The sequence below is a fragment of the Silene latifolia genome, chromosome 7, assembly GCF_048544455.1.
Source record: "Silene latifolia isolate original U9 population chromosome 7, ASM4854445v1, whole genome shotgun sequence".
Lineage (NCBI taxonomy): Eukaryota > Viridiplantae > Streptophyta > Magnoliopsida > Caryophyllales > Caryophyllaceae > Silene > Silene latifolia.
In genome coordinates, this window is record NC_133532.1 from 102,860,302 (window position 1) to 102,932,390 (window position 72,089).

The 72,089-nt window shown below is 36.4% G+C and overlaps 3 protein-coding genes across 5 annotated transcripts; 2 read left to right on the plus strand and 1 right to left on the minus strand.

The window, feature by feature from the left end:
- Positions 1-15,857: 15,857 nt before the first annotated feature.
- Positions 15,858-22,964, plus strand: LOC141592442 (xylose isomerase). Of its 3 annotated transcripts, none has more exons than XM_074413115.1 (21): positions 15,858-16,043; positions 17,261-17,345; positions 17,443-17,544; positions 17,677-17,751; positions 17,838-17,967; positions 18,056-18,147; positions 18,556-18,606; positions 19,125-19,201; positions 19,547-19,601; positions 19,700-19,801; positions 19,897-19,948; positions 20,042-20,087; positions 20,158-20,213; positions 20,743-20,794; positions 20,904-20,983; positions 21,065-21,135; positions 21,237-21,277; positions 21,640-21,739; positions 21,824-21,895; positions 22,431-22,508; positions 22,596-22,964. In XM_074413115.1, the coding sequence occupies exons 2-21, from the start codon at positions 17,286-17,288 to the stop codon at positions 22,629-22,631; spliced, it is 1,428 nt and encodes a 475-aa protein (XP_074269216.1). In that variant the 5' UTR covers positions 15,858-16,043; positions 17,261-17,285; the 3' UTR covers positions 22,632-22,964. The 3 variants fall into 3 exon arrangements, with proteins under 3 accessions (XP_074269216.1, XP_074269219.1, XP_074269218.1); XM_074413118.1 differs by having other exon boundaries at positions 15,897-16,657; positions 17,050-17,345; XM_074413117.1 differs by lacking the exon at positions 15,858-16,043 and adding an exon at positions 16,051-16,106.
- A 3,025-nt stretch (positions 22,965-25,989) lies between these two features.
- On the minus strand, positions 25,990-26,928 carry LOC141590442 (uncharacterized). The gene has a single exon (XM_074411034.1). The coding sequence runs from the start codon at positions 26,926-26,928 to the stop codon at positions 25,990-25,992; it is 939 nt and encodes a 312-aa protein (XP_074267135.1).
- Positions 26,929-34,884: 7,956 nt separating this feature from the next.
- On the plus strand, positions 34,885-35,891 carry LOC141590443 (protein FAR1-RELATED SEQUENCE 5-like). The gene is made up of 2 exons (XM_074411035.1): positions 34,885-35,575; positions 35,659-35,891. Exons 1-2 carry the CDS (start codon positions 34,885-34,887, stop codon positions 35,889-35,891), a joined length of 924 nt encoding a protein of 307 aa, XP_074267136.1.
- The last annotated feature ends 36,198 nt before the right edge of the window (positions 35,892-72,089 follow it).

Sequence of the window (72,089 nt, forward strand, 5' to 3'; positions counted from 1 at the left end):
TGATACAGGAGGGACATGGGTATATGTTCAAAACGCAAGTTCAAGTCATTCTTAACAATTCAGATTCGTTCACTTGATTTAAAAGCTAAATATCTCCGAAAATATGGCTAATTTTGGCGTGATTCCTATTTTAAATGAAAGTACATGATGTAAGCTTTCCAACGAGTGGTCACACGCTTTATTTGGTTAAGTAACGAAGGAGATATGGTCGTTTTAAGGCGAGCTGTCCAACTTTTACGCGGGTGACGCAAATTGGACGAACCAAGACAATCAAAGGACGAATGGAATTGTTACTTCCCTAAATTATTTTTCTACATAGTCTTAAATAATGCCTTGGAGCCCAAGCACACTTAGGAAATTGCCCCTAGCATTTAATGTTGCCTTGGAGCCCAAGCACATATTTGCTATATAAGGACCAAGCCTCCCTCATTTGTAATCATCCAATTTTCAGAAATATAAACCCAAGTGCAGAGATTTTCTCTCAAACTTTGAATGCTTGCGAGTGTTCTTGTCTTCCTTGCGAGGTCGGCGCCATATTTCAACCTTGTTTACTGTGTGTTCTTGGTTGAAATATCCTTTGTTTCCCTCCTTGTTCCTGTGTGGTCTTGGTTGGAGATTTCAGTTTTAGTTGAGTTATCTTGCGAGGTTTCTTAGCTAATCCATATCCATTTTACTTTACATTTTCCGCTGCAATTTAAACTCATAAAACACCAAAAATATCACTCACAATACTTCACCAAATCAGGCCTTTTCGTGTCAAAAAATTCACACCGATTTGGTACCCGGTTTTACATCATAAAACAAATGTCGTTTTAATAATACTCGTAAAAATGTATGATTTAAACAAGTTTTAGGCATTTTTCTAGTGACCTCTACCCAACTAGATAAATGATTCCAAGACCCAAATTCATATCGACTTAGGCACGGGGTAGCCGATGAAACCTTTATCAATATAACTCGGTGGATTAACTTTTAATCGATTCTACTTTTAGAACTCTTGGTCGATAAAATTACTCTAATATTTATCTATAGCCCAAAACACATCAACAAGGGCACGGGGTAGCCGATGAAACCCTTATCGATTACTTTTGTTGAGTTCAATCCAAATTTCGAATAAATGTGTCCATTATCCAAACCCACATTAATTTAGGCACGGGGTAGCCGATGAAACCCTCATCAACATGAATTCGGTGGATTAGACATTTATCACCCACTTCCCCTACGTAACAAGGTTTGTACCCCGGGGTAGCCGAGTGCACTCCCTCGCGAAATAGGTTTTCATGGTTTCTACTATTTGGTAAGGCTATGTCTCAATTAATTGTTTTAGCGAGAGGTCATGTCAATTTATTATCTATCACGTTTTAAGTGAACTAAAGCGGTGAACTATGATAATTTGAATTGACACGGTCGATAAACTCGATAAAATAAGGATGCATGTTTTAGTTATGGCGATTTAGCGATGCATGTGACATAAAATAAAATGCAAGCATAAAGATAAATAAATCCTAGTATGGCCTTTCCTAAAATAGAAAACTATTTATCTATTACATATTCGGAAACCAACTCCATTGGTCCCTTGAACTTCGGTTGTTTCACGCATCTCGAGGTAACACCGTCTTTATGTATCGCCATTCTTGAAGAAATCCGTCTTTGGGTACTCCGGAATGAATAAAATTACATAACAAATTACATAATTTCCTATTATACATTTGTAACTAAAATAAAATAAATCTATTAAATTACAAAACAGTGATACGAGATCACAATAAAAATTACAACCGAATCGATATTCCCATACATTTCGGGAAATACCAATTAAAATCTAAGGCCATACTAAGTAAAATTACATAATTCAAAATTACATAAATTAAAATTATGACAATCATAAAGAAAATGCAGCATTATAATATGTATGAACATGCTCAATTTTTATGCTAAATCGCCTTTAAATAGCCAATATCGTATATTACTCGATTTTTACGGATTTGCGTGATTTCAACATTTTATAATCACAAAAATACATAAACTCATATTTATGCATAAGTTAATTACCCTAACCTCTTAGGACTCAAAATTTAGTCTTCACTAATAATTTGACCATAATTAACCTTTATTTACAAAATTGTTCATAAATGGACCAAAAATTACAAAAATAAGCTATTAAACTTCAAATAAATCAAAAATTTCAAATAAATTCAAAATTTGAAATTTAAATTCATGAACATTCTGGAAAAATTCCATGACACTCATAATGTTCAAAATCTTAGGTTAAAAATTTCGAAATTTTTCCGGAAAAACAATGTTGCGGTTTATCGATTTTTAATAAAATAATCATAAAAACATGGAAAAATTATATTCACTAACTTTTCAATTTTAGATCTGAAAAAGATAATAAAATGCAACATTAGACGTTTTTCCTAAGTCATAGATTATGTTTTATTAATTTTCACTAATAATGTCACTATTTATGCTATTTTTCTTCAAAAATCCATAAATCATGCTAAAAGACTTATTTATAGCCAATTATTTTACACACATCTTGTAAAATTGCATGTGACAACATATTAATTTTCTATGACCAGATTCGAAATTTAACTCATATTAACCTATTTTTCACCTAAATCCGAATTTAATAATGAAAAAATCATTTTTCGAGCATAACAAGTCCAAAAATTATGAAAATTTACAGGTTATCTCAAAATAATATATGTAACAACATATTAAAAAACCAACTGAAAATTCGAAGTATAGCTAATTTTAGACCAAAAATGACATTTTTACTCATAAAATCACATTTAAATGTCATTATAGTGAAATATGAACAATAAAAATCCGTAAAATTAACCAAAATATCCTAAAACATTTTAGGACCAGAAATATTAACATGCATGGATTGAATTCGTGATATCTCATAATAACACAAATTTTACAAGTTTTATTTGTTATTCTTATAACTCGGAAAAACTTTTAACCGATTTGCATGCAAACAACCGTGGCTCTGATACCGATTGAAGGAAATGTAGATTCATATACATACTAACATACTCATATATGTCTAAATTAATTTGTCATAAAATTAAAACGGATTTTATGCATGCAAACAATAATAAAATAGAGGAGAAATCATGTCCTTACTTTGATGATTTCGGTTAAATGGGCACAAGAGAGATCACCTTTCTCTCTTGTTCTTGAGCTTTTCCTTATGGAAGAACAAGATCCAAGTGTAGGATCTCTCCCTAAGCTTTATACCCAAGGCTTTCTCTTAATTTAATTAATATTACAAATACTAGTATAATATTAATCAAGTAGAAAATTGAACCAAAATATTTATAAAACACTTATATATTTCGGTTTTTGGGAGGAAGAAGATGGGAGTTTTTATCTCTCTAAAAACTCTTATTTTAGATTGTGTGTAGAATGAATAATACAACCATAACATTATAGTGTATATCTCAAAAATAAGAGGAAAAACCAAGTGGTTTTTCCTCTCTAAAAAACCGGCCAAGATGAGGTGGAAATGAGCCAATGCATGGACTCATTTGTCTTCACAATGCACCATAGGCTTGCATGGCTACTAAAGCAAAACAATCATTATGTTTAGCTACTAATTAAACAATTAATTAGCTTAAAACTCCTCCAATTTTCGGCACTTTTAGTTAATATGGATTCCATATTAATTTTGTCAATTGTCAATATGTTACATGTCACATGTCACATAAACTTGTTATGTATTTTTATCATATTAAAAATCAACGTATTAATAAAAATACGTCACATACAAAAATCGACTTAGTAATTTCATAATTACTTGTGCCAAAAATTTTACCAATTTATAAATCACAACAGATTGTATTTATAATAATTCATTCAATTCCGATTGTTTCTTTAAACAATTATTTCATCCGAGTAATGATACAATTCAATTACTCGGATCAGTATCTTATTTAATCACATTTCAATATGATACGTAAATTTTACTTCCAAAATCGTCCGTCAATTTTCAAGTAATTTAATTAACTCGCAACATTATACGATTAATTAAATAATCAATTAAGAGTGTTGCCCTATAGGTATGACCTAGGGGGTCAACTGATCACCACCGTCGCACGACAGTAATGTCAAACTCTAGTCAGCCAATCATTACCGATATATGTTGACCAGTTGACAGTAACAAATTACTTCCCAATTGTATTCTATATAATGAGACTTAAACATGTGATCATCATGATCAACAGTCGTGATCGCATTATTGTCGGAGGACACATATTCCAACAGTAAATAAGTCCCCATTTTTCTGCTTTCATCCCCAATAGTGACTTTGAATAATTTGTACCTAGACAAGCAAGTTAATATGATGACATTAGGGCCAAAAGTAGAAACATTCATCAGATATACGAGAACATGGGACTTTGAATTAATTACGGAAGTTAATAGGGTGACATTATGGCCAAAATTAAAGATATGATTTAGATATACGAGAACATGTGACAATGATTTAACTACGCAACTTGACAGAGCGACATTAAGACCAAAAATGCGGGCATTCATTAGATATACGATAACATATGAAAGCATACAGATATATTAGATATATGACAACTAATGTGCTCTACTCTAGTTGACAGGGTGACATTAGAATTAAAAATATAACATTCATTAGATATTCACCAACATGTGATGACAACTAGTTAACAAGGTGACATTAACACCAAAAACTATATTCCATAAGATTCAAATATATTTACTACACTTCAAACCTATACAACAATATTCAACTTAAGAATAATCAAACATCATACTCCATAAGATGACAATAAAAATTTCACTCATTAACAACATTAATAACATAGAAAATCTTATTCTAATAATAATGATATTATGCCCTAAGTTCCTACTCCAGTTAGAGGGTTACATTAGGATGAAAATTAAACACATTGGTTAGACATACAGAATTTGTTTTCAAGTAATGTGACCCACTGTAGTTGACAGGGTGACATTATGTAGAAAAATGCACACATTAAATAGATAAATAACAACGTGCAGGGTAGTTGACAGAGTGACCTTAGGGAAAAAGTACAGATATTAATGTGATATACGACATCATAAGCCTTAACATTAAATAGATATTATATTTGTCTATACATTATAGTTCACAGGGTGACATTAGGTCTAACAGTACAAATATTAACACAAAAACTGTAAACATCCATTATTTTAAAATATCTATTATAATCATACATGTATGCTACACTGATAATCTAAAAAATAATAATCAAGTTAATGAATTGACAGGGTGACATTTGGATCAACGGTATAGACATTAACACGATAAATGTAAACATCCATTATATATGGCGTAAAATCAAACATATATGGTACACTTCCAACCTAAAACTATTATTCAAGTTCATGATGATAAAATTGAACACAAATCAAACATTATACTCCATGAGATGACAACATCACTAACATGCAATAAATATCACAAACACATCAATATAATGAAATAAAAACTCGTTATTTGCTTCTTGTTAAGATGTTCTATAGTAATATTAATAATAACAATAATTTGCTCTACGTTCTCAACAATAAAAACGCCCTAAAAATACATACCTTTACTCGTCGTATTTTCCGTTGAAGGTTGATGAATTATGCCACCATGATTATTTTCGTCATCCATTGGTGTTTGAACGATTAGGGCACCATCAACTAACATTTCTGTGAAAGATTGTTGAAGATCCGCTATTTTTTTCGAATTATGTGAATGATAACATGCAAATTTTACGCCATTTCAATTGTAAAATTATAGAAAGTGCAGAGAAAATGGAAGGAAAATGTGGAAAATAATGGTGACAATGGAAGTAGGGTTAAGCATGGAAGGAGATGAACTGAGAAGCAATAAATGCAAAGTTGTATTATTGCTAATAATTGGAATTTAATATGTTAACGGAGGTACAATTTGCCAATTAAATAATGCATGGAGTACAATTAGGCATTAATAGGTGAACAGTGGCAGCCCCTGCACACGCAGATCCGCTGGTCTGCAATCTTCACCCTGCTTTATTTGTGCAACCCGGTACCACATACATGTAAACGGTATGTATTTGACCCGTCGCAAGCTTGCGACGGGTATCTCCGTCACAAATAAGAATTTGTGTCCTAGTAAATAGTTAAATTTGCAAAACAATATTCCCTAATCAATATAGTACTAACTAAAATGCTTTGATCATTAACCCGAAAACGACCCGCCCAAAATTACCCATACCCGAAATTGACCCGAAACCCGAAATGACCCGACCCGGCCTGAAAAATCGACAGAACCGAAATGACCCGACTCAAACTTACCCGACCCATACCCGACCCGATTGACCCATTTGCCATCTCTAAACAAAACCCACCAAAATTCACCTCAATGAAGCAAAAAACAACCTCTGTGTTTTTTCCCTGCAAAATTTCTGTGTTCCTTGTCTTTTTACAGAGGTAATAAAAACATAAAAATAATCATAAAGTTTGACATAACACAGACATAGTAAGCGGGAAGATAGAATATCAAACTTAGCAGACCAGGCTGATACTTGGCTAACACATGGCCGATCCAGAAAAATATTAAAAGTATGTATGATTGATACTGAAAAAACACGCGCTATACCGGGACATTTGACATGACACAGTGACATAGTAAGCGTCCATAAATCGCAGTTACCACAACAATTACAACCAATAACATCTAATCTAATACATACAAACTACACTACATATCCATCGTACTGAAAGAAGGACATGTTTTGGCTTAGAAACTCATAAGCTCATCACTATCAAGATCAAACCTATTTACCAAACTTATTGATTATAGTAAGTAGCATTTATTGTGAATGTATAGGAAGAATGTTAATTGTATACATCCACGATGAGGATCACAAAACCAAGTGGAGCTGAGCCGACTGTTACATTCTTCACCTATAGATGCGCATTGCATTCATTCCCTGTCAAAAACCAAAATTTAAGTAAAATTGTCAAATAACTATAGGTAGCTTCTTAATCATCTTAAGAAAGCAAAGGTTGAATTGAAAAGGGTAAATAAGCATTCTTTTGCTAATCTTTCTGTGAGGGTTGCTGCTGCAAAAAAAAAGAGACTTCTTAATTGCCAAATACAAATTCAGCAGGATCCCCTTAATAATGAGATGCTTCAAATGGAGGCTAAGCTTAGAAGAGAGTTTTGTTTGCTAAAAAAATCTGAACTCATTGCTCTTTACCAGAGATCAAAAGCTCGTTGTTGCCCAATTTCATTCTAAAGTACCAGACAAGTCAAACTGGGGAGGTGGTCTGATCTCTACCAGCCATCAGGAATTAGGAATCAGGATACTGGTAATGCTTTTCTAGACTTCTGTTCAATCCTGTAGGGTCAATTTGATGTTGTTCAAAGTGGGCATCTCATTGCTCATGTTACTGTGGAAGACGTAAAAGATGCCTTATATATATTCTCTATAAATGAAAATACAAGTCCAGGACTACCATCAAACCTAACGTTTTTCAACACAATAATTTCTTTAATTCCCAAGAGGCATACTCCCACATCTATGGTGGACTATAGGCTAATCTATTATGCCTCTGTTGGTGGGCAAATAACAGGAGGCATTTGTGGCTGCTAGGACAATTTTGACAACACAATGATCACTCCAGAACTTGTGAAGAATTACACTAGACGACGCCTCTTTAAATTGGGGCTTTATCAAGGCTGTTTTACCAGCTCTTAGAAGAAAAAAATCAAAATCAAGATCCAACACTGGTATAATCAGCATTTCATAAACCCCTTGTTTCGAAGAGGGTTGCACTAGCAATAAGGGAGCTCTCATATTTAATTATTCATAATACAACAACAACAACATCAGAGCCTTAGTCCCAAAATGATTTGGGGTTGGCTGATTAATGCAATCCCTTTCTTGAATACTGTTTCCAGACTCCAAGCCTAATCATTGATTTCCAGAAAGATTAAACGACCAGCATACTCTCAAGTGTCACATTCTCGAAAATCAACAGCAATCTAGTATAAAGCGATGCAGAAATGTGTAATTAACGCAATTATCGATTCTAAAAATACCACAGAGCAGTGAAGAGAGAAACAAGCTGAATTACCCCCTCGCCCAAAAATTCAGAAGAGCAATCAACCAAAGAACTAAGCAACATTGACTAAACAAGAAGCTTGGAAGAGTCTCAAAAACATGATAATTTGCATAACAGAATCATAATTTCCACAACAATTATTCAAGAAACATATGTGACAGACTAATTAATGCAATCCCTTTCTTGAATACTGTTTCCAGAATCCAAGCCCCATCCCTTTTCTTTCCAGAAAGATTAAACGACCAACATACTCCCAATTGTCACATTCTCAAAAACCAACAGCAATCTAGTATAAAGCAATGCAGAAATGCGTAATTAATGCAATTTTCGATTCCAAAAATTCAGAAGAGCAATCAACCAAAGAACTAGGCAACATTGACTAAACAAGAAGCTTAGAAGAGTCTCAAAAACATGAAAATTTGCATAACAAAATCATAATTTCCACAACAAATATTCAAGAAACGTATGTGACAGACTAATTCACAGTACCTGCATACAGCGCCGTGATTATACCCTCGACAATCTCCCATACTATCACGGGGACACCGGGGAAGTCGCAAATAAGCCCCAAACGTTTGCCACTACGTGCAAATTAGCCCCATAACTTTTTTCTAGTGCAAATTAACCTCATTTGTTATACCCGATGTGCAATTCAGCCCAATTGGAAATATTGAGTAAATTTCTCGCCGGAAAACATAGACATGGCACCGAAAAGATTACTAGGATAGACTAGGTTAGATAATAAATTAAAAAAAAAAACATAAATATTGCGAAACTTCGAGCTCGGATCGCGTAATACTTCGTTTAATTTTATCACAGGAACTTCATTTAATTTATCACAGCAAGAACAGTAGTAAGATCGACCCCAATTATCGCCATTGTTACAAAACTTCATTTAATTTTCGAGTTCAAATTGCGTAAAAATGACGGTATATAGCTAGACTGCATAAATTTAATTTTCCCCAAATATCATTTTTTTTCTGTTTTTATGGTTTTGGAGTATACTTTCAATTACAAAAATGGCGGTGATATGTGGAAATGAGTGTAGGCTACATCAAACAAAATTGAATGAAAAAATAGAGAGAATGGATGGAGGTGTAAGGATTGGGGATTGAGGAAGGAGCTCAAAATGAGAGTGTGGGAGATAAAAGGGAGAAAGAAACGAGATAGAGTGGAGATAAACCCGATAATCCATGTTTTTGTGTTTTTTTTTTTTTTTAATTTATTACTAGTTTTTGAACCTGTACACTGCACGGGTAAAGACGGAAAATATTATTAAAAGTAACAACTTACATATTTTTGGATTTAGTAAATTATTAAAATTTAGAAAATTTCACTTTATCTACTACCCAAACACTTTTAATACTATGATTTTTTTATTCGAAATACTATGAATCTTTTTTTCTCGACTTTTGATAAATTATTGACACGTAGTCGAAGTAGGCGGCTGAGGTAACTTAGACTTGGCAAAATTGAGCTGATCCGAATAACCCTACCCGACACCCAAATTCAAGACCCAAGCTCGATCTGAACCCGAATTGTGTAAAACAATGGATGAGTAACTCCTTATATAAAACTCCCTTTGCCCACTCATTTGTTTGCTTATTCCATTTTGGGTTATCTCAATCAATTGTGTGCCTTTATATTTTAAGAATGCCTTTGATAAACAATTTGATACTCCACACTTAGTTTGATTCATTTATTATTTAATAATTAACTCCCTCCTCTTTTCTTGACATTTGTGTCCAAACCAAAGACAAACAAATGATCAAGACGAAAGGACTCAAGGGAGTATGAAATTTCATATTTTATTTACCCAATTGTTATTACACAAACGGGAACTATATTGTAATGCGACACATGTTATTTTACTACCCCGTTGACGTATTACGATCTCATACGTATTTAAGTGAAGATGTATAAAATGGTTTTCCTACCCCGTTGGCATATCAATGTTAATGTTCTAAATTCTAATAACTGTCTTAAACTTAAAACGGATCAAATAAAATACATAGGACAAAAGCATAATATTTAGGGAGTAATAATAAGCTTGTCTGATCATCGTACAAAACAGAATTACGCCGATGCATATCGTACGAAATATAAGGAAAATCATAATCCAAATTAATATGATAATCTTTACACAAAGGTTTAGGAAGATTGTTAGTATTTGAGTTAGGAAACATATGCGATATTTAGGAAAGCTAGTACTAAATTATCATAGTAGATGGAAAAAGAGGTAACCTTCTTTTGTTTTAGGAAAATTTTTAAATTTGAAACATGAACAACTCTTATTTTTTATTTTTTTTGTATTAATAATATTATTATTGTTGTTTCTAAAGTTGAGATTCCATATTATATGGTTAATTTGGTGCGTTTTCTAAAAATGAATCTTTTGAATTGACTTAATCAATTTGTATAAATGGATAAACAATCATATATTATGTATAAAATATTTCTGTTTAAGTTGCATATGGTCTAAACACCAATTGATAGATCCCGGATTTTAAGGGGACGATGTTTAGGAAATCGTTTTGTTTTTAATATGGTTGGATATTAACTTGATATTTTAATGCACATTTTAAATTATTGTGATTGACGCTAATTTAGGAAAATAAAACTATTTCCTAAAATGTATTATAAAAGTTATTACAAAACCAACCTAAATATATTTTAGGTATTCCGTCTAAAAAAATATTTAACACGGTTGACTCTTTTTTTTTTTTTTTTTTTAATTTACGTTTTATAAATCAAGCAAATTACACGTGGCGTATGAATAGCTGTTGACACGTGGCGATCAAATGAGCTGATGGTTTCAGGTTTAATATGGCGAAATTAAGCTTCGTAAGTTTTAATTGTAGCAAGTAAGGCTCATAAATTTAACTAAGAGTAAAATTATACTCCTTTCTTATTTTTACTTTAAATTATCACAAAAAATTATTTTATAGTGATTTTATACAACTTGTAACAATTTTTTTTTTAAATAGCCGTGTTAATTACTGTACAATTAATTATTCATTTGAGAACAATTTAAATCCTTCTATAACATAAACAAAATAAAATCGTATAAAATTCATGAATAACTCTTACATTGATAATAAATGGTCTAAAAAGTGTCAAAATTATTAAAATTTTTTTTTTTTTATTTTTATATTGTTATATAAGGACGCAAAGTTGTAAAAAATTAATTTTTATATTTGATTAATTTGATTTTAAAATGATCAAAATATTTACATTTCTAGCTAACTTTGAATTTTGATTTTGTGTTGACTCTTATCTTATTGGATTTCGTTAGCTTGAACGCACTAAGTAGTTTTTTATATCATACTCGTGTAACCATGTTGTCTAAAATCACATACGAAGTAATAACTATTACTCACTCCAATCCAAATTAAAGATTACATTCAATTTTTGGTAATCAACCTTAAAAAAATTGACCATAAATAAGTTCTTATGGTCTTCTTTTTCCTTGTATATCTCTTGAACGTACACTATGTGCTTGATAACGGCTGGAGAAATAGACACAATGAGAATCTTTAGAGTTCCGTCACCATTCATATGACCATACCGTGTCGCTTTTATCACAAATTCTTATTTTAAGGCTATATATCCGTTTTAAACTTAAAACAAATCAAATAAAATATAAACGACAAAAACATAATATTTTGAGATTAATAAAAAGGTAGGGTATTTTATTTAACCTCATCTTAAAAAAGACAACTATGCATTTATAATGTAATGTAGGTCAACTAGTTAGAATAAACGGTTATTTTCACATGTTCTTATTTTATAAAATTAAATATTTGTAAAAAAAAAAGTCTCGTATATTATGATAGTTATGGCATTGGAAGTGTAATACCTTTTCATGTCTGTACCGGCTAAATAAACATTATCTATTTATATATTTTGATATATCGGAAACGTTTTTGCAACATTATATTTTACTCGAAGTTTCAGAAATTAGAATGGAGTTGCGATCACTTTTTAAGTTCGTATTCGACAAAGTTATTTACGTCCACAACTATTACTTTCGATCAATCAGTGAGCCAGTGTATAAGGGCAGTATTAATGAAACACTATGTAGGAGTTAAGAAGTTATAATGCGTGATATATGATAGAGAGTACTCCCTTTCGGTCTCATTCATTTGTGTACTTTTTTATTCTTTGTGAGGAGTATTTTAATCAAAGGTAAACAAATGACTGAGGCGAAGGGGTAAATACTACATACACACTAATTTACATAATGATTCATCAAAATACAACCTCAATTATATAATTGAACGCTAGATATAGTTGCAAGCTGTCCAAAGTTTCGTTCACTCCATTAATCGGGGATGTAACAAACTACCCATAACTAATGTATTATGTGCAAATCAAACCCTTAAATTTTCAAAAATGTGCAATTAAGCACCAATCAAGTTTTCTACTAATTTTTTAACTAAGTTCTATTTGTTTATATGACTATATTTGCTTTTCGCTTTTCCTCATTTTCTAACTTCTAAGGATACACTCTCTTTGTTCTTTAGTCTTTAAGTCCTAATTAAGGAAAAAAACGTCAAAAATAAATCGAGACAAATGAAAAATGAGCTTTTCTTCTTCTCATCTTAACATACTCTATGCCTTTCACAGCAGAACCTAAAGAAACAAAAAAAAAATTCAATATATAAACTCTTGTAGCCGCGCACAATGCCCTTTAAATATATGTCTTGCTGTTAGCAAATGAGTATTTAAAGCTTTTTTTTATACTTTGTACCCTTAACATAGCTAAGTATTGCGGTCATGGCTAGGTACGAGCTTAAGGAGATATATCCCGAACGTGACATGGCTAATGTGACGACTAATAAAGTAGTTCTACACCATCTGAAACTCTTGTAGCACCATCTGAATTTGAACTCTTTGTATTGAAACTCTTTGTTTGGTTGTATTAAAATATATGAACATTAATATATGAACCTAAAAAATGCACTTTCTTCTTTGTTTGGCTGTATTAAAATATATGAACATTAATATCTGAATTTAATTGTATCATACCTTTGAAAATCTCATGCATTCTCCCTCCAATCTACATCTACGATCTGTAGAAGTAAAAAGTTCAAAAAAATATTACTCCAAGTAATCAAAAATATAGTCTTTCTCATAAGCAATTAAAATAAACAAATATTTAACAAAAAGAGATGTGATTGAGAAAGAAACTAAAAATAATTACAAATCATAGAATAGGAAAATGAATGGAAAATCTCATATGCATAAAATGAAAAGGTGCATAGAATTAGCAATAGATGTCCGGATCGGAAGACATTTAATGCGTAATTTTATATGACATTTAACTGATTCATATTTTGGTTTGAAATTTATTTGCCAAAAATATTGCCAATTAAGCAAATTAGTATATTAGTATAAAAATAAAAGAATCTTCTACCCCATAAAATACTCCATAAAACGTGGCAATATCTTCTAATGCAGCGAGTTATATTAGGATAGATAATGGGGATAATATCATATAATGACATTTTTTTTGGAAAAGTCAACGTGATTTTAGGTGATTCTATATATGATTTAAATTTAGATATAAATTTTATATTTATTAACTATGAAGCCTTTACTTTGGTTATAATTTCCATAATAAATATACCAAAATCTTTACTATATTTATTAACTCCTTAATTTGCTCAAGAATAAAGTTCAAAATCAGCAAGTTACAATTTTTTTAGCATTGTTTACGTGATTGCAATTGCAATTTTTTTTAATAAAATTGCGAGTGACACGTGGCATCTGTAGGGGCTGTGACACGTGTCGATCAAAGAGATAGGCGGTTATTGTTTTAATATAGTATATAATTTAACTTAGTCTATCCTAGTCATCTTTCTGGTGCCATGTCAATGTTTTTCGGCTAGAATTTACTCGGAAATCTCTAATTGGGCTGAATTGCACATTAGATATAACTAATGGGGTTAATTTGCACTAGAAAAAAGTTATGGGGCTAATTTGCACGTAGTGGCAAACGTTTGGGGCTTATTTACCACTTCCCGGCATACTATCACCCAATTCATCATGAGCAACCCACTGGTGAAAGCTGATATCTTTGTCATATTCGCGAACAGTAAAGCCTTGAACGTGCCTTTTCACCAAATAATCAGCCAAAGTCGGGACCGAAATCCGATTTTGCAAAAAACAACCTTAATTGAAAAAATACGTGCAGTATAGAAAACGCAAATTAACAAAACAGAATGATCATGCGAACTCACTAACCTGAAATTCCATTCTTAAAAAAGCTTGATTTGATGCTAGAGGTGTTCCGCAAATTTCATGACGAGCCAATGATAGGACGAGGATGAGTTCGGTTTCAGGCAAATAGGGAAGTATTAATTTGACAAGAAACGACGGGTGCAATTCGAAATGGGTGTAGTACTGCCAGATGGCAGATACAGCAGCACCATTATCATCGTAAAAATGGCAGAAGAGTTCAAGAGTTTCGGCCGAGGGCGAAGAACCGGACGAAGATGACGGAGATGGTGTTCTCATGACTACTGCTTCATTCGAATTCATGATGTGGACGGTAGTGGTGACTGTGGTGAGGGTGGGGTCGGGAGTAAGCTGTGTTGGAAATTGGGCCAATTCCTGACCCAACCCAGAAAACCACGTATGCAAGCTGCAATACATGTGGTCAGATACTTGAGACACACAGTTAAAGCCGATTTATTTTACTTAGCAAGCAATGAATTAAAGCTTAAAGCATTTAGTGATGCAGATTGGGGATAATGTGTGTTCAACTACAGATCCTTAAGTGGATACTGTGTCTTCTTAGGTAACTCCTTGATATCTTGGAAGACAAAGAAACAGAAAATAGTGAGCAAGAGCTCAGCTGAGGCAGAGTATAGATGGATGTCCTATACTGCAAGTGAAATAGCCTGGTTAGAGAGATTGCTTTCTGATTTACATGTTGCTATGCCTAAGCCTATAGTGATTCACTGTGATAAAAAGACAACACAATACATAGCTCAAAATCATGTGTTTCATGAGAGGACAAAGCATCTTGACATAGATTGTCATTATGTTCGATATAAATTGCAAGAAGAATTCTTAATCACTAAGCATGTCAGTTCTAATATGCGACTTGCAGATATTATGACAAAGCCATTAGGTGCCCAGCACACACAAGTTCTAATATGACATGTTGGGGATGAAATTTCTTAACCCAGTACAAGTTTGAGAAGGGAGTGTTGATAATATTATCCAGCTTGGATGAGGGGTGTTGAAATACCAGTTGTACTCAAGCTGAATACCTAGTATAGTTAGTTAACCCTAGTAATTAGTTATAACTAACTACCTTATATATGATAACTATAGTTAGTGTTAATCAATTGTATATATATATACACACAACACATCTACATGTAATGTAACAACTTTGATCATACGGTAAAATATATATAAAAAAAGACGGGAATACAACATTAGTACACGATGTTTTTTTTTTTGGGTGCTATGTACACGATATATTTTTTTTTTTTTTGGGTTGACCCCTCCCAAGTTTGGCTTTTTCATTCGCAAGAGTCAGGTATCGAACTCCTGACTACTTGTTTAAGAGATGAGAGTCCTTACCACTCACACCAGCCAACTTTGACATGTACACGATGTATTGAAGATGTGATATAGTAGCAATCATAATCAAATGATTCAAATCCACGTCAAAGCGGATATTGCAAAGAAAGTTGGATAGAGTTCAAGATTAGACTACTGTAATCTATTTAAACAAACTTGGTTTGATCACAGTTGTATTCTCCTTAAAAAAAACCATCATCAATTAATTGTAGTGTATGACCCTCACATTCTTCCTTATTTGGTGGGTTTTCCGTTTCACTTTCTCCTTCCTTGATCATTATTATTACTACTCATCGACATCTTCTATTTTATTTTCCAATGTAAGCTCTCTCCCTCTACTACTCTAATCCCTCCTCATTTTTTTTGTAATTATTTTGATGTGGGTATGTTTTTATTTGATGGATTTCTTGTTCAATCGAATGATTTTCTCTTTATTTGAATCTGCATGTTTATAAATTTCTCAAGTTTTTACAAAGTTACCTTTTTGTTTCAATTATATGTCATCCGTCTCGGTCATTTGTTTACCTTCGATTAAATGATTGATTGGAACGGAGGGAGTACGTTGTTATTTCGTGAAATTCATATGATTAAAGTTTTTTTTTTGTCACATTTCGTGGCATATGCTGAGTTTACCTCTTTCGTTTGCTAGTTAATGGAATCACAGACTTCATGATCATGGTATATATTGTCACGAGTATATAGGTGTTATGAAATAATTGTTCTTGAATTTTTGGTCTACTTTCATGTGCCTCTTTTTACTTAGGCTTTAGCTGTGGCTCATCTGCTCAAGTATGCTCCTTGTTTGTGTTTAATTTGGTAGGAGTACTTAGTACTACCTGGCTTTTAACTAGCTGTTAACAGTTTTATTCTTTTGTGAGGAGTATTTTAATGAAACGTATACAACCAGGAGAATGGGAGGGAGTATATCCTAAGAGCATACACATTGAAGAATATGTCATCTTCCTCTTATTTCTTCTCTTTCCTTCTATTTTTTTGACACCTCATTTTCCATTATCTTCATCCTCTTCTTAACATTTTTTCTATTTTTTCCCACATCAAAGAGGATCCTTTTATTCATCCTCTCTCAAATTTTTTATGACCAAAAAATAAAAAAGAAACATATTACATGACACATGGTAGATGAGGGATGACTAGTGGGTACAAGAGCCAAGGTTGTACTTCCTCTAAAAATAGAGGAAGTATTCCTCTTCCTCTTCAAAGAGGATGTTAAGAATATATACCCACATTGAAGAGGACATCCTCTTAGATGAAAGAGAGTGCTAAGAGGATGATCCATCCTCTTCAATATGGATGCTCTAATGAAAGACGGTAGTGTATAGAAGTTAGCTAAATGACATTAAATATGGTACCTTTATCTTTAAGATCATGATGTTTTGTGTAAACCAATTTCATATTATTATGTACCTATTGACTTTTCCTGTAAGCTCGTCTACGGAGTTCTTAATTCTAAAAGGATTCTTCATCTGGGTTTATGTAATTGTTTTCTAATATGGTGTATAATTTTTGTTGAGTGCAGAACTGTGGGTGAAACTAAGGGCAGAATGCGTGTCCGGACAAGTCTTTTGCTTCTATGTTGTTTAACTCTGGTTTCCTCTAAAGTGGTAAACTCGCTTGGAACTCTACTTTGTTTTCTTAGAAATGGTCATCTAGCTTAAACTAACTAGTGTAGCTTTATAATCTATTTTTGAACATGTATAGTTAGCAGTTGGTCCGCCAACTTGTCCAGCAGAGGGCACTGGATGTGGTGACGATGAATGGCAGGGGGAATTCTTCCCTGGAATTCCCAAGATTAATTATGAGGTAGGCAATTACTTGTCTAAAATTTGAATGAAAACAAGGAAGATGGTATAGGAGTTTCCCTCATTTATAAAAGCACTTGATGCGACGGGTGAGGAGTTGCGACTTATAACAATTGTATTTTGCTGAAATTAGGGACCAAAAAGCAAGAATTATCTGGCGTATAGGTACTACAATGCCGAAGAGGAGATCCTAGGGAAGAAAATGAAGGTTGGATTTTGCAGATTCTTAATAAAAAAACCTACTTTTGTTGTATTATATGGTTCTAACAATCACTTTATCGATCAAACGTACAGGATTGGCTTAGATTCAGTGTAGCCTTTTGGCATACATTCCGTGGAACTGGAGCTGACCCATTTGGTGCTCCAACAAAGTTTTGGCCGTGGGAAGATGGCACCAATTCACTGGCCATGGCTAAGAGAAGAAGTAAGATTGGGTCTTTTTTTATATGTGCTTAAGAGCCTATGTTTTGGTCTAACTAAGTCTGAGCAATCATTCTTTCTTTCCTCTGCAGTGAGAGCCAACTTTGAGCTCATTAACAAGCTTGGAGTTGATTATTGGTGCTTTCATGATAGGGATATAGCTCCTGATGGCAAAACTATAGAGGTGAGTTTTTTGTGTAAGCTCCTAGTTATGGTGCTAAGACCTGCTAACTGTGGCTTAGTCTCATATGGGCTATTAGGGTCTCGAGAAAACACAAGTTTACGGCAATGAAGTTTATATTGCTAAATGTTGTTAATCCATAATTATTTTAGTTTAAAGACGCCATATTATACCGAGACGGGGGACAGTGAGTTTAGCAGTGTACTTTAATATACAGGTCCACCTCTGTGCCAAATAAATCTGACTTGAAATTCAAATGAGTATATAATGCACTGTAAATCCGGATATTGGCCCCGTTTAGTGTGTATTTTGCTCTTCTTTTTTTCTAACTGTCCATGTATAGGTGATGCCTGGGTTTTGCTATGTATTCCTTTTTTATCAACGTCATAACGGGATGTTTGACTATTACAGGAAACAAACAAGAATTTGGATGAAGTGATAGCTGTAGCCAAGGAACTCCAGGTATACCTTATTTACCGTGGTCTCTTGCTCTTTATAGTGGGTGTAGTAACAGCCTAACAGCCAAAAATCATAGCAATTAAAAAGAACTGATGAAAATATGGTTCAGTTTAGCTTCTGTAGCTTATTGGAACTTTTGAGGCACCAAGGGAAACATAAGGTTGTCCTTCAGGGGTCCATGCATATAGTTTCACTCTTCCATTTCCCCACCAACCAATTTACAGATAAAGAATGTCTGTAAAGGTATTGGTTTAGTTATATCCGATTTGACAATGGGATAGAGGTAGTATTATCCATGCTTCTGAAATATCAAGGGAGCGGGAATACTTTATTTGTTAAGGTATTGCTTTGGTTATATCAGATTTATGGGAAAGTCAATGATATAAGTGTCTTCATGACTTCATGCATATAATTGGAGTCTTAATTATTTTCCATATACCTCGTCAGTGGTTGTAGAGATCAGAATGTGCTTCTAGGTGTTTGTGATTTCTGGGCTCTAAATCATTCTATCTGAATACCAGGGCAGCAAGATTCGTCCTTTGTGGGGAACAGCTCAGTTGTTCCACCATCCTCGTTACATGCATGGTGGAGCTACAAGGTATTGAAAGAAATCTCTCTAATCACGTCTCTGCTTTGATATAAGAGTTAAGGAAATTGTTGCCATTTTCCAATAAGGTCAAAGACACTATTTTCCAGCTTTGGAATATGCTGGAAAAAAAGAAGCAAATGACTAACTTAATTCCGTATACTTCTTGTATCATGAAATAGCAGTGTGTATGAGTCATTCGGTAACAACCTGTATAGTAAGGCTAGTACGTCTGAGTGATCTGACCCCCCTTGTTCCGATATAGTCGGGAGCCATTGAGTCACTGTGATGCCTTGTTTTTTGCTGTTTTCTAGAAAATTGTGCTGCTCTGTGTGAACTTGTTACTTGGTGTTTCAGCACAGAGGTTGGGGTATATGCTTATGCTGCTGCACAAGTCAAGAAAGCTATGGAGGTCAGTAACTACTCTATGTTGGCATAGTGTCCAAAGATAGGTTTAGATTGGAGACTTTGCTAATGCCACTTTTGTTAACGCTTACATCACATATACAGGTGACTCATCATCTAGGTGGAGAAAACTATGTTTTCTGGGGTGGCCGTGAGGGTTATCAGACCCTTATTAATACAGACATGGGAAGAGAACTGGATCACATGGTATGAGATAGCACGTCAGTTGTCCTTAATCTTTCGTAATTGGCTGTCTGTAAATAAATTTATCAGACTTTATTCAATGTACGGTTACGTGTCAGGCAAGCTTTCTTCAGGCTGCTGTTGATTACAAGAAAAAGATAGGATTTAATGGTAATATGCTGTTTGTTTCATCTCTCACATGCAATTCACCCATACAGTTCTCCCTTCTCTTAAAATGTTGAGTTTATTGCATCCTTGTGGCAGGCACTTTGCTTATTGAACCAAAGCCCCAGGAACCTACAAAGCACCAGTATGTTTCTTGCCTAGATCGTCATTTATTCTTTGATTTTCTAGATCCTAACTAAAGCAATTGATGGTAGGTATGATTGGGACGCAGCAACAGCAGCTAATTTCTTGCGTAAATATGGCCTACTAGGTAATTACGACATTCCTTCTTAAAGTCTAGACATTGCCCTAAATGTTAGGCTTAATATATTCAATTCTTCAGGTGTGTTGAGTTATTATTTAACTTATTTTTGAGCCGTATCTACCTTGTTTGTTAATGCTAAAGCAGGACTCTCAGTGTTCTTTTTCCGCTCCTCTTATTTCTTACCTTCCAAAACCATTGGCAGATCTAGGGATATTTTGCTCATTTTTGGTTTCATAAAAAGTAAACATCAATATTTTGGTATAGAATTAACTTAAAATGCTCAACAGGACCTCAACAAATTTTTAGGTCCACCATTGTGGCGAAAACTTTGTTTTGTCCTCGTTTACTACAAATAAACATGCTGTAATAGATTTCTGAAAAAGAAATTTAGAAAATGGAGGTAGCATTGGATCCTTGCCTAAAAAGATTAATTGATCTGCAATATCTTTTGCTATGGGTGAGAGGTATTGTATCTAATTGGCAATAAATATAATCCTGGCATTGATTCCTCTACTGATAAAGGATATATTTTCAGATGAATTCAAGCTAAACATCGAATGCAATCATGCCACACTGGCTGGTCATAGGTATGTTATGTTTAAAGTCTGAAAACTATTGAAGGAACCCATGTTTTGTTTAAGAGCATCACGGTATGTGTGACTTTGCTTAATGCAACATGACGTGGATATTCTGCAGCTGTCCCCATGAACTCGAGACTGCTAGAATTAATGGCTTGCTTGGAAACATTGATGCCAACACTGGAGACCCTCAAACTGGTACTGTGTGGTGAAAATATATTTTAACTGCCCCTAGTTTTAAAATATACATTTCTTTTCTAATGTTTTGGTTTGCAACAGGGTGGGACACAGATCAATTTATGACTGATGTTGCAGAAGCAACTCTCGTGATGCTCACTGTGGTTAAAAATGTGAGTGTGAACACTCGAGTTTTGTAAGGACACTAGTTCTAGCATAGGCATTGTTTGTAGGATTATTGTTGGTATTATAATTGGTTTTACTTCTCTTGCAGGGCGGGTTGGCACCTGGAGGATTCAACTTTGATGCAAAATTGTAAGTCTCTTCTTATAGCTCCCTCCATTTGAGTCAATATGTCTCATTGTTCAATATCCTACTCGTAGGGAATTAAACGTACCGGGACCAAACATCTACAATGAATGGTGTATAGGCTTTAATTCTATTTCTGTATTTCAAAGGCTCTCCACTTTATTTTGTCTTTTTCTTTTCTTCTATTCGCACTCCGCTGGTCTTTTTTATTTTCGATTATCTAACCTTTCTTCTATTCCCACTTCACTCTGAGATTTTTGAACAACTATCCATGTTAGTAGACTAAGATGTTGCTGTTGTTGACCTTGTTGTAAACTCCAGGCTTAAGGGTATTTTGACAATACATGATTAAATGCTGTGTATTTCAGACGAAGAGAGAGCACAGACGTTGAGGATTTGTTCATTGCTCATATAAGTGGAATGGATACAATGGCTCGTGGTCTTCGAAATGCTGCCAAGCTAATTGAGGTGAACCCTTCATGGTTTCAGATAATAGAATTCCGTTTTCTTTTCCTTTTATCGTATTTGCCTGAAGAAATCTTTGTGTTGAAGGAGGGATCACTTTCTGAGCTTGTGAAGAAGAGATATCAAAGCTTTGACTCAGAGGTTGGCGCTATGATAGAGGTAACCTTCTACAACATATTCCTCTTTACTTTTGCTTAATCACATCTTGTTGTCAACAGTGGACCACAAAAATTGTTTCATAAAACTCTTGGAGGATTACTTTCTACCTTCTCCCTCCCACCTTCTCTTCCACCTCCCTTTACTCTTACAAACCGTTTATGAGAGGAGAAGGTAGATAGCAAATCTCTTGTATACATTGGCGGATCAGTAAGGGCATGAGACCCCAGGACTCTGAAAATTAATTATTTTTTGGCATTCCTTGTAATAATTATTCTATGCACAGCAACTTCTGTAAATTAATAGCTTAACAGTTTGAGAATTGCTTTCTACCTTCTCCTCTCACAAACGGTTAAAATATAATATATTTTGCCTCATCCACTTTCCATCCGACCCCACACAATATATATTTAACCGATTGTAAGAGAGTAAAGGGAGGTGGTGGAGGAGAAGGTGGGAAGGAGAAGTTAGATAGCAATCCTCAGTTTGAGAATTGCTTTGGTCAGAACTTGACATCTGCTGTTGGTTATTTCTTCAGGCCGGCAAGGCTGATTTTGAGTATCTCGAGAAGAAGGCTATCGAATGGGGAGAACCTAAAGTCCCGTCTGGCAAACAGGTACAATGTTCAAATCATTGATACAATTTGCTTTATTAGTCGTGTTTCATTAATTAGGATCTCATTCATCCCCTCTATAAATGGCAGGAGCTGGCCGAGATGATTTTCCAGTCTGCATTGTAAAGAAATCCCTGACAGACGAGCTTTCTCCTTCCTAGAAAATAATGTGTGGAGTTTTAATAAGATTAAAATTAGGGTCCTGGTCAAGTTTAGTTAAGAGATGAATCATGAATGGGTTGTAACTTGTAAGTAGAGCTGATCACCACAGTTTTTGGTGAAGTTTAGGAAGAAGTATTGTAGACCAAAAGGTCTTTAGTCACTAGTGATGAAACTTTATTAGTCATTTTACTTATGAGCTAAAGCTAACAAAGGTTACAAACTCTCTTCCGAAGGTGTGGTTTATCGCCAATCCGCTATCAGCTATTGCCGTCTATAGATGGATACATTTAGACTTGATGTTCATGTGTACAGTTGAGTTTCGGAAACTATTAAGGATGCTCGTGGCTAGTTATGTTAAACCGTAAAAAGGAGCCATATTGTGATTTGGCAATGTATTCTAAGCCACATTCTGATTGGCAGCGTATTCGGAAACGATTTTAGGATGCTCGTGGGTCGTGGCTCCTTCCACGACTTAACATTTTACTATAAAAATGAGTGATAAAATAGGTATTAATATTGTAAAAATATGTATATATTGATTAAAAGTATTATAAAAATCAGAAGAAAACTTGCGAAAAATATAGAAAGGATCCCATTTTTTTATGCAGTGAAGTAAACAGTAGTCTTCTGATAAACGGAAAATTCGCATGGTAACCCTGAACATTACTACTTTTCATATGTTACCCAATATTTTATGTTTGTGTACATGGTACCCTCTATGTCTAATTTTCATGAACATTCCTTTTTTGTCGCTATAAAAATTATCAATTGATCATAACTCCTAGACCGCAATACAGAATCGGCCCAAATATTTTTCCTAAAATGATTATCTCCTCATATATAATCTATGATTTGGGGAAAAAAAAAATTGTCGACTAACATTTTTAGGATTTATGTTTTTTTACGATAATCTCAAATCAACCACAATTTTGATCTTAAATTTCCGAATGATCATTTTCATTTTATCAAATTATAGATCAATTTGAAAAAAAATAAAAAATTACCAAATCTGATTTCTGGTCTACGTTTTATGTTCACTTGAAAATTTGAAAAACGATAAAAAGAGCACCTTGTCCTTGAAAATCAAACCTCAAGGATAGCGCGTGCACAAATTTTAAAAGTTGGGTACCACATGCAAAATGCAAAGTTAAAGAATACCACGTGAATTTCCGTATAATAAATTATTAGTTTAGATTCTGTGTAATGTATGCGCGGTATACTTTCGAATGTTTAGTCCCCAAAGTTAAATATGTCGTTATTTTTAGAAATAAATTTTGACGAGATAGAGTTTCCAAGGTTTCATCGAGTTAGTGGTTTTCACATAAACCCAATGCTTCAATCAATTACTATCTTTCAACCTTTTGTTACATGTTTAACATTTTTTCAACACAGATAATCCTCTATTTAATAAATGAATAGGCGAAACTCCAACTTTTCCCGCCTAAAACACATTTCGTAAAATAGTGCTTGGTATTTTTAGCATATACTATAGGTATGGACATGATAGGTTATAAATGGATATAATCTTTTGTATTTAAATATTTATAACATTCAATATTTCACATTATGCCCAAATTTATCTCCGATCTTTCTATGATAAAAAAATTCCGCTTTTTTAAAGAACTTTGTGATAAAATTTCATTGACTTTTTAGGTTAAAAAGTTGATGCTAAAAAATATGTTATTAGTAATATTAGTTAAACATTAATTGACTTTTTATGATAAAAAGTTACGGCTAAAAAATATGTTATTAGTAAATATTTTTAAATTAACATTATTAATTTCTTGGTAAAAAAACAAAAAAAAAACTTTCAGAAAAATACTCATTTCATTACTTCTTACGATTTAAATTTTTATTTCTCAAATCAAAATACACAATGAGTAGCTAGAAACATGAAGAATAAAGATTCTATAGATACCGTGCATACATTACACGTGGTCCATACTAGTTAGAAAACAAATATTAGAAGTTACACAACAAACTAAATTTTTTTCCTTTTTATTTTTTGTTTATCCGAATGAGCGTATTTATGTTGTCGGTAAAAATCGAACATCCAATGCAATAAGAGGGCTCTTATCACTCGACCTAAACTTTTGTTCGTTGGGATGAGGGTCTATTTTTTTTTTTGAAAAGGGGATGAGGGTCTATTTGAGGAAGTGTAAATTTGTCAAATTAAGTTAAAAGTATTTAAAAATTACATAAAGTGGAACCTCTTTATCTAATTTGTCATTATCTTTCAACCTTTTGTACCAATTTGTCACCATTCATCACCTTTTCCCCAATTTGTCATAAATGATAGTTCTTCCACCAATTTGGCGATTGCCCCTCAACTTTTTCTGTTTTCAATATGGTAGTTTGGCCAATTAAAGGGAGTAATTCTACCGTCCTCCGGAGGTCGGTACTCCTCACACACAAGCCATTATAATATTATGAACATCATTTAGAAACATTCCCAAATCGTAATCATGTTTTATGAACCAAATACACGCTTATCAGGCATTTAATTTTGGTAACACCATAGTCCAAATTTATAATATCGATTGATTATGGTGCATATCGACCGTTGCATAAAGAATTTGCGGTCACTATGCTGATATTTTTTCGCTTTGTAAAGGGCTACCAAAAGTAGCTGATACAACTATAGAGTTTCATTGTAATGCTAATTGCGATTCTGGACCAGTACAGTTAGCTAGTTTAAGGGGATATCTTGTCTGACTCTTTTATCATACCATGCAGGACTTGGGGTGTTTAGCGTGCCCTCATTGAGAGTCTGACTCGGTTCCAGTAGAGATTAGTTATATCCTTTGGAAGAGATATATCACATGTGGGTCTCCCTGGTGAACTTGGCAATGCTGCACAAGATTGAAAACTTGCAATGGCCTATTTTAAAGACCTCTGCTACGAAAGGCGAAGGTCTTTTTGAGGGCTTAGACTCGTAACCTCTGCTACCAGCTACCTTTTGATAACAGTATCCCTTTTCTTTTTACTTTCATTCGGAATGCTTTTCAGCTGTTGAGATATTGAACTGGAATCATTCAGGGACCTGGTCGGTTGAGTGATGCACTGAAATCTGGAGGTGCTCAATACCGGCTTTAAAAATTTCCGTATGAACAATTTTGAACATAAAACAGATCGTTTCAAAAACTTGAAATTGGATGCAACCAAAAAATTCGAAAGCAGACTGCTTCTAAATCAAAAATACAACACTGTCTGGTAACTATTGACGAGCATAAGTACAAGAGCAGATCCCTGAATTACGAAGCTAAGAATAAATAGAAGAACACGGTATAAGGTATGGGACGAAGAAAACAGAAAATGGTAATCAGGAGGCGAAAGCGGTAGAGAGGTCTTGAAGGATGGGACTGAAACCCAAACAGCCCAAAAGATTATGCCTGTAAGGCAAGCTTGTCTTCTTCTTCAACTCTGGGACCGATCTCCTACCTGTGTAGTGTGTTTCCTGAGCTGATATATTCGACTGTCCTCTTCGATTTGACACGGAGCCCCCACTTATCGTTGATCTGAAGCTTGAACCACCCTTGCTGCTACCGTCCTTGTCGTTGTCCATGGAATTCCTCCTAGAAAGGAAAGAATACTTCTTTCCACCCGGTCTGCCTTCTGAAGCACTTCGAAACAAGTCTTTAAGCCTCCATTTCTTGGAACTCTTACTATCCTTGGAATTCTGTTCTTCCTCTTGCTGTTGTTGAAGCAGAGCAAATTCAGAAACCCGGAGAGGAGACAGGGACCGACTTAAGGCTTTTCGACTATGACTATTTCCACGGAGAACCGGATCTCTACCTCGAACAGGAGCGTGATTAGCGGATATGCGAAGCGCAGCCTCAAACGGGTCGTCCATTTGTCTAGGGGACATAGACAAGGCACTCTTGAACTTGGACACAATAGGAGATTTAGGTGATCTTGGAGAGTCAGCATGTACGTTTACGAGCCCTGGAGGCGGCTTCAACGGCCGAATTACACCGCCATCAAAGAGTTGATCAGCAGAAGAAAGTGAAGGCGGGACCATCCCATAGAGCTGCCCACTGAACTCAAACTCGGAGTCAGCTGAATTACTCGTAATCACTGGCACCGACGAAAAAGACTCACTCTCATGTCCATGGGACAACAAAGAAATGTGGTCATCATGATAATTGTCAAAAGACGATAACCGCGGGCTCGACGGGGTGCTGTAGAAGAACAAATCAAGATGATGTGGAGGAGTTGAAGCAGTTGCTACTGCTGCTGGTGCTTCAAGTTTGATCTCCATTTCTTTGATGCTGGATACTGTATCCTCCTTTTGACCAAGTCTGATGATGATTATATTTAGGCAGCAACAAGCCGACTTTATTTACTTTACTAGTCTACGTTGATTATTATTATTATTATGTACCCCATGCACGACTCTCTGTTAGTCTATGGGTCCACCTACTACTACTTTTGTTCTCAAGTGCTTGATTACTTTCATTTTTAATAAAACATGTGGATTTCCCTTGTTTATATCCTAATATTTGAATATTTGATGATTTGATTTCTACAAGTCATACTATCCTTGGCCGTTGTCCTATTTACCAACAACCCAACACCCTTGGTTGTTGATCAAAATATTGATTTTTCACTCCACAACCTCCACATCACACGACTACAACGTTCTTTGTTCTTCGTCATTTCATTAACAACCCGAATTGACATTTGTATAACCATTACATTTTGGCTCGTTTTCAAATTCATACTCTTGTTTAATACTATATACTATGTAATGTCTCTATCCACGCTTATATCTCCCTATATTATTTTCTTATATGGCAAAATTACATAACTTTGGGAGAATCACAACAAGAATTAATGAGATATTTTGTTAGAGTTGAATGTTGCTTCAAAACTTAAGTGTGATAATATTGTCCCAAATTAGTAGAATAGTGGGGACTTACCACGTTATATATATAAATGTGTTAAATAGTGTTAACTAGACTATAGATGGCATGTCATAGTCTTCCTACGCGGTGGGGTGGGCCACTTTTTGCTGCTGATCCGAACTTTTTATATCGAATTATTTTCTAGTCATTGAAAATTTAACACACAATAAAAACTACATATATTATCCGATTTATTGCAATTGACTATCAGATTTAATAATCTGGTATCTCTATGTGACTGTTGGAACCTTTTTTTTCCCTATAAAATCCCCGTCTTTTATAATTTACATTATTAGAAAATTACACAAACAAAAAAATCTATTACTTCTATATTCTGTCCATTTGAGAACAGTTTCCACTTCCATCTTTGGAATGCTTCATTCTACAGAAGGAAACGTTAAACCTGGAATCAGTAACCACAAAAAACTAAGGAGCACTAGTGTGGGGGTCTAACTGATTTAGAACATTGTTCTACACGAGGTCTCGATTAAGGTTATTTTCGATAAGAGAAGTTCATTTTTCCTACAGAATTCATTGTATAATTTCATAACGTAATAGATACATATACACAAGCCTACATAAAGATTAAATGTGGTAAATACAATATCTTGCTTTTTCAATCAATTTTATCTAAACCCTCTTTTCTCCCTCTTCTGCTTCCCCTTTACGAAAAAAAAAAAATCACCATCGAATGAAATTAAAACTCTGAGAAGTCGTCACCAAATTTTTGGAAAGTTCAGACCGTTCGAATCTACTTCGCACTCTCGTCAATATAACGCACAAGCAAAATTGACATAGTGTACTTGAACCTCTTCAAATTCGTTCCTTTGTACTCTATGTTAGAATAACTCACGCAACCTCTTGGATTCAGACATCCAAGAACCAATGATTTTGACTAATACGTGAGGGTACTTGTGGAGAAGCTATTTAATCAGACACCCGACCCTGCCCGCACTTAGTGGCCTTTACTAAAAATCAATCTTTAGTTTTAGAATTGCAATGTTTAACGAATTAAAATGTAACATCCCCATTTATTCAGGAGCCTTTAGCTAGGTCTCCCAAATAAATAGGACTGTTACCATCTCGGTTTTCCGAGCTAGTGAATAACAAAGTAGAACAAATCAAAGTACTTTATATAAAATTTAGTGAATAAAGATTTTATTACAATTTAACCAATACTATATAAACTTAAAATAAAAATTAATTACATCTCGCAGCGTAATTAATAAACTGAAATATTAAAAAAACGTGATCTAGACTTCTAAATAGACTGGCCAAAATCCTCACGCATCCCCAAGAGCTCCCAAATCAGCTAACTCAAGTACCTGTCAGTCAGTCTGCTCCCTAATAATTGGTTCATCACAGGTGTTTAACGAATACACTGTCAACCAAACGGATGAGTATGAAACTAAATAATGAATAAGAATAAAGCAACTTGCAATAACACTGATATACAAATAACTTCCGCCACTACCAATTCCGTCCACTTCACACCACGGCACACAACCACTTCTAGACATACAGTCATACTCCACTTCTAGACACACAGTCATACTCCACTTCTAAACATACAGTCATACTCCACTTCTAGACACACAGTCCCGCCTCAAACACACAATCTGAATACACAGTCCCGCCTCAGGTCCACGACCCTTCCACATCCCCGTGCCTGGTCCAACAAAACTCATCTCCCAACTCCAACAACAATAGAATACAACAAGACAATAATAATTCCACAATATATAAGAACTCATAACAAGAATACAATCTATAAGATAAGGAATTCCGGCAGGATAAATCAATTAAGCCATTTTAATAGATTATGCCAACAATATCATGCCACATCCAAACCATTTAATCCAATATGGCAAACAAGAAATAAGACAATAAGAATAACATTCAATTGAGTAGTTTCCTACCTTTTCACAATTCTCCAATAATATAAGCAATTAAAGATCATGTAGAAGCGGTACTCAACGAATTCTCCACCTAAGCATCATATAATATGCATACAGTTACTAATCTATCAATACAATAACGATTAAGATAAGAATCTACCCCCAAATCGCCCAAAATCACCCTCAAACCGCATGGTCAAACCCCCGGTCAAGGTGGACAACGTTTGGTCAACAACGGGGTCAAGGGTGGTCAACGGTCCATAGTGGTCAAGGGTCAAACATACATATATAAACAATTAATTAAAGCGATATTAGAAACTTACGGTAGATGAAAGAAAAAGGGTTTCTTATCTCACTAGTCTTCTTCTCTTCCTCTTTCTATGTTTTGTGTTTTGTAATTGTGATTAATAGAATACAAAGTGATAGGTGATTAGAGTATGTATATATAGGGAAAGGGTTGAGCTATGTCAGTTTAGGATTAATATAATAATATTAGAATCAATTTAGGAAATAGTGGAAATTAGGAAAGTAATTAACGCGTGTCCTACTCAATGTGTTCAGCTTTGCGCACTAATTTTCAAATAGCTGTCATTTTTTCGTTACTTATCGGAATCAAGCTTGTGACCATGTGTTGGAAAGCTAAGACAATAAGATTTCACCTCCAATTTGAATCACCCTCATCAAAGTTCTACAACTATAGATATGACCGTTTGAAAATGCCTCTAAAACAAGTGATCACATTTCCAACTTTTAACACATTTGTTCAAGTTCTTTATTATTCCTTTATAGTCTACACTACACTAGGACATACACAAAGGGTACTATAACTTGAGAATATGAGGGGTGTTACAGTTTTTCCTCCTTAAAATGAACTTCGTCCTGAAGTTCACCCAAAATAACCATCATACAGGAACTAAACAACAACAATAACTCAACAAATGATCTCTCTTATTAACAAAAAGCCACAAATTAACTGGGTATTACATCCTACCCTCCTTAAATTGAACTTCGTCCTCGAAGTTCGCGCATACTCCCTACAACTCACAACCTAATCCACTTCTACTTGCACGTCAAGCTCACAACGCTAATGTTACTAACTCACATTACAAAACCACTTACACATATCACTCAACTACATATCTACCATTAACTTTAATAGTATTACATTCTACCTCCCTTTAAACAAATTTCATCCCAAAGTTTCCAGTTCCTCCCAAATACCAACAGATTACATGGTTTATCCAATACTCTTTCAAATACTCAAGGCTACATGGTCTTATCCAATTCTCCCCCAGATACTCACATGGTGCACCACCAACAATTACAACAACCAAATCCTTAAGTCCACTCTAATGCAACAACAGAACTCATCACGCTTACCAACACTTACTAAGACAATCAAATAAAAATTAAAATGTAGTGCTACTTTCGTAATATGACATCCTACCCCACTTAAAATTAAGGTTACGTCCACGTAACCTCAAAGACTATCCAACACTCACCAAGATCCTCCATAGTTCTTTCCATGATATTACTTGCATTCATTAAATCCTCTCGACACCTCATGCTCAATAACCCTTACAAACTAGTCTACTCCAAATGATGCCATACCACTAATCCGTATCTCAACCACACACCTAGGCCATAACAAAAGTCAACAAAATCTCTCATATTTACATTCATGCCTTACACAACCATTTCAACATACCACTAATCCGTATCTCAACCACACACCACGACACACAACCACTTCTAGACATACAGTCATACTCCACTTCTAGACACACAGTCATATCCCACTTCTAGACATACAGTCATACTCCACTTCTAGACACACAGTCTTGCCTCAGACACATAGTCTGGATACACAGACAATGAACACACTGTCACACCTCAGGTCCACGACCCTTCCACATCCCCGTGCCTGGTCCAACAAAACTCATCCTCCAACTCTAACAACAATAGAATCCAACAAGACAATAATAATTCCACAATCTATAAGAACTCATAATAAGAATACAATCTTTAAGATAAAGAATTCCGGCAGGATAAATCAATTATGCCATTATAATAGATTATGCCAACAATATCATGCCACATCCAAACCATTTAATCCAATATGGCAAGCAAGGAATAAGACAATAAGAATAACATTCAATTGAGTAGTTTCCTACCTTTTCGCAATTCACCAATAATATAAGCAATTAAAGATCATGTAGAATCGGTCCTCAACGAATTCTCCACCTAAGCATCATATAATATGCATACAATTACTAATCTATCAATATAATAACGATTAAGACAAGAATCTACCCCAAAATCACCCAAAATCACCGCACGGTTAAACCCTCAGTCAAGGTGGTCAACGCCTGTTAAACGGCAGGGTCAAGGGTGGTCAAGGGTCAAACTTACATATGTAAACAATTGATTAAAGCGGTATTAGAAACTTACGGTAGATGAAAAAAAAAAGTTTCTTATCTCTCTAGTTTTCTTCTCTTCCTCTTTCTATGTTTTGTGTTTTGTAATTGTGAGTAATATATATATATATATATATATATATATATATATATATATATATATATATATATATATATATATATGCTAGAGTTCCTATGAGAACGGGGCTTATCGTGAGAACCGTGAGAAACAAACTCTCAACCGTCCATCAAATTATCCGACGCCGAGATTAGACGATTAGCGCTTTCTTTGAAAAGTAGAGTTTTGCGAAAAACAAAAAATAAGAGTGTACATGTGAGCAATATCAAACCTAAGGAACAAAATCAAACCACACGAAACAAAATCAATCGATTTCATCAAGAATCCTTCCTTAATTTGTAAATTTTTGTTTTTCGACATCAAATTTAGTGATCTAAAATCGGTTATTCATCATCAATTGCTGTGTTCGAAGCGCAAATCAGATTCAATTTTTTCAAACTTTTGCATTCATAAGCTATTCAGTTATTTTATGATCAAAACTTTGTAAGGAAAATCGAAATTGATTTCGTCATTCATCTGGAATTATTGTTTTCTACAGTCAATATTGAGGTATGTTCATTCAATGTTATTTAATTCCTTTCTGAATCGTTGTTGAATTGATTTTATGATGATGTTAAAGTTGAATTTAATCAAATTCAACTTAATTTTAGATTTGATTAAATTTAGTTAACTAGATTTAATGTCCAGAACCACAAAAACATTAATTTTATAATGAAAAGTGTTATATTAGGGTTTATAGTTTGTTTGTTTGATTTTAGGAGGATGATAAATGTAAATGTACTTTGTGGTGAGAAAAAATGTAAAAATAATAAGAAAGGAAAAGTGTGCAATTTGAAGTAACTGAAAAGTAATTTTGCATGTAATAATAATGTGTTGTGTTGTGGTGTACACGTTTCATAAGAAAATGTCCAATCAGTTTTATTGAAATGTGCATTATATATAATAAGGATGTGCAAGTAATTATTACCTTTTGCAAGTGGTCTTGCAACTGTTCACAATAAGTCACAATAAGTCAAATGACGGTTTATAACTTGTTATGTGGTGAAAAGACACAACTATTCACATTAATTTGAATATTACTTCTAAATGTACATTATATTAATTATAAAAAAATATGTTCCATCAAATAAATTGTCCACTATCTATATTCATAATTTGCATTTTCTGATAATTAGGTGCAACTAAAATATCATTAAGCACTGTTTGGAAAATGTACATTATATTATATTTAAAGGTACATTAAATTATTTAAAAAAGAACATGAAACATTATTTGGAAAATAAACGTGTTTTCAGTTTAATTCAAATGTCCATTACGTATTTTCATAATATGCATGTACTGTTTTATGCAAGAGATTTAAAAGCAGACCTTAAACGTACATTATATTATTTTTTAAGGTACATTTTATTATTTAGACAGGAATTTAAAATATCAATTAAATTGAACTCGTAATACATATAGTCGTTTAAATAACATAGATAACTGCAACCAATTTATTAATTACCATGATTATGTTTGTGACAGTTGAAAAGACACAACTGCTCACAAAATTTAATCTCTTATACTCAATTAATCCACTATATAAAGCCAAGAGTACACCACCGCTTTTCCATCCTATCTTCATTTCTAAAACCTTTTTCAATAACCAAAACCTTTAATCTCTCCAGAAAACTACTTAATTTTCTTTAAAAAAAAAAACAATGTCTTACTCTAAATGCAAAATAGCCCACTACAGGAATGTTGCTGACAAAGAAAATTTCGTGAATAATTATAGGCAATGGAAAGTAGGCCAGTTTTCTTCAAACTGGATTGTTGGAAGAAATATTCCTGTGGAGATGAATGTACCATCACACAGTCGTCCTTTACATAATTTCCTTACTACTCCTGAATTCCTCCGGATTTTTTTTGACCGACTTGTGAGGCAAGAGAAGAAAAACATGGCCGAGGTGTGCAAGGCCTGGTCAAGTTGGTTCATTATAGGGAACGACCCAAAGGTAATTGAAAGGGATTATTACCAAAACGCGGTTCGGGGAAATGAAAATGGAATAATCACTATCACAAAGAATGATCGGGTGCTTGAAAGATACTGCCTTTGCAGGTGTATGTCTAGTCATGAAGAAATAATTAGACATCATAAACGACAAGTACGACAATATAAAAAACACAGACAGGAATATGAAATTAAGGAGCATTCTGGTGATGAGGATTATTATGACTCCGACTGTTAGATCAGTTTAGAAATATACTACCTCCAATCCAATCCAAACTACCCACTTGCTTTTGGGTGGTCTTCGAGGCGACACTTTGACCGCGTTTTCTTCCTTTATATATAATTTTTTTTTTGCAAAAAATATAATTTATGAAAGATATTTTCATAATACAACTAAATATGTAAATTTTATCGTTCAAAGTTTTATATTTGTCTGTGGATTAACGGTCAAACTTTTCAAAGTTTGACCTCCAAAAAGCAAGTGGGTAGTTTGGATTGGATTGGAGGGAGTATTAAGTTAGTTTTCTAGTATATTGTTATTTTGTATTATCTTGTGTTTTTTTTTTTTCAGTATAAGCCTTAATAGGCTTTATGCTTTTGAAAGTCTTGAATGGCTTTTGTAAATATTTCTAATATTAATGAAATAGTATTATGTCTATTTGTTTATTTACTGTCATTAGCATTCAATACATTTTATATATGCTATATCAAAATGGACAACAATATTTCCTATGAACATTAGCAGTAAAATAAATGTTCCTTTAAAGGCATGATAATGGACATTGGCATGAATACATTATATATGAACCTTTATTTGTACGAAATAAATTACCAATATTTTTAGAGCATATTAGAATTGGATTACTGCATTATTGATGCAATAATATTCAATATACTTACTTACTTAACTACTGTTGAAGCAGACAATGAGTACAAGTGACGCAACTACGTCTTCTTCTACAAATAACAGCTTTAAGACACCAAGAACAAGAATTGAAACATTAAGTGCACTCCAGTACATTCCATTCTGTCCAGAGGAAAAGAAACCTAAAGTAGGACAAGTATTCGAAACACTAGAATCATCAGAGTTATTCTACAAAGATTATTGTACAATCTGTGGGTTTACGCCAAGACTTGCAACAACAAAAAGGATTAAAGGCAATGAGTTATCAAACAGTTTTGCATTAAGGAATGTTGCCTGCAATAGGCAAGGTGTAAAGGAAAGTAGGAAAAGGAAGAGGACTGATACTGATACTGATACTGCTGACAATGATGCACAATCTGATGTGACAGACATAAGCCGTGTAAGGCCTATTACAAGAATTGACTGTCGTGCATTAGTGCAGTTCAAATACCAAGAAAATGGAACTTATATTGTTACCAGATTCGATGAAGCCCATAACCATCCACTTGCTTCGCCAGAATCTACAATATTCTTGAAAGGAAACCGAAAAATGACAGAGGTACAGAAACAATTTGTCACAAAGGTAAAGGTGCTAAAACTAGGTGGTGTGAAAGCCTATAGAGGTTGGAAGGAGCTGTGTGGAGGTTACGACAACATTGGTGCTACTGAGGTTGATTTCAAAAACTTTGTCAGGGACATAAAAATCTACATTGGTAATTTTGATACGCAAATGTTTGTTGAGAATCTTATTGGAAAAAAGACACATGCAGTTCATTTTACTTTGATTTTATAGTAGATGAAAACAAGTGCCTGGCTGGAGTGTTTTGGGCAGATCCGATCTGCATAAAGAACTACATGCTGTTCGGTGAGGTGTTATCAGCAGATGCTACATATGTAACAAACAAGTACGATATGGTGTTTGTGCCTTTCACAGGAGTTGATCACCACAAAAGGTGCATAAATTTTGGAGCTGGATTGATAGGTGATGAAATTATTGAGTGTTATAGATGGCTGTTCAAGACATTTTAGGAAGCAATGAGTGGGTGCCAGCCGAGAATTATAATTACTGATCAGGACAAATCAATGAAGTCGGTAGTCCCGGAAGTGTTTAAGGAGTCAACACACAGACTGTGCATGTGGCACATAATGAAGAAACTAAGAGAAAAAGTCAGTTATCAACTGTTTTAAGATGAGGATTTTAAGACCAGGCTCAATAGGTGTGTTTGGAACAACCAACTTGAGCCTGATGAATTCGAAGAACAATGGGGGAAGATAATGACTGATTATCAACTTGTAGAACACGAGTGGTTTTCAGATTTGTACGATATCAGGGAATAGTGGATCCCTGCCTATTTTAAAGATGTTTCCATGTCTGGCTTGATGAGGGTTACTTCTAGGTCTGAGAGTGAAAACAGTTTCTTTGACAAGTTCCTCACACCTCATTTGACCCTTATTTAGTTTTGGGTGTGCTATGAGAGTGCCTTGGAAGCACAAAGACACAAGCAGTCCAAGTTGAACAGTGAAAACAAACACTCTGAAATCCCACGGAAAACAAAATCAAACCTTGAAGTCCATTCTTCTGAAATATACTCGCACAACATTTTCAAAGACTTCAAAACAGAATTGGTTGCAACTTTGTCTGATTGCCGTTTTGAATATGTGGAGAAGATTAATGAGATAAAAATATATATTCTAACATACTTGCAGATGCCAAATAAGTCATGGAACGTAGCATATTCACCAGATAACATGGAGATTACTTGTTCCTGTTCTATGTTTCGTAGAAATGGGCTTGTTGTGCGAGCACCGCTTTGGATTCTACACAACCAAGATTTTCGAAAAAATACCGAGAACAAAGTACATAATGCAAAGATGGACAAAAGCTGCAATGAGTAAGCTGTCTTTGATAAAGATGGCAAACGATAGATGTCTCTCAAAAGTTTTCTCGAGGAAAAGTTTGAGTCTTGAGTATGTGGCAAGAGGTTTATTCTTGTGTCATCGTAGGCCGAGTGTGATGATAACGACATGAAGCTTTTGATTGAAAAACTGAGAGATATTAGATTGGATATGATTAGTAACAGAAGTGTTCCAGCAAAGAAGAAAGACAAGATGAAAGAAATAGATAAGTATGTGGGCTGCAAAATACCTCAGAAGTTGGTGATTCATGTTCCTAAAAAATCTAAAAACAAGGGTAGGACCAAGGGCAAGAGAATTGAATCACAAATGTTAAAAACCCTAAAGAAGAGAGGAAAAGAGAAGAGGCACTGCAAAACATGTGGCCGCCAAAGACACAACTCTAGGACTTGCAAAGAAACAAACCATCTGACAGGTATGTATAATTTGGTTTCTTATTAAAGCATATTACATTAATGTTAAATAATTATTAATTATACAAGTATAGCGCATAGTGTTTACCTTCCAAAATCATCACTCTTACATGGAGGCACATAAGCTCTTTGTGCAATGAACATTATGGTTGTTCTGAAGGCACAGATGAGAATTTCAGCAATGTATATTTGGTTAACATTAAACGTATATCAATTTAGTTGTTCATTTTGGCCATTTTCTCCTTATAAAATCTAATATTTAATTTACATTATGTTGCATATTTACCAAATACCACCATGAAGATGACGACGATGAAGGAGATGAATCTGATGATGTGGAGGACGACGATGAAGAAGATGAATCTGATAACGAAGTGGAAGATGCAAATTTTTGATTCAAGGATAGACATCCATATTATACACTACGAGAACATTCTTAAAGGCTTGTATGTACAATTCGATTTTACTGCCAAAGTACATTACTCTTATAGGCAAAGTATATTACATTTCTATTAAAGGATCATTATTATTGTTCTGCAAGGAACATTCTTAAAGGCTTGTATGTACAATTCGATTTTACTGCCAAAGTACATTACTCTTATAGCCAAAGTATATTACATTTATATTAAAGGATCATTATTGTTGTTCTGTAAGGAACATTCTTAAAGGCTTGTATGTACAATTCGATTTCACTGCCAAAGTACATTACTCTTATAGCCAAAATATATTTCATTTGTATTAAAGGATAATTATTGTTGTTCTGCAAGGAATATTCTTAAAGGCTTGTATGTACAATTCGATTTCACTGCCAAAGTACATTACTCTTATAGCCAAAATATATTTCATTTGTATTAAAGGTTCATTATTGTTGTTCTGCAGGGACATCATCAACTTGATTGGAATTGTTTTCCCAGAGTACAATAATTTTAAGGCGTTTTGCACAATAAACATTATTGTTGTTTTGCAAGAACATAATAAACTTTATTGAAATTTTTTTCCGGAATATAACACTCTCTTGAATTAATTTTTTTTCAAACTTCAAGTTGTTCGAGTCGTAGCTTCCTCAATATATGTTAAATTACTCACACAAATGTCACAAACGAAACTAAAAAAGTTTTTACGGCTTGAATTCAGCATCTTCCTCATCTTCATCGTCGTATTCTTCCCATGGCAGTGGGTTTGAACGGAAATCCATTGCCTTCTTTAGTACAACATCAAAACATACATTGCCCTCTGTTGAAATCATATATGAAATGTATTTCTTCCGCAGAATCAGTATGGGAGCATCCTAGGAAAGTAAAGAAAACAAGGGCTTAGAACATGTACAAATGTGTACTGAATTATGTATTAATAATAATTGTATTACTTCTGAAATTCACATCGCCTTTTTTAAGGCCACAGGTCTAATTTAGATTACCCTTAAATGTCTCCATATGTCTCATAACGTAAACACCACAATCAGTCTTGTTAGTGTTGTTCCTCCACTTCATCTTTGCAAGAATAGGCTGCAGTTTTTTGATGCGATCAACTTTTACCTTTGAAACACGGATGTCTTTCAAGTATTCTGCTAGAACATTACGCTCGGGCGGAGAAAGGGGGGGAAGAAAATATTAGGACACTAATAATTATGAGCTACAATATCACAAAAATAATAAAATTAAGACATGCCATATTTTTGGGGAAGGTACACTCTATGTAAAGTCATTGTACATTCATAATAATGAATAGGAACAACATCTAGTGCTGTTAAGCAAAAGAGAGCATAAAATCTTACAAAAGACAGTGGTCTATCGTGGAAAAATTCTTCTGGTTTTCCGTCACGATGCACATTATCAATGATGATGAACTTATACTTGTTGCTGTCAATGACTAGTAAATGGTAATGCCTTTTATATATAACTGGAAGAAGAACTGTAGATTTTAAAAGATTTAATTAGGAAACAAGCAAATTAAATATAACATGTAGAAAGAGTGTATATTGTCGATGCTAACCAAATCAATTCTATCTGGGTTAACCAAGAATTGGGTAAACTCTTCTTTCATTATATCCTTAATCACCATAAAATTTTCAACAGTGTCCAGTTCTCCTTGAAGCATCATCTGTATGCAAGACAAGTAAAGTTTCTGATGTTAATCAAGGGAAACAACATTACAAAATTTACTTGTTGAAATAAGTTTATATAAATATTTGACTTACACACACAGCTGTGGTGAAAAAAAATCGATATGGCTCTGAAGAGTTTCTTCTAGATTCCTTGGCATTCAAAAGTTTTGCCCAACAATCGATCACATCACTCGTTAAATACTTAGATTGTCGTAGCGTTGCCATTTCAATACGCCGAAGAGAAATGTCACCCACATGCACAAGAAGTTCCCTGGTTCAGGACTACCAGTGTTAACTGAAAACAGGATACATAATATTTTAAATTTAAATATTGTACATTAGTAGAGATATATATATACCTAGCTAAATCGGTATGTTTTTCTCTACTATACGACACATAATCAGCAATGCAATTCTGAAAGTCAGTAAGAGGAGTAATAAGGCATGTATCTGTGCTTAGTAAATTACGATTTGCAAGGGTGCTCGGAGACTCTGGTTGACTTGTTTCACGTTCATGAACATTTTGATTGTTGATGACTTTGCCCTTGGTAGTGTCAGCACTGTCAAGCACATTATGCTCATTTGTACTCTTATCTTTTATCCTAGCTATGTCGTTTGTATTACTCACATCTGTCGTGCTGTCATTGTTCTCACAAACATCATTACCATCTGGTATATTCCCTTCTGTACAACCTACCTCCACTGTTCTCTTCTTAACCCTAACAGTCTCATTGTTGTCACAAACACCAATATCATCGGTACTCTTCTCTTTCTTTCCAACTACCTCCTCTCCTATCTCCTCATCCCCAACAGTCTCATCACCACATTTATCCTCGTAGAATTCTTTATCAGACGAATCCAGTTTCTTTGGGAAGGGCTTCTCTTGATACTGCTTCACCTTTGTTAAAACGTCATCACAAACAATGTTGCACTTGGATGAAACTAAAGTGCAAAGATATTTGATTCTCAATATTCGAAGTCCATCCATCTACAAAAGTTAGAATATCTTGAGGATAGGTAACATATAAACAAGAATGTGCTTTTAATACTTTAAGAAAGATCATTTAATTAAACCAAAAGTACATTTACAATTATGGGATATAAATTGTTTAGAAACTTACGTTGTTTTATGTCAACCCACAAGTCCAATACTGACCCCCCTTATACGTTTTCATATGTTTCATTGTGTAAATACCACAGTCAACAACATTTTGATGGTTTCTCCAAGGCATTTTTAATACAGCAGGCTCCATTGCTCTTACTCTTTCCTTCAAATCACCAATGTCATTGAAATATTCTGCCAAAGCATTACGCTGCATGGAAAAATTCAGATCAAGCTGTGCAAAAAATATGACATTTGATACGTGTAGTCCTTTTAGGCCTTTTTATGCACGTATTTCTATGCTATTCTCGTAGTTTTATGCTACAAAATGCCCCAAATATGCTATTTTGGTTTGTTTTGTTTTATTTGCAAGAATGGACCTGAAAGTGGTAGAATCGAGCCTTTTATCGTCCGTTTTGCATGCATTTGGAGGATGAGAAGATTTGGAGCGCGAAATATTGCTGCTACGGGATGCGTGAAGACGTGTCAGAAGCTAAATAACCAAGTCAAAGCTGAAACTAACGACACAAGTAGTTGCTGAAGTCAGATAACACTCGATCGAGAACTTTACTGGTCGATCGAGTGCTTTTGGATGGAAGAATAGTCGATCGAATACAATTTATACTCGATAGAAATGTGTTCTTTTAGGGTTTACTCGATCGAGTGGTTATTTCACTCGATCGAGTGGTTTGAGCTTAATTCTACTCGATCGAGTAGTTTTAAATGACTCGATCGAGTGGTTTGCTATTGGGCTCGGGCTTTTTAGTCTTATTTCGTTATTAGGTTAAATAAAAATCGTCTTTTCTATATAAAGGACGACGATAGAAACGTATGGAACATCTTGGACGCAGTTCCTTGACACTTCAGAATTTCTTCTCTCTTTTCTACTGTTGACTGCTTTCCTCTCTTTTTCCGGATCTTTTCTCTGTAATTCTCTTTTTCCCTTTTCTCTCTTTAGTTAATGTTTATTATTTCTCTTCTCTTTGTTCTTGCTCTTTTCTCACTCATGACTAGCTAATTCTCCCTGCTAGGATTAGGGAATTCGGTGGACCGATGTTAATTGCTAATTAGGTTTATAGATTGTCGTTGTTGTTTTTGTCTATGTTGTTAATCACTGCTTTAATTGTATCTTGCTGATTGAATCAATGCCTTTATCCTTTTTAACCTTGGTAAGACTTAACCTAGACCGGAAGGTTGGAAGGGGTGAGACCTGCAGTGAACAATAGAATGCTTTAGTGAGGGCGGAAGCTAAGCTAATAGTGCTTTAGGGCGAATTGAGTCTGTAAGGAGATATTCATTGCCCCTTAGACCGACACATCAACTAATCTGTGACCTTAACTGCGATTGACTGACGTTCATTGATAACCCGACATCCTAGTTTTCTCTCTCTATTTAATTTCTCTTATTCCTTTTTAATCTCATTAGTTTAGTTAAAACAATTCAAAACCCCATTAGTGACCGTAGACAGACCGAATAGACAAGTAGATAGTGACCGCCTCCCTGTGGAGATCGACCCCACTTACCGCTGACTTCTGTTAGTAGTATCTAGGTATTTATTTTTGGTATTGAAACGACGGTATCAAATTTTGGCGCCGTTGCCGGGGAGGCAACTACTTATTTGCTTGTTTATTTTTGTCTGTTTTTAGCCTCAAGGGATTTTTCCCTTGAGGCCGTTCTCATCTTTTTCTTTAGTGCTGTTTTGATAGGTCCTACAGGTCCTACCTAGACAGTTCTAGGTAAAAGATCGTCAAAGGGAAGGCTTGATTACCTTTGACATTCCACCTATGTTCCATTCTATGGCGCAGCAGGTGGTTTACTGTGGGAGATGTGGTGTTGCTGGGCACAATGCAGCTGTTTGCTTAGCGGGAAATGACGAGGTCTATGCGTTCAAACAGCATAGACAAGCTAGCCATTTCGATGTAGTTGTGCCGCCACATCTACCTTATCAACGAGGCTATCAAAAGCCTCCGTTTGTCTGGCCACCGCAACAACAACCTCCTCCTCCTGATAAACGGAAAGAAGAGATTGCTGAGCTGAAGTCTTTGGTGAAGGCACTTCCATTCCAATTGCAAGAACATGATAGACATACTTGTGCACAAATTGATGAGCTCGTGTCCGAAATAGCTCAATTAGCTGCTGAGTCGAACATTAGGCAACCAGAGAAGGTATGCTTTACCTATACCGAGAGTGGTCTTTCCCATGAAGGACCCGCATTGCCTAGTGCTGCTGATGATTTGGTTGACTCGGATTACGAAGATCTATCAGAAAATCACGCATCACACGAAGATTTATGCACTGAACAACAACATTCGCTCGATCGAATGGATTGTAGCGGTCGATCGAGTGAAATAACTGAGGAAATGTTCAATCAAACAGAAAATTCCACTCGATCGAATAGCTGCTTTGAGGAAGTACTCGATCGAGCTGATTCATGTACTCGATCGAGTGTTTATCAAGAGGAAAGCTCTCGATCGAGTACCAATTCTACTCAATCGACTGATTTGGCCAGGGCGAGCAATGATTTGTCACTTGAGTTCGTTTTAGATGACAATTTTGATGATGATAACGGTTATGGTGAGTCTCCCCTTTTCAAAGCCGAGCTGGATGCGCTTGAGGCTGCGATTTACGGGATGAATCCACTAAGGAGGGTGACGAGAAGACAGCTGAGTCGGTAATTGCTCCTAGCACGGATGAGGTAATACATTCTTTTGTCGATGATTCCGATATTGAGAGCAACCCACCTGAGGTAGTTAGCCATAATTTCATTATTGTTAGTATTAATAGTACGCTACCTCATATGACTCCTATTTTTTCTTCTTCCAATGCTCTACCCCCTCCCAGTTGGTTAAATAATTTAACAGCTTTTTACCATTCTTGTCGTCATAAATTTGTTAACCTGAAACGGTACCCTAGATTATTATTAATTGCTCCCGAGCTCCTTTATTTTGTGGACAAATTTAGGAACTGTCATAGGAAATTTGTTAGGCTTAAACGTTTATATATTTTATTTTCCTATGCTTCTATTCTACTATGGTGCTACTTACAGTTTTGTGTAGCACATGCGCAGCTGTTTGATCGGCTACTGCGCACTTTGAGCTGTTTTGACTGGGATAGATCAGAATGGCTAGAGGAAAAAAAAGAAGGTCGAGCTGGGACCTGTCTGAAACTAGCTCTACCCGGGAGGCAACCCGGAGATTTAATTTTTAGTTGTTTTTCAAACATTTCATTTTAGTTGTAATAATTGGTCTTCGTACCATAGACTAGATCAGTTACGCTTGTTTTGTTAGTTTTGCGGGCTGTTTTATTGCGTCTTTGCAGTAATCCATTGAAGATGGCTCGATCGAGTGCTTTTTGTACTCGATCGAACCATTTTGCTGCTGTTTCTACTCGATCGAGTATATATTCCTCTCGATCGAGTGCCTGCAAAAGAGAATCCTTCGATCGAGAGCCCTATTTCCTCGATCAAGTTGTTTTAGATGCCCATGTCACTCGATCGAGTAATCTACTCTCTCGATCGAGTGCTTTTGCTTGGATTAGCTTCCTGTGATGATGTTTTGCAGCTATTAGCGACCTCCCATGTTGTTGGCTGGTTTGGGTAGGTCCCTACTTCGCGCAATCTTGTAAGTTTTTCCGCGCTTCACTCTCCTTTTTAGTTTGCATTTCCTTTCCTTATTTTTTGGGTACAATGAGGGCATTATACGGTTTGGTTTGGGGAGGTTATGCATCCATATCTGTGTCTGCATATTGTTTTTATTGCATTTCTGTTATCACGTTTAATTTCTGTATGCATTGTTGTTTATTTTTAATAAAAATTCAAAAATCTCATAAAAATTGAAAAATTCGAAAAAAAAATATAAAAAAAATAATAATAATAAAAAAAAAATTCATGTTTATTTTTGCATGTAGGTTGAGTCGGAACGGTAGATTTCTATGATGATATTGCACTATAAATTGTGTTTTCGCTTAAGCCTTGCTTAAACTAATATTCTCTTAGCTTTGTCTTACTGCATGTCCACGAGTTTATGCAAAAATTTAGCTGAACGAATAGGCTTGACCTGAAAATTTTGGCAAGCTACTTATAATTTGTAAGATTTAGAGCCATATAAACTGGTGTCATTTATGACCAGTTTCATGTAGGATTGAAAATAGTTACTCTTTGCATAACAAGTATCATCAATTTGCACATTTATGAAATTCAATTGCTTTTTGCCTACATACATTCGGGTTAGTGGTTGGTGTCACATGCAGGGAGGTGCTTACATTCCCTTTTCTTTCATTTTTACCCATTTAACTCCACATTAGCCAAATTTGCCTGTCGACCCTTAACTACATCCCAAATTTAGTCTGCCTTGTCAAGCTAGTTAGTGTATGTTTTGCGGTATATTGTTTATTGTGCTAAGTTTGGTTTGTATCTGATGAGAAAAGAGTGACTCGTGAGAGTCCATCATTAAAGATCTTGCAAGGTCGACGGTTCAGCTTTATTATGAACATCATACAACTCGTTTGCATTTGACTGTTTTGCTGCTAGTGTTAGTTTGCTGCATTAAATCGGTTTAAGTGGGCATTTGTAGCTAGCTCTGAGTTTAAATATCCGTTCCATTAGTTTGCATTTAGTTTACTCGAGGACGAGTAAAGGTTCGGTTTGGGGAGATTTGATACGTGCATTTTATATAGTCCTTTTAGGCTTTTTATGCACGTATTTCTATGCTATTCTCGTAGTTTTATGCTACGAAATGCCCCGAATATGCTACTTTGGTTTGTTTTGTTTTATTTGCAGGAATGGACCTAAAAGTCGTAGAATCGAGCCTTTTATCGTCTGTTTTGCATGCATTTGGAGGATGAGAAGATTTGGAGCGCGAAATATTGCTGCTACGGGATGCGTGAAGACGTGTCGGAAGCTAAATAACCAAGTCAAAGCTGAAACTAACGACACAAGTAGCTGCTGAAGTCAGATAACACTCGATCGAGAACTTTACTGGTCGATCGAGTGCTTTTGGATGGAAGAAGACCTCGATCGAATACAATTTATGCTCGATCGAAATGTGTTCTTTTAGGGTTTACTCGATCGAGTGGTTATTTCACTCGATCGAGTGGTTTGAGCTTAATTCTACTCGATCGAGTAGTTTTAAATGACTCGATCGAGTGGTTTGCTATTGGGCTCGGGCTTTTTAGTCTTATTTCGTTATTAGGTTAAATAAAAATCCTCTTTGCTATATAAAGGATGACGATAGAAACGTATGGAACATCTTGGATGCAGTTCCTTGACACTTCAGAATTTCTTTTCTCTTTTCTACTGTTGACTGCTTTCCTCTCTTTTTCCGGATCTTTTCTCTGTAATTCTCTTTTTCCCTTTTCTCTCTTTAGTTAATGTTTATTATTTCTCTTCCCTTTGTTCTTGCTCTTTTCTCACTCATGACTAGCTAATTCTCCCTGCTAGGATTAGGGGATTCGATGGACCGATGTTAATTGCTAATTAGGTTTATAGATTGTCGTTGTTGTTTTTGTCTATGTTGTTAATCACTGCTTTAATTGTATCTTGCTGATTGAATCAATGCCTTTAGCCTTTTTAACCTTGGTAAGCCTTGAACTAGACCGGAAGGTTGGAAGGGGTGAGACCTGCAGTGAACAATAAAATGCTTTAGTGAGGGCGGAAGCTAAGCTAATAGTGTTTTAGGCAAATTGAGACCGGAAGGAGATATTCATTGCCCCTTAGACCGACACATCGACTAATCTGTGACCTTAACTACGATTGACTGACGTTCATTGATGACCCGACATCCTAGTTTTCTCTCTCTCTCTATTTAATTTCTTTTATTCCTTTTTAATCTCATTAGTTTAGTTAAAACAATTCAAAACCCCATTAGTGACCGTAGACAGACCGAATAGACAAGTAAATAGTGACCGCCTCCCTGTGGAGATCGACCCCACTTACCGCTGACTTCTGTTAGTAGCATCTAGGTATTTATTTTTGGTACTGAAACGATGGTATCAACATTGTAAAAGAAAAATAACCAATGAAAGGCAACTGAACAATTACCATATTCCAAGATTTGTTTCCATAACGAGTTTTTGGGGTTTCATCATGCTGTTGATTATCAAGAATGACAAACTTGTTCTTCTCCATATTGAATACGAACAGGTAAAAATGCTTGTCGGATATTATTGGGAAAAAAAACTGTTTTATATAAGAAAAGATTAGAAGATACAACAGACATAAAATTTGTTACGAGAGTAAATTAGCAGCAGATAACACTATGTATTGACTATATATATTGTTTGAGCTAACCATATCAACTTTTGTCACATCAATAATCCCAGCATGATTTAACTCATTTCTAAGATGCTTCTTGAATACTTCCAATTGTCTTTCAAATTTGAATTCTTTCCTTTGCTCTTGAAATGCTTCTTTTGCACACAGAACATAATATTCTTCTATTAATATACACTTGTATAACATAAAATTATTGTAATATAGAATGAAATAAAATTTTACTTACAAATACGAGGGTTGAAGCAAAGAATCGACGTGGTGCTGAAGATTTTCTTTCAAGTTCATTGAAATTCAAGTAAGCTGACCAACAATCAACCACAACATCTGCTATATACCGAGGTGGTTTTAGAGATGCAAAAAGATATCGGGTACCCACGACATTCTTAAACTCAAAGAGCTTTTCACTGGTTCAAACGTTACACAAAACAAGTCAGTTAATTACACATATGTACATTATCTTTATTAATAATGAACATAACACCCAAATGAAATGTACAGAATGATTAAATAAAAGAAACATAATGAGTAGAATAAAATATACCTAGCAAGAACAATGCCTTTTCCCTTAGTGTAGTAGACGTAGTCAACAATACAGTGCTGAAACTCAGATGGCTCTGTACATGGGTCAGTGTCTCCTCTTAGTAAATCAAGTTCAGTACTAATATCTAAGCTTGGGTTGGGATTGGTTGCGTTGGGTTCTTCACTATAATATTTAGATAACATGCTACATACAAGGGTATTTATAAGATTATCCGTATTGGCTTCTTGCTCATTCTCCCCGTCACTATCAACATAAAGATGGTTCGAATCATTTCGTACATCCTTGTTATCATCAGACATTTTGTTTTTGTCACACTCCCCTTCTGACACCTCTTCCTTGTTGTCTTCATTCCCATTTTCAACTGTTTCAACTTCGTTTTCCTCAAACTCCTTTTCCGACACGTCTTCCTTGTTATCTTCATTCCCATTTTCAACTGATTCAACTTTGTTTTCCTCAGACTCCCCTTTTGAAATCTCTTCCTTTTTGTGTTCATTTCCATTTTCAACTGTTTCAACTTTGTTTTCCTCTGACTCTCCTTTTGACACCTCTTCCTTGTTATCTTCATTCACATTGTCAACTAATTCACCTTCTTTTCTCAATGCACAAGGCTTCTGGAATAGTTGAAATGTATCAAATTAAACAACAATACACTTAAGCACCAAGTTAACATAATATAACAAAAAATATGATCAACATATTTACCTTTTTGTATGTATAAAAAATCGGCCTCTTCAATGACATGCTTTCAACCTGAATACTATTTTTTAAAATGTTTACATTATTCAAAGCTTCAAGAACCAAAGGATGATTACTAACATCATTCTCAGCAGCAGGAACAACATCTATAATATCAGCAACATTAGTACCAAAAGAACTTTCACTATCAGCGGAGCTGTGCTCATTTGGCAAATTGAGTAAACTAAATGCATGATCACAAAGCTTCTTAGCAGTCTTGTTCTCCTTAATTATTGATGCTCCTTTTTCTAACTTAGCCTTAACAGATGATATGTTCTGAGCTAAACTAGTTATACATTTAGCAAGATCAAGAATATACTCCTCGGTGTAGTCCTTTGTTTCATAGATAGATTCGACACCTGTATTGTCAACCACCTCCTCCATTGGTGCTTCCAACTTACCATTTCCAAATATACCGCTTTTCATCTCATCCTTCTCTATGGATGATAACAAACTACTAGTCTAACCTACCAATGTATAATAATCTCTTTCAACTTTTCGTTCCACATGAACAACGCGATCAACCAAGATGAGCTGTAAAAAAAAAAATAATTAGAAGAGAATGAAAATGTACCTTGCAATGTTAAATTAATTTATGAATTTCAAATATATTTTTTGAGACTTATTACCTCCAAAAACAATAGTGGCCCGCCGAAGTGAGTCTCCTTTTCCACCCACTCAATCTTGCTTTCTTGGAGACTTTTTAACAAAAAGGAACACCAATTATAATATTTGATTTCATCAATATTCATCAACGATTTCAAAACATGATGATTAACCAAAGGCTTTTGGGTGTTTCTCATTAGCAAAGAAACAGCAAATACAACAAAGTTAACCTTGAATTCATCGCCACCATGATCATGATTTATCAACCAATTCCCAAGCGTTTTGAGTGGAACTTGTCCATCTTTTATACCAAATTGTTGTTTCCATTTGGCATAAAACTCTTGAAACTATTCTGATTCAGTATGAGTTTTAGATAATTTAACTGTTTTAGGGCCTATTGGAAATTCATATGTTGATCTTACATCAGAAACCTTCAAGAACAGCTTCTCACCATCAAGAAGATCAATACAGTTTTGGTATGGGTTATACTGCTTAATTAACCAGTACCCAAGCTTTAAAGGAATGGAACGAACTCTTAACCAAAACAGCCCACTAAATCCAATCTCTTCTAGCGCGCACCACTGTTCGTATGACAAACGTTCAACTACCTCAACAACTTCTGTAGGAGACATTCTCGTATATGCACTTTTAAACGAAGAGAAATCAAACTTATGCTTACACTTGGAACCCAATACCATATTATTACTTACTTTACCCTTTTCAGGACTTTGTGTCTTTGCAGTAAAAATTTGTTTATTAACAGAAACAATTTGTTTCTTAACTGCAAGATCATCGTCACTTTCTTCATTTATCTTCTTTGCGAAAGATTGTATACAATTAGATTTACTGTTAATAGTAGATGATTTACGCTTTCTTGTAAATGGAGCACACTCATTTTTACCATCAGCGCAACTTTCAGCTGGTGGAAAAATAAAAGTAACTTTTCTTCGCTTTTGAGATTTTTAATCTTCCTACTCCATAGTCTGTAATTATAAAATGAAATTACAAAACAAGTAGAGATAATCAACAGTTACCTAATTTTAGGAAATGTACATTAATAATATAATGTTCTTTTAGATGATTCAGAACAATTTCTATATTAAAATCAAACGGCACATTAACTTAAGCTGAATATACATTATATTATTACGTTCAATTGAAAACACAAAATTAACAAGTAGAGATAATCAGCAGTTACCTAATTTTAGGAAATGTACATTAATCACAAATATAATGTTCTTTTAGATGATTCAGGACAGTTTCTATATTAAAAACAAACGGCACATTAATTTAAACTGAATGTATTATATTATTACGTTCAATTGAAAATACAGAATTGACAAGTAGAGATAATCACCAGTTACCTAATTTTAGGAAATGTACATTAGTGACAAAGATAATGTACTTTTAGATGATTCAGAACAATTTCTATATTAAAAATAGTAGGCACATTAATTTAAAATTGTATGAATAATATATTATTACGTTCACTTAAAACTCCAAAATTAACAGAAACTAGAAAGTAAATGTTGAAAGAATACTTCAGAGATCTAAAATTGGGGAAGAACAATGCGAATGTATTTCAAAATGTAGAAAAAATAATTCATGCACATTAATCCGAATGTATTTTTAACAGTGAAGCAGTATAAATGTCTGAAATCAAAACATCAAAATTATACTACTGTTGAACAATTAAGTGATCCAAATTAAACATTATATTAGAATTATGATAGAGAAGAAACGAAATTGAAAAGAAAATACCTTAGTATAACGGACGAAATTGGGCGTAACTTCAAAATTATACTGCTGTTGAACAATTCTCCTATGACAACGTCTATACTGGTAATGTAAAACGACTGAGCTAAAAACTGGTTACTACTTTTTTTTTTTTTACTCCATTTCTTTTTTCTTGTAGGTAGTTAGTAGTAGTTACTAGTGTACTGTAACTGTTAAAAAATAAAGGAAATGATAAATACAACCCAGTGGGTTGTATTAAACATTTAATACCCTTCCATATTTGGAATTAGTTTAGAAATTAGAGAGTAAATTACACATAAATCAATACAATTAATGCATATATTAACTATTTATTTCATCTTTTAGTTGTTACTTGCTTTTTAATGTTTGTTTTCGTTTTTCTTTTTCTTTAAGCCTTAAATGGCTTTGTAAATATTTGTAATAATGATAAAATGAACTATGTTGCTAAAACAGGGTTAAAACTACGAGGCCGGGTATCCTAAAACGGGACGGGATTAAAACTACGAGGTCGGCAAGACAAAAAGACACCCTAGAGGGGTTGAGTGAACCTTTTTTGGGAGGGTTCGGGTATCCTAAAACGGGACGGGAAAGAGTTTAGGGTTTGATTAGGCGGACCGCTACCGCGGATCCGCCTAATCGAACTCTAAACCCTTTCCCTTGCTTCTCATTTGAAGGCGGCAAGACAAAAAGACACCCTAGAGGGGCCGAGTGAACCCTTTTAGGGGGGGGGGGTATCCTAAAACGGGACGGGAAATGGTTTAGGGTTTGATTAGGCGGACCGCTACGACGGATCCGCCTAATCCAACCCTAAACCCTTTCCCTTAGCTTGCTTCTCATTTGAAGGCGGCAAGACAAAAAGACACCCTAGAGGGGTCGAGTGAACCCTTTTTTTTTTTTTTTTTTTTGGGGAGGGGATTTCCTAAGACGGGACGGGAAAGGGTTTAGGATTTGATTAAGTGGACCGCTACCGCGAATCCGCCTAATCCAACCCTAAACCCTTTCCCTTGCTTCTCATTTGAAGGCGGCAAGACAAAAAGACACCCTAGAGGGGTTGAGTGAACCCTTTTTTTTGGGGGGGGGGGGGGGTATCCTAACACAGGACGGGAAAGGGTTTAGGGTTTGATTAGGCAGACCGCTACCGCGGATCCGCCTAATACAACCCTAAACCCTTTCCCTTGCTTCTCATTTGAAGGCGGCAAGACAAAAAGACACCCTAGAAGGGCCGAGTGAACACTTTTTGTTTTGGGGGGGGGGGGGTCGGGTATCCTAAAATGGGACGGGAAAGGGTTTAGGGTTTGATTAGGTGGACCGCTACCGCGGATCCGCCTAATCCAACCCTAAACCCTTTCCCTTGCTTCTCATTTGAAGGCGTCAAGACAAAAAGACACCCTAGAGGGGCCGAGTAAACCTTTTTTTTGGGGGGGGGGGGGGGGTATCCTAAAACGGGACGGGAAAGGGTTTATAGTTTGATTAGGCGGACCGCTACCGTAGATCCGCCTAATCCAACGCTAAACCCTTTCCCTTGATTCTCATTTGAAGGCGGTAAGACAAAAAGACACCCTAGAGGGGCCAAGTAAACCCTTTTTTTTGGGGGAGGGGGGGGGGGGTAGTATCCTAAAACGGGACGGAAAAGGGTTTAGGGTTTGATTAGGCGGATCCGCTACCGCGGATCCGCCTAATCCAACCCTAAACCCTTTCCCTTGCTTCTCATTTGAAGGCGGCAAGACAAAAAGACACCCTAGAGGGGCCGAGTGAACCCTCTTTGGGGGGGCCGGGTATCCTAAAACGGGACGGGAAAGGGTTTAGGGTTTGATTAGGCAGACCGCAATTGCGGATCCGCCTAATCGAACCCTAAACCCTTTGCCTTACTTCTCATTCGAAGGCGGCAAGACAAAAAGACACTCTAGAGGGGCCGAGTGAACCCTTTTTGGGGACGGGATTAAAACTAGGGGGCTGAGTATCCTAAAACGGGACGGGAAAGGATTTATGGTTGGATTAGGCAGACCGCGGTCTGCCTAATCCAACCTTAAAGCTTTGGTACATCGTTACATAATAATATAGACATTTGTAAAATGTTGAAGGTACATTATAGTCGATCACTCTTGTAACTGGCTTTAAATTAGAAAGCGTCAATTCTAAACCGTTAAAGCTTAGGTACATGATAATAATAATTTAGATTCAAATAAACATTCATAATAAACTGCAAATATGTTCTGATAATAATAGTTAATGAAAATGCATATGTTTCTAAATTTAACTGCAGATTATAATTATACATAAATTAACATCAAAGTTCTTAACCCTTTCTGGGTTTACTGCAAACAGAATCATGAACACTGCTCTCACCCTCTAGCAAGTCCTCCCTTAGACGTTTCTTATAACCGTCCATTAATTCCATAGCCTTCACGATTGCTGACCAAGGTATAGTATTTTTACGATCAACAAGAGCATATGATTCTCGTACCGCTGTGACACCGATGAGAAACTGACGGTCCATGCCAGCCTCTGTGTACTGTTTTTGTCTATTAGCTTCAAGTTGCTTGGTCTATCTTTGTCTCTTTCAGCGTGATAAACTTCATCTGCGCTTGAAATGTCCGGCCTCTGTTGTAGTGACTTTGCATTCACTTGACTATGTCCGATTTCTCGTCAGCTCTTCCCGATGTTCTTCTAATACTTCGTTTTTACCAAGCACCTCAATAAGATATTGATCCAATGAATCTCTTTCGCGTTTCATTTCAAACGAGATCATACTCAACGTCGTAGTTTTTGCTCGATATCCGACATTATTTCCACATTGGTAACGGAACTCATATTCTGGTTCAGGCAAAAAATAAACGTATTTTAAAAAGAGTGACAATAAACTTAAGGCATTATGGGAAGTACCAACTTCAAACATATTTAAGGCCATACTATAGGGTAAAACAAATTAACGTGGGCTTTGACATTGTATAATCATGCAAAGAGCAAACAATGTTATTTTAAGAACAGATTACATCAAAAGGTAAAATAATCTTCTCCTGCAAATATTAAGCACGTTGCCAGATTGAAATATCTACTATACTTAATTTTGGCAAAACGTTCCAGCCACAAATGCAGTTCGATTTTCAGACCTGAAGCAATTTTTAATTCGTTTGGGGACTAAAGTATATATTTCTTTTCGCAAGATAAAAAAATATACTGATTAATCAAATAATACTTATAAATGAAATAATCAGAATGTTATATAGGCTACTATTTACATAAAGATATGCATTTCTTTTGCAGGGAAAAAATAATAAGAACAGAAAAAAAAACCCAGAAACCAGAGCACCTTTTCAAGGGAGTGAAAACGTTTTCTATGATTATTCCATAGATTTTGTAATTATCACACTAGTTTAGACAAGTATTTATAGTGAGTTTTATATTTAAACTTATTATGAAACAGTCTTGAATGGCTTTTGTAAGTATTTCTAATATTAATTAAATAATATTATGTCGTTTACTGTCATTAACATTCAATACATTTTTTATATGCTATATCAAAATGGAGAACAATATTTCCTATGAACATTATCAATAAAATAAATGTTCCTTTAAAGGCATGACAATGGACATTGGCAGGAATACATTATATATGAACCTTTATTTGTATGAAATAAATTACCAGAGCATATTAGAATTCGATTACTGCATTATTCTTGCAATAATACTCAATATACTTATTTGCATAAAGATATGTATTTCTTTTGCAGGGAAAAAATAATAAGAACAAAAAAAAAATAGAAATTAGAGTACCTTTTTAAGGGAGTGAAGACGGTTTGTATGATTATTCCTTAGATTTTGTAATTAGTGTTTGGGCCAAAATTCACTATTTGGCCTAAGCTACGTGGCATGAGACGAGTGGGTAATTAATTAAGCAAATGGTTCCATGTCATACATAGGGGAGTCGGGCCCATGGACCGAAGGAAGAGAAATACGGATAGAAGACCAAATACTGCTATTTGGGTCAATTTATACATATCGGGCCAATATAGGATTAGGTCCATCAGAGCCAATTTGGTAAATTGGGCCAAGGAGACCAACGGCCAAGGGAGGCCTGCGTGTTGAAGATCATCAGGGAGATTTCAGGGAGATCAGGGAGAATAGAACGTGAGACATCGTTTATGGAAAGAAGCATGGTAGGACCACGATTACTTGTCATACAAGGAGTAGGATAAGGCTAGGGTTTATTCACTATAAATACAAGGAAGCAAGGAAGAGAAGGGATCCATATTCATACATACATAAGACGGCGTATACAACCCATGCCGAGAACTACATACAAAATAACCATCCTCTGTGTATCATAAGAAAAGTAAAATATTTTCCACACTATCATGGGATAATGATTACCTAATCATTATGACATGCCCACTAATGTATAATCAACGTACTTACAGTACGATCTCACAAATAGCCACGGACGTCCGATCTGTATATCGTCCGTCTCGTATACACGATGGACCAGTCATCCGTCTCCAGATCTGAACTCTTTGTATATTGTACCCAGATTATCATATATTGGAATATTGGCGGGATACCGACTCCCCCCGCGGTTGTTTCCCACATCGGTTTTTCCGCGTCACCAAAATCTCTTGTCTTATTACCTCTTTATTTTGCCCTTTACATTATTTACATCATTATTTCGTCATAAGTCACGTATAATTTAACCCCCCGATACGAGGCTAAAAGAGTAGGTCACTTTAACCCCTAACGAGATAGAATATCGTGTTTTGACAGTTTTTTACCAAAACAGTTTTGGCGCCCACCGTGGGGCATGGTGATCGATTTCTATAGCCAAGTTATCATCAAATCAATCTCATGTGCCATGTCTGCTAGCGAGCAAGATCTCATCGCTATTTATGGAGTCAACAATAGATCTGCTTCCCGGAAGTTATCTCGAAGCCATCAGCAGATCAGCTTCCTCTGATCCTCCAGACGTTTTGTAGCAGACCAGCTTCCTGGGATCTTCCAGAAGTCAGCAGTAAATCTGCTCCCCAAACGTTATTCGGAAGCCAGCAACAAATCAGCTTCCTGGGATCCTCCAAAAGTCTCGCAGCAGATCTGCTCCCTGAAGTCCTACCAGACGCCCGAGTCTGGAAGCAGATCCGGCAGCAGAACTTCCTTCAGACGCCTGAGTCTGGAAGCAGATCCGGTAGCAGAACTTCCTTCAGACGCCTGAGTCTGGAAGCAGATCCGGCAGCAGAACTTCCTTCAGACACCTGAGTCTGGCAGCAGATCTGTTCCCCGAAATTCCTTCAGACGCCTGAGTCTGGTAGCAGACTATGCTTCCCAGAATTCAGCCAGATGCTTGCAGTAGATCTGCTCCACAGAGTTCATTTGGAGTCCTACAACAGATCTGGTTCCAAGAGTTCCACCAGCCTCTGTCAGAGCAGGAATGATCAATCCACCAGAAATCAACAACAGTGTACCAGCAGCTAGTGTACAGACATCAGGTGGACTAGCAGGCTGACAGGCAGATCAGGGCCTCACCCAGTTAGACAGATCCCTGAGGAGCTAGTCACCAGACTACAACCCGAAGGCCCAACATACAGCCACCCTTCATGCTGATCAGACTGCAGGCTACGTCAGGTAACACCTTATCTTTTGATTCTGTTGAAGCTAAAATTCTCCTCAGTGCAGGAATTTCAGCCATCAGGAATCAGAATGACAATCTGGAGCCATTGCCGCCCAACTCCAGTAATCAGTAACTCCGGAGAACATATCTCTACATGAATGTCATCGCGGAGGTAACACATTTGGTATTGTTCCATCTGTTCTTAACCCTCTTGCAGGACTTGTAAACCTGGTGGAGTGACAACTCCAAAAGCTAAGGAACATGACCAACAGTACCGTAAGACAAATAAATGCTGCTAGAGAGTTCTCAATACGAACAGGGTAACTTGGACCACCTGCTATCACGTGGGGGCAAGGTCCAGTAAAATAGGCTCCACAAATCAGGTTCTACCCTTTATACTTCCTATTTGTCCTAGAATAATATACGTGATAACAGGTGGATCAGAACTGTGCGGCCTAGCATACTAAGCAGCAAAAAAGGCTTGACGCGGAAACATAAAAACACAAAGATCTCCTAAAGTTCTCCTGCAGAGTTAGCCATGGGAATATGCCATCTGTCACATTCGACGAGGTAGATGTTCATGACACTCGAAGCACCACCACTGGAAACTACACCATAAGAAAAATCCTAGTGGTCACAGTAAACTCAGTCGACATGGGTAAGATGGATCCAGAGCTAACATTGCTTGCAGGTTCAGAGTATACAGGTAATCTTCTTCAACGATTTATTAAATTTCATAAAGCTAACATGGATTGTTTCGTTTGGTCCCATGATGATATGATAGGAACCAGACAAAATATAGCCAGCAGGCTGGACCCAGCTAAGACAAAAATAATAAGAATGTTGACTCCGCCAACTCTGAGCAACTGTCACCCTCATAGGGTCGGCAGCCAGCAGTAATCAGTTTGTACAACGAGTATCCTAGCCAGGATAGAACTCAAGGAACATCACAAAAACAAAACAAAGCAAAACAGAAAGGGCCAAGCCCCAAAACTGACAAACAAAAATCCGAACAAGCTAGGGGAGAGATCTATCCAGCAAGATCCTTTTCTCAGCAGCTGTAATATCAGCTCCACCACCCAGTTCTGTTTGATCTCTTCTTGCAGGAATTAGCTCTAGTTCGGAGACATCAGCAACCTCAACAACATTTTAGGGGAGCTGACTTCATCAGCATCCAGAATCAGGTTCCCAGCACGCTGAGATCTAGCTGAATAAGGAGGTCTCGACCAGCTGACTCCTCTCTAATTCAGGAAGCTGGAGGAGCCAGAATCAAAAATTTAGGAAGCAGGAAGTAGGAAACAGAATGCAGGAGGTGGCAGAGTCGGAAATTCAGGAAGCATGAAGCAGGAAGTAGGATGCAGGATGTAGGAGGCAGGAAGGAGTCAGCAGAAAGCAGTCCGCAGACACCAAAACAACAGACTGGATTAGTTGTCAAAGCAGTCCTTTCAGTCAGCGACCTAGTCAGCTAGAATCTAGCAACAGCTTGGACATAGAGCACCACCTAGGAGCTAGAAGCGAAAGGAGGCATATGCACATTATTTTACGGTATACTTGGGAGGCACCAAAAGTTCGATTGGGCAGAGAAGCACGAAAGACATCCACAAATCTGAAACACTATCTGAGCGCACCACCTCTGCTGTCCAAACGAGAACTAGAAGAATCTTGGTCCCCCATACCTATCAGTGGATGAGACAATAGCCAATGTCATGCTGGAAGCCAGAATATTACTTATTTAAGTCTCTGCATCCTGCAGAGACCAGGTACACAACACTTGAAAAACTGGTTCTTTCACATGTTGTAGCCTTCTATAAATTGCGTTCGTATTTTTAGTCTAGTAATGTCCATGTGCTAACTGACTACCCCCTGAAAGCCATTATGAGTAAACCATAGATATCAGGAAGGATGACCAATTGAACGACACATCTAAGTGCTTACAACATGAAATCTGAACCTCAGACGACTATTAAGTCACATACCATAATAGACTCCGTATCTACTTTAGTCCAACACCTCAGGCCTAGGTGGATAAAAGCAACCCCCAACCTAGAGGGAGACATGATGCCTAAAGTTGGACATAGCGCACTAAGACCACCAATATAAGAGGAACAGGAGTAGGCTTGGTACCTACGAGGGAAGTAGGACAGGTACTTGAGAAATCCAGGCACCTAATCGTCCAAGCATGCAGCAACTATGAGAGCCAGCCGCCTGAAAGTCTGGCACCTGAAGTTAGCTACCTGAGTCTGACGTCTGCCAGCCAGACACCTGAAAGTCTGGACACCTGAAAGTTTGGACACCTGAAAGTTTGGACACCTGAAAGTTTGGACGCCTGAAAGTTTGACACCTGCCAGTCAGATGCCTGAAAGTCTGACGTCTGCCAGTTAGGCACCTGAAAGTCTGCCGCCTGAAAATACGACATCCGAAAAAGCTGGGAACTTGAGGATATCCGAAACCAGCCAGATCCCCGTTCAGGGACCAGAACCTGAAGGCAAACGCCCTCACAACCGTGGGGGCAGCACTCAACCCAGGTATCTTATCAACCATACTCATCATATTATATGCTACAATTAGCAGTAAGCAAAAGAAAGAAGATTCATATCCATAGGGAGATACGCTGCTCCTAAGGTAGCTCATCAATTCGTGATCTTATTACAATATTTATATTTTGTATAACTACTGCCTTGAGCGTCGGAGGGTCGGTGGCTATGCCATCTGCCAGCCCTAGCAGAAATATTTGTTGCAGGACCGTCATTAAATTCTCCTGCCAGCAGAAGTAGTCACACGGGCTCCAGAACCTGCCACTCTCCCCCCAAATCAAATGGAGCATCCTCCTATGAAATGCAGGGCGCAGAACGAAAAGAGCAAAGCGCAGAACGCTTCCTACAGCAAACTTTCTGCCTACAGAAACAACCTTCTTTCATGCAGATCAGGCCACCTAGCCAGCAGGACAGGTCGCTCCGCCAGCAAACTTTCTGCTTGCAGAAATAACCTTCTTGCTTGCAGATCAGGCCACCCAGCCAGCAGGACAGGTTGCTCCGCCAGCAGCTTGCAGATCACCTTGCTTGTAGGATGCTCCGCCTTCTAATGAGTATCAGATCGCTCTGCCAGCAGGATCCCAACTTCTGGCGTCTGATCCCCAACATCTGCCTGACATCAGGCAGTACATAAAAAATTCCTAAGCACTCTGAATATGCAGGAGACAGGCAACAGCGAGAATGCTGCAGAACACATTCTTACATTAGCTTCCTCAAGCGAAAAATCACATCAATACATGCTGTCATCAGCCAGGTCCCCTGGAAACTAGAACGTGAAATAATAAATGACAAGTAGAAGTGCATGTCCTCCACACCCAAGCTGTGAAAACCATGCAGGGGGCAAATAATACATATTCCGCATGACAGCCAGAAACAAGCAGTCCAATGGACAAGCTGACTCACTATTGAGAACCTAAAACGAAAGCTAAAAGAAACTGGGGGCAGAAACTCAAAGAACAGTTCAAACACCCTTCAGCCTGGTGTTCGGAGGAGAGGCTGTAATACCACCAGAGATAAGGACAACACAGTTACCTTGAAGGTGTATAACCACCTATACAGGCATACGATCCCCTTGAAGGTGTTCAACCACCTATACAGGCATATGACCCCCTTGAAGGTGTTCAACCACCTATACAGGCGTACAAGTCCTTGAAGGTGTACAACCACCTAAACAGGCATAAGCCCTTGAAGGTGTACAACCACCTAGACAGGCATAGGGCCCCAGCATGCATGCAAAAACAAAGCCCTTGAAGGTGTGCAACCACCTAAACAGGCATACAAGCCCTTGAAGGTTTACAACCACCTAAACAGGCATACAAGCCCTTGAAGGTGTACAACCACCTAGACAGGCATAAGGAGCGCAGAGATTTCTGAGCAACCAGGATCCTGCAACATTCCACTGGTCCTAGAATGACGATAAACTTGCCTAATATACGCCCATGTTGGCTTTAAACATGATGAACACACCTTGCGTCATGAACAAGATTAAGTAGTCAAATTGCGGCATACGCCTAAATCAGTCATCAGACTGACACGGCATCTAGCTAAGTCTAAATCAACCCTCTCAGGTTGACACGACAGGTCTAAATCAACCTCTCGGGTTGACACGACCACCTCTATCCAGAACGCGGCATATGTCTAAATCATCCCCTTGGGTTGACACGACAGCTAGCTAGGTCTAAATAAGCCCCTTGGGTTGACACGGCCACCTCCAGCCTAAATCTACTCCTTGGCCAGACACGACAAGCAATTTATTTGAAAACACTTACCAAGACTTGCATCTTACAAAGTCAAGTCCCCAAAACATTTCAACAGTCCTAGAACAATGATAAACTTACCTAAGGTACGTCCTACAGTGACTTAACACTTACTCTTACCCCCTGGCCAGGGGCAGGTATATTTATCATCCTTCAAAACATATCTTGTCCCTGCAGACAAAGACAAAACATATAGGCATGATTGACATTGCATTCACATCATACTATAGCCCATATCATACATTAGAGGGTCCTCGCATGCACATGCATTGCATTACTAACATTTTGCAGGTATCAACTACCAGACTCACCCTTGGTGACCAGATAACATGATGGTAAGGGCAGGTGGAAACTATTCCTCCTGAGCAGTTGTCAGCAAGATTCCTATGTCAGGCATCTGCTCCCCAGCATCTGCCAGCAAGATCCCAGCATCTGCCACCTGGTCCCTAGTGTCAGGCATCTACTCCCTGGCATCCGCCAGCAGGATTCCAGCGCCAGCCGTCTGGTTCCCAAAGTCAGCCGTCTGGTTCCCAAAGTCAGCCGTCTGGTTCCCAGCATCAGCCGTCTGGTCAGTCGTTTGGTTCCCATCATCAGCCGTCTGATACCCATCATCAGCCGCCTGGTCCCTAGAGGTAGGCATCTGGTCAGCCGTCTGGTCCCCAGAGTCAGCCGTCTGGTACCCAACATCAGCCGTTTGGACCCCAGAGTTAGCTGTCTGGTCCCCAGAGTCAGCTGCCTGGTTCCCAACATCAGCTGTCTGGTCCCCATCGTCAGCCAGCAGAATCCCAATGTCAGCCAGCAGAATCCTAGTGTCTGCCATCTGGCTCCCAACGGCAACCAACAGTGTCCGCCTTCAGGAACCCAGCGTCCATCATTAGATTCCTGACATCCACCAAGTTGAGCTGAGCATCCTTCAGCAGAAATCCGCTTGCTGGCGTAATATGCTAGCAGAAATCTACAAGTCGGCATCTTCAGAACATCAGGTTGCAGATTAGCAGAATTAAGGAGTGACAGAAATCGGTCTGCCAAAACAACAGAGCATGCTCCAAAGATGATTTAAAGATCTTCTTCAAGCAGAGAGTTTGCGATATCCTAGCGAGTTCCAAAGAGAGTTCTAGCATCCTTCTCTAGCAGAGTTCCAGTGCCATCTTCCAGCAGGATGGCAACATCTTGTCCAACAAACTCTCAGTGGTTGAATCCGAGAAGCATAGCATTGTTTGTTCCAATGAGAATGACGACAATAGCAGGCAGAATTTGAAGAGTCAATTTCCCTCCTCAACAAAGCTGAGAAGCGAAATTGGGGGCAAACTGTTTGGGCCAAAATTCACTATTTGGCCTAAGCTACGTGGCATGAGACGAGTGGGTAATTAATTAAGCAAATGGACCCATGTCATACATAGGGGAGTCGGGCCCATGGACCGAAGGAAGAGAAATACGGATAGAAGACCAAATACTGCTATTTGGGTCAATTTATACATATCGGGCCAATATAGGATTAGGTCCATCAGAGCCAATTTGGTAAATTGGGCCAAGGAGACCAACGGCCAAGGGAGGCCCGCGTGTTGAAGTTCATCAGGGAGATTTCAGGGAGATCAGGGAGAATAGAACGTGAGACATCGTTTATGGAAAGAAGCATGGTAGGAAAACGATTACTTGTCATACAAGGAGTAGGATAAGGCTAGGGTTTATTCACTATAAATACAAGGAAGTAAGGAAGAGAAGGGAGTCATATTCATACATACATAAGACGGCGTATACAACCCATGACGAGAACTACGTACAAAATAACCATCCTCTGTGTATCATAAGAAAAGTAAAATATTTCCCACACCATCATGGGATAATGATTACCTAATCATTATGACATACCCACCAATGTATAATCAACGTACTTACAGTACGATCCCACAAATAGCCACGGACGTCCGATCTGTATATCGTCCGTCTCGTATACACGATGGACCAGTCATCCGTCTTCAGATCTGAACTCTTTGTATATTGTACCCAGATTATCATATAGTGAAATATTGGTGGGATACCGACTCCCCCCGCGGTTGTTTCCCACATCGGGTTTTCCGCGTCACCAAAATCTCTTGTCTCATTACCTCTTTATTTTGCCCTTTACATTATTTACATCATTATTTCGTCATAAGTCACGTATAATTTAACTCCCCGATACGAGGCTAAAAGAGTAGGTCACTTTAACCCCTAACGAGATAGAATATCGTGTTTTGACAGTTTTTTACCAAAACAATTAGCACACTAGTTTAGATAAGTATTTATATTGAGTTTTATATATAAACTGCTTTGGATAAGAATATGAGAAGTTACAATTTATGAGTGTAGTATTATTTGTCTTTTCACATGCATTAGTTTACAACAATCATTTGACACATGTTTCATTTAATCAAGTAATCATGAATAGTGGTGTCTTTTCACCTAAATTATTTTACAACTTGCATGTGAGAGTGTAATTATTAGATGCATTAATTTATATGATTTAATTTAAATGGTACATTGTTAATGCACGTAATGGACATTGTAAATACAGTGATGGGACAATTCTTTTCATGATGTATCGAAAATCCAAAAATTACAAAAGGTACTACGTCAATATAATGAAATATCATTAACAAATAAGAGAATGTACTTATATTCTTATATTCTGAATGGACATTGAAAATCAACAGTAGGTACAAGGGATATGAGGTAAATATAAAACTTATACTCAAATGTACGTCAGCTGTTTATATATATTACTCGGTTTGATTTAATAGAATAAAAGCAAGTTCGACCGCTGGTCGGGAAATTGATGTCGGGATAGAGTCACAATCTTCTTCTTCACTATCTACAACAACACAGTTTCCTAACTCGGGTGCCAAATGATATTGAAACAGGTGCAATGTCCCCCTTATTAAGAGATTGTCTGTCAAGTAACAAAGACACCTTCGGAAAACCACTACATTATCCCTGGAAGTCGTTCTAACCCCAAATGAAATGCTTGTCTGTAATCTCCTTTCATATTCCTCTCTTAAACGGGGTTCCTCATTGTGTAAGATAAACATCTTAGCCCAACAATTGCATACTGCTTCCATGTTATGTTTGTCAGCTTGATTAACTTTTTGAAAGATTTGTAGCATGTAAGTTTCATGTTGTAGTACTGTGTTTTTTGCATAGTTGTCCTCCACCCCTGCAATTATGGCGTCCTTCCCATTAAATAGTCATCCTAGCATTGTCTTCTTTGCGTCAAGATGATGTTCAATGAATTGTTTTCTGTCTTCCTCTTCAGAATTTGTTACCAATCCCAAGCAAAATAATGACATGATTTCCTCTGTAGACATATTAAGAATGGTTATTCCAAAATGTTCATTGAACGATAGCATTTAGAACATCATACTGTAAACTTTAAAAACATTGTTAATTGAATGATGAACACTATGAGCAATATTCGAAATTGAGTAAATTTGTACAATTAGTATTTTAATTTACCTATTACTCCTATTTCATATGTTGTACACAATTTTCCTACTTGCCCCAATTACCCCAACACACGTAAATCTCACACAATTGTAATCAATAAATAACAAATCTAAACGAAATGTATATTATATTTATCCCTCGAGGACAGTTAGAGAGTATTTGCAAATGTTTAGCAAACTTGACATGAACATCCCATTAAACTGAAAATGACGAAAATGTAACCAACAAAAGAGGCGAGATTTTCAGGTGATTTTTTTTTTTTGGTGGAATGTGAAAATTCTCATTAGAAATTGGCAAGTTAAGTACATACACCATACACTAGAACAATTTCAAACAAACATTACATAAGTTAACACAAAATGACTTCTTGAACCCAAGCCATATCCCTACTTGGGATGTTCTCCATTGTTAGAGTATGTAATCTTCCACAAAGCACCTCATGGATACGCTTCCTAACAGCCTCAGGCCGAGGAACCCAGTCTCCTACTCTTCACTTATTACGCCCTTCCCAAATGAAGTAGACAAGGCTAGCAAGAGCAGCTAGAATAACTTTCTTACGCAACAAGGATCTACCTCTCCATTTCAGACTGTTAGCAATAATATCAGTAGTCCAATAGAAACCAAGCCAAAGTTGCAGCAGTTGTAAACATCTCATGCTGAACGGGCATTCAAAAAACAGATGAATGGAAGTCTTCTGCATAATCCCACACATGAAACAGACTCCATCATTTTGCACACCAAACTTAGCCAGCCTATCTTTGGTTAGTAGGCTACCTTGAATGAATAACCAATTGATGAAATTCACTTTGGGTAGAGTCAGCCTATTCCAAACATAAAGTTGTCAGGGTACCTGAATCTGATCCCCAGAGAGCCATTTATAAACCAGAGCAGTTGAATAAGGGACCTGCAGCCACTGTACAAAGCCAGGTACAAGGATTTCCTTAACTTTGCACAGTTGCCTCCAAGTCCAACTAGAGTGAATGGAAGGTGAATAAAGCCACCAATAATCATGCTGCTTTATATAAAGATGGTGCACCCATCTGGCCCACAAACAGTCCTTCGTATTAACTACCCATCAAATATACTTCCCAAGAGTGGCAATGTTCCAATTATAGCAGTTAAGAATTTCAAGACCACCCTGATTCTTAGGCAAACAACATTTATCCCAGACAACTGCAGGAACCTTATGGTGCTCATCAGTCCCAGACTATAAATAGGCTTTGCAGATGCTCTCAACCTTATGGATGATAGTTTTAGGTAGAAGGAAGACTCTTGCCCAATAACTGTGAATCTGAGTCAATACAGACTTAACCAATAATAGTCTACCTGCATAACTCAACTGTTTTGTCCCTCATCCCCTGATTCTAGCTAGCTACCAGCTTCTCAACCAGAATGCTACATTCTGCATTGGACAGTCTCTTATATGAGATATTGATCCCCAAATACTTTAAAGGGAGAGAGCCCTTCTTGAATCCAGAAATATTCAGAATGGAACCTTCAGTTGCACCATGAACACCATTCATATAGATATCAGATTTCTCCTTGTTGATATGCAACCCAGAAGCCTTAGAAAAAGTAGCAATAGCCCTCATTATCACAGTGACAGAATCAGGATCTCCTCTACAGAAAATGAGGAGGTCATCAGCAAAGGCCAGATGACACAAATTCAAGGCTTTATACATGGGATGAAATCTAAAGTTCTGAGTCATAGTAACCACATTTAAAATTCTGGTAAAGTACTCCAAACACAAAGTAAACAGCAGAGGAGAGATAGGGTCCCCTTGTCTCAGGCTCCTCTTTCCTTTAAAATAACCAAATTGGCTGCCATTGAGGGAAAGAGTGTAAGCAGGGGTGGACACAGATTGCATAATCCAGCCTACCATTCTCCTAGGGAAATTAAGAGCATATAACATATCCTCCAAAACGTCCCACTCAATTGAGTCATATGCCTTCCTCAAATCAATCTTCATCATCACTCTAGGAGAACAAGTTTTCCTATTGTACAACCTCACAAGATCTTGACAGATGAGGATGTTATCCACAATATCCCTATTCTTTAAAAAGGCACTTTGATTCAAGCTGATGATATCAGCAAGAACATCATTCAGTCTACCACAAATTATTTTAGAGATGCACTTATATAAAACAGTACAACATGCTATGGGTCTGAAATTCATAACTGATAATGGGACCTCTTTCTTAGGGACAAGAGTGATCACAGTAGAAATAATCTGTTGCAGCAGTTTATCATGGGTGAAAAACTCTAAAATAGCCCCCACCACATCATCTCCAATGATATCAAAAGCATCCTTGAAGAAGCTAGAAGAGTAACCATCAGGCCCAGGGGCCTTCTCATTAGGAATAGAGAATAGGGCAGTCCTGACCTCCTCTTTAGTAACCTCAGCTACCATAGCAAGAGACTGAAGATCAGAAACACATTTTCCTCTCCTAACAACACCACAATTGACCCTGGTAACTCTCTCAGAACTTCCAAGAAGCCTCTGATAATAATCAAGGAAGGCCATTTCAATGGTGTCATTATCAAAACATTGATTACCATTCACATCCAAGATGCTAAGAACCTTGTTCTAAGCTCTTCTAGCTTTAATTGAACTATGAAAATAGTTTGTATTTTCATCATTAAAAGTCATCCAGACAACCTTAGCTTTCTGGCCAAGGAAGGACAGTTTAGCATCTTGGAGTTCCTTAAAAGAAAGGGCAGCAGCTCTCTCTTCCAGTTGCAGCAGAATATTATGGGGATCCACATGAATCTGAGATTGTTTCTCTTCAAGGACTAAACGAGCCACCTCAACAGTATTTAAGATTTCACCAAACCCCTCTCTATTAAGTTTCTTTAAGGGACCTTTGAGCATCTTAAGTTTCTTAGCAACCTGAAACATAAGACAGCCTCTAATCTGTTGACTCTAAACACCCTTCACAGTCTCATTGAAATTACCATCCTTACTCCACATACTATATTTAAAAGAGGTCTTGTGCTTGCCAACATCCTCCCAAAGACTGAGGATACTAGGACTGTGATCAAATAAGCCTTCTGGTAAAAAATTGACAGTACCAGCAAGACTATTCAAAATCCACTGATCATTAGCCAACACTCTATTAATCCTACTAAAAACCCTAGCATCTCCCTCTTGTTTGTTGTTCCAGGTAAAATAAGCCCCTTGAACAACCAGATCATACAATCTACACTAATCAACACACTCTTGGAAATCCTTAGTCTCAGTATCAGTAACTTTTGCCCCTATCCTCTCATCAACATAAAGCACATTATTGAAGTCTCCCATCACTAGTCAAGGACCACTAACAGATGCAGCCAAGGTAGTGAGTGAAGACCACAAACTTCTTCTATCAGTGTCATTATTACTGCCATACACCATTGAACAAGTCCAACAAAAACCAGTCTGCAGGAAAGTAACATGTAGATGCATAACTTGCCATTCTTTACTGAGCACATTCACATTAAACAGAGAAGGATCCCACAGGATCCAAATCCTACCACCATCAATAATATCATTATTCACAGCAAATCTCCATTTAGACCTTAGACCAGCCTGAACTTTATTCATATTAATACTCTTAACTCTAGTCTCTACAAGCCCAAAAAAACCAACATTATTCATATGAAGGAGTCTCCTAACATCTCCTTGTTTATTCCTTGTATTAATACCTCGGACATTCCAAAATCCAATACTAACCATTGAAATGTACTGATGTTTTGCCCTTGCTAATGTTGTTTAAGAGGTTCCTCCTAATGGAATAGCTTAGAACATCCATAAAAGAAGGACCACTCTGAACACCACCCTCTCCCCTCTTTGCAACCTTATGCAGGAAACCAACAGCAGGTGAAACTGAGTTAGTCATTGACCCCTGATATGGTATAGGAGTTACCATAGAGGCAGGGTTCAACACTGGTAGAGTTTCCTCAGTTGGTCCATGACCAGGAGTAGCTGGCTTTGCCACCACATGAGCCACCACCTTGGGTTTCCAAACCATATGAACTTTTTTAGGGACAGGTTTAGCTAGCTTCTTCTTACAGCTATCAGTTTCATGACCAATTCCATGGCATGTAGCACACACAGCAGGCTTCCACTCATAGTGGACCTTCTGAGATCTTAAGACACCATGCTCATCTAGAAATTCAATAGAATCAGGTAGAGGTTGACCAATCTGCACTTCCACCATGTACCTGGCGTACTCCAGAAAATCCCTCTCCTGAGTAGCCCGTTCACACTGGACAGGTAAGCCAACCAGACCTGCAAGCTTAGGTAAAGCATTTCCCCAATACTTAAAGCTCAGACTGTAAAACCTAATCTATATATGAACTGATTTAGGTTTTTCCTTCTCCAACTTAGAGTCAGGAGACCAATCCTTCACAATAAAAGGCTTACTGTCAAAGAATAGAGGTCTTGACTGTAAGGCTTTGAGTTTATCATCACCAGTCTTAAAACGAACCAAACAAACACCATTAGGTTGAAAAGCGACCTTATCAATTGCTAAATTCTTCCAAATACGTCTAACAAACCCTCCTAATACGTTGCTAGGCGGATTTGCTCCCAGAACATAGCAGAAAATCGATGAAGACCAATAATCCAACTCACTCTTAACATCCTTAACAGACAGTTGTAAAATCGAAGGCTTACCAGCTGAAGGAGAAGACAATCGGTGTCGACGACGTCCAACCTCTTGCTATTCTTCATTATCTGTAGATTTATCCTCCGAGATCACAGACAGCTCCTTAGTAAGATTGAACACACGCAATTCAGCAGCTTTAGAGCTCTCACCATCACTCACAGTCTTTCCAATTTCACTCAATTCTTTATTATTTAGCGTAATAGTACTATTTTTTGATTTATTTATATTATTATTAGATGAATTATTAGTATTTTTTGATCTAATAGGCGTGTTACTAGCAGACGTCGTCCTCTTACTTCGCGCCATTGCAGGAAAGCTTGAGGAAGACATTTACTTCTCTCTCTAAGTAACTATCATTGATTTAAATCAACCAAGTATAATTACCTAAGAAATACACTAAAACAACGGACGAAATTCAGGACAAGTTAGTAAATGAACGTGATTACCTGGCAATGAAGAAGTATTGAAAACGAAAGTGGAGTATAATCAAAATTTATGGAGAAGTTACCTAATAGTCCGTAGTTGAAAGAAGTATTTTCTTTGTAAAGATGGTTTGAAAGAAGTATTCCTTTTATCTATTTTAAATTTACACCTAATTGTGTGTTTTATAATTGAACATAAATTGGCTATACTTTCATAATAGGTATTATTAGGTCCACCCTAGATTTACGTGTGTTGGGGTTATTTGGGCAAGTAGGAAAATTGTGTGCAACATATGAAATAGAAGTAATAGTTAAATTAAAATACTAATTGTAAATAATTACTCAATTTCGAATATTGCTATTTGCCTTCTCTTTTCTGCCCTCTTCTCATATGATTTGTTTAAATATTAGTGTATACGGAGTATATTTTTTTTTGTTTTCCTTAAAATGAACATTCTCGTATTAAAATGACCACGCACGATATAAATTAATTGTATCAATTGTGAGATCCTAAAGCAAGAAAGTTACACAGGATGTAAATTTGTTTTCCTTAAAATGAACATTCTCGTATTAAAGCAAGAACATCATTGATTTTGGTGTACATTTGTTTTCCTTAAAATAGACAATTGATCATTATAGAATGTACATTATAACAAGTAGCTTGAGATGAATGCACATTCAGTACAACTTTGGTGTACATACGCCAAAGATCAAATGTACATTATCAATACAGCAAACCCAATAGACATCAACTAATGCCAGATATGTCGATAGCACAAAAGAAAACTAATAAATCATATTCAGGAACTATTTGTGAGTGTCAATGACACGCTAATGCGTGTCTAATAACGCTGTTACGATGTTTGTTGTGCTCAAATGTTAGTAGCATGCATAGATAGGTACTTGAATCTCAGCATTGTCAATGATCTCATTTGCAAAAAAAAAAAACATGAAATTAGAATTTAATAACCAACAAGATAACATTGATTTGGTCTAAATAAGTTACAATTGAAATGTAAAACTCACATCAATTTTGGACAGTCCACAGTCCCAAGTGGCTATTCCCTTAAATGTTTCCATGTGCCTCATGGTGTAAATACCACAGTCAAAAATATTTTTGTTATTTCTCCATGGAAGCGTTGCTATTATAGGATCCATGCCCATTACTATATTACTTTTCTCCATAGTTGATTGATTTTCACCCAAAAACCGTGCAAAAGCATCACCCTGTAACACAATAATAAGAATTAGACGAGATGAACCATAATGTACATGAATTTACCAATGCAAGTGAAAGATAACAATTCATATTTGAGGAGAATGTAAATTTACCAGTTCAAGTACACTATCACCATTCTCTTCTAAGACACTCCCCCTTCTAATGCGATTGTCAAGAATCATGAGACATTTCCTTGGCAGGTCAAAAACGTACAACACAAAATGATTCTCAAGTGCAATAGGGAAGAAGAACTAGCAACAGGGAAAGAAACAATTGTAAGGTCACTGACAGGTAAAGGTTAATTTCATGTTAAGTAATACCACATTTTGAAAACTTTGACAGTACATTCACTGACTTCTATTCAAATAGACTACTACAGTAATACTGAATTTAATTTCAATTACTAAATGAAGTGAGGGACTGACTAGTTTAATGGATGGTATATCAATCCACTCAAACTCATTTAATTCTACTTCGATGCGACGCTTGAAAGGTTTGTAACGATGATCATCAATAGAAGCACCTGTGTTCTTCATTAATAACAACTGCACAATGAAGATAAAATTTTAGTAATGTGATAATGTTAGAAATAGTAAACTGAAATACATGAAAACAATGACCAAACTTACATATGTAAGTGTACTAAAAAAGAATCGTGTGGGATTGGTTGGATTCACATCCTTTTCTTTGTAGTTTAGATATGTCGTTCAATAATCTATGACAAAGCCTGAGATATAGTGATACGGTTTTAATGACAACAGTTGACCCCAACCAAGAACATTATTTTTGAACTCAAATAACGTATTGCAGCACATAAACAGTAATAGCATTATGATTAGCAGCAGATATGTAAAGATGAACTATGTAAATGAATATAAAATATTAAATCTTCTGTATGTAATTACCAAGTGTTATCCACAGAGCCCTGGCCAGTGAACACATAATTTGAAATCTGATATTGCATTGATGTCAAAGGTATGAAGGGATTCGTGTCGTCAATAGCATCAAGGAGAGGTTCACAGGAAGGACTCCTACTAAAATGATATTGATTCCCTATTTTCGGATATAAAGGTGGACGATCAGCAGACAGTTTCTTTCTTTTTTTACCCTGCTTTGGTGCTGCATAAACAGAAGAGTCCTCATCTTCCGGGAAGACACCTAAACTGAATGAACAGCAGCGTTTGTAGGTGCATCCTTATTCCTCTCAGCAATCAATTTTCTCACTTTATGAAGAGCCGCTATGTGCTTGCTAGCAGAAGTGGGTTGTTTGTTGAAAACCTGGTCTGTTTGATATGATGTTTGAATAGGTGTTTCAGTTAAATGAGCAAGAATTTCTATCGGTGGCACTTCCGCACAACTTGTCCCTCACAATCTGTTTAATGCGTGGCCAGTTACAAGGTGGGTCAACAATCCCATCTTCAATAGGGCTGTCAGGAACATCAATCAACAAAGGATAAGAGGAGTTTTTTAAGATGCTACACGAAGTGCAGCGAACTCTAGGACGATTAACAATCTCTTCTATTGTAGGGTTGTCGGGAACATCAATTATCGCAACAGAAGAAGAGTTTTTGTCAACTGTATGTAAAGTATGACAAATGTTAGGATGATGTACTACTCCTTTTGTAGGACTGTCAGAAACTTCAATTATCACAACAGAAGAAGAGTCTTTGGTGAATCTCGATGAAGGTTGACAAACAATAGGTGAATCAGGACTGTTTTGCACAACCATAGTGACATCTGTGTTCTTCAGTTTTAAGCGCTTTAAAAAAAACATATAAGACAGAAACATAAAGCCATTAAAAATACAGATATCCAGAAAGTACATGCTAAACATTAAGAAAGTACATGAAGAAAATACATCCTAAATATTAAGCCATAGCAAAGAACATCAAAATTATTAGGAAACAATGCGTACAAATTTATGGATATCCCTAAACATTAACAAACTACATCAAAATCATTAGCAAACAATGCGTATAAATTCCGACATATTGATATGATGGACAGGTATCTAGAAAGTAAATGCTAAACATTAAAAAAGTACATGAAGAAAATACATCCTAAACATTAACAAATATTAAGCCATAGCAAAGTACATCAAAATCATTAGGAAACAATGCGTATAAAT

Bases quoted from the DNA above. Each gene is read 5' to 3' on its own strand.
- LOC141592442 (XM_074413115.1), top strand. From the start codon at position 17,286: ATGCGTGTCCGGACAAGTCTTTTGCTTCTATGTTGTTTAACTCTGGTT. The intron at 17,545-17,676 runs GTAGGCAATTAC...TGCTGAAATTAG, and splicing joins TTCCCAAGATTAATTATGAG to GGACCAAAAAGCAAGAATTA. The intron at 17,968-18,055 runs GTAAGATTGGGT...TTTCCTCTGCAG, and splicing joins GGCCATGGCTAAGAGAAGAA to TGAGAGCCAACTTTGAGCTC.
- LOC141590442 (XM_074411034.1), bottom strand. From the start codon at position 26,928: ATGGAGATCAAACTTGAAGCACCAGCAGCAGTAGCAACTGCTTCAACT.
- LOC141590443 (XM_074411035.1), top strand. From the start codon at position 34,885: ATGAGTACAAGTGACGCAACTACGTCTTCTTCTACAAATAACAGCTTT. The intron at 35,576-35,658 runs GTAATTTTGATA...ATTTTATAGTAG, and splicing joins GGACATAAAAATCTACATTG to ATGAAAACAAGTGCCTGGCT.